This window comes from Natator depressus, chromosome 5, assembly GCF_965152275.1.
Source record: "Natator depressus isolate rNatDep1 chromosome 5, rNatDep2.hap1, whole genome shotgun sequence".
NCBI classification, from domain to species: domain Eukaryota; kingdom Metazoa; phylum Chordata; order Testudines; family Cheloniidae; genus Natator; species Natator depressus.
In genome coordinates this window covers 95,883,466-95,955,554 of record NC_134238.1, presented here as the reverse complement: position 1 = coordinate 95,955,554, position 72,089 = coordinate 95,883,466, and the positions used below count along the sequence as shown (strand labels likewise).

The following is a 72,089-nucleotide window of genomic DNA, read 5'->3' as shown; positions in this document are numbered from 1 at the left end:
CTTAGATTGTGGAGCTGCATGTATTTAAATAAGACAGAATTTGGCCCTTCATAGCATACTGATGGTAAAAAAACCCCTAATGATCCAACCAAACACTGACAATCTTACAAGAGAATTACCTGGCTATCTTTTCTTATACAGTCCAATTCTTTGATTACCTTCATGTGTCTGATTTTCATTTGTTGCATATCTTTTACAATCTGTGGCAGATGCAAAAGGAGACAATTAACTCAGTGCACTCTTAAGTAACCTGAACTGCATATGAACCATCAAATAAAGAGTGTAATGTGCGCTTCTTATAAAATGCTAATTATAGCTGTAGTACAGTGTAAGAGTCTGATTCTGCAAACACTTACTCATAAGTAACTTTACTCAGATAAACAGTCCATTAAATTGCAGAACTAAGACTTAAGATAAGAACAATTATTGTGTAGTATTTTAGTGCAAATGATTACATTTAGTGGTTTAAAAATGGCATTTTTCTGTTCCAGCACTGGATCTCTATGATCTTTCTTTCCATTGTAACAGTATGAGTCAACTCCTCTGGGGGTTCAGGCAACATGACTCAGTTGGTTGAGCGGTGCGAGTGGCTTTATTTTAATAATATTCTCTCTATTGCTTCAATCTTTTCCCTTTTGAATTTGGCCTAAATAGAGCAATTTTGAACAGGATCCTGAAGTAAATAGGAAGTCAGCAAAGCAAACTGAGGCTGGAGATGAAGTAGTTGCACTTCTTTGTACATGTCAGGTGGTGGCAGTGGCACTTTGCACATACTGAAGTCTGGAAAGGCAGGATTCTAACTAATGGTGGAGTTGATTGCAGAGTAAAGTCAGTGCCAAGAGCAAAAGAGGCAAATGGAAGGTTTGAGTGGAGAAAACTGATGGAAGAGATTGCAAGATGCAAGAGAAGCACTTTTGACTTTCATATATCTAGCAGAAGGAAGATGAGACAAAACCACAAGTATGTGTGGTTGGGGTAAGCAAGAATGATGGACAGTGATAGGTCATTAATAATATTAAAAGATATTTACAGTGCAGTATCATCGGTGCCAACATGGTTGTTAAAGTAGAAATAAGATGATTAAAAAGGAAAACAGAAAGGAATGATCAAAGAGCAGATGGAAATTTTGATTGATGCCACTAAAGTCTGACCTCGTTGCAGAAGAGGGAAAGAGCAGTTTGATAGGCAAGACTGGAACAACGTAAGAAATTAAGAATGATGCCCAGATGCCCTGCATAGCTATAGCGGTGGTCTAAGAGGAAGACATTGTCTATGTTTAGAACTGTACAGAGGTCCAAGGGAGTGAGGACAGAAGTAGCCACCAGCATGGAAGTGAAAAAAAAATGGAGGACAGAAGTGGTTATCATCAATAAAAGGCTGCATTGGTTCAATGGAGGAGAATTGTTTCTGTGTTATAGGCTACATGGATACCCAGATTAAAAATGGACCAGTGCATTGTTATGTGAAGGTGATTAGAAAGATAAGTTAGAGTTGGCAGGAAAGTCATCCCTTGGATATGGAGATAATTGGCACTATAGCAAATCCTATTACACCGAGTGAATACCATGGTCGTAGTTACTGGGAGTAAACGGAAAAAGAATGGACAGTGCAGATGCCTATGCTCAGCTGTCCACATCACTGGACCATGGCAACTGCAGCCTAAGATGACACTAGCCAGTTATTGCTGTGTAGTGCAGACTGCTGTCTTACTTTCATTGTGAATCTCGTAAACAAATATGAAATGCCTCAAAATAGATATGAACACAAGGCTCACCTCAGGCATTTGTCAGATTTGGATAAAAACAGATGCAAACCTGAAGGACTGGTGAAGTTACCTTTTTTTGCTACAAAATAGTGTCTGGTTTCAGCGCAGAATAGCCTTGAACCCTCCGTAACTCAGGGTCACCCACCATACAGACACTTATGTGCTATGTCAACAACAATAGTTGCAAAAGGAAAATTCCACTGACACTCTCCCATCCCAGCCCTGCCCTGTTCTCCTATTTGCTTTTTTGAGTGCCAGTTTTTAGGCACAATGTCAAATTACACAATACATTTTGTGCATTTTATCTCATGGTGAAATGTAGCAAATAGAAAAACTGTTTAATTACATTAATAACGAGCATAAGCAACAGAAATGTGCAGATTCCAAAGATCTGGAGCTCTTCTGCAGATTTCCTTGGTTGCAAGTTTCCATTTAAACTTAATGGAATGCAGATTCTCATATAAGTGAGTAGCTGATCCAAACTCTCTAACTAAACCTATTCTTAGGCTTGCAAACATTTGGACAACGTTGTAAAATGTTTCAGAGTAACAGCCGTGTTAGTCTGTATTCGCAAAAAGAAAAGGAGTACTTGTGGCACCTTAGAGACTAACCAATTTATTTGAGCATAAGCTTTCGTGAGCTACAGCTCACTTCATCGGATGCATACTGTGGAAAGTGTAGAAGATCTTTTTATATACACACAAAGCATGAAAAAATACCTCCTCCCACCCCACTCTCCTGCTGGTAATAGCTTATCTTTAGATAAGTACACCCTACAGGCTCAATAAATAAATAAACCCAACCAGCAGACAAAGAACCCAACATTTAAACAAAAAATCTCATGATTTTTTTGGGGGGAGAGGGAGCCTTGACTCTTGATTTTTAAATGCTTAGCGTTAGCACTACTGCTATAATAGGACAAGTCACACTGCAAGTATTTACAATTGAATATTTGCACTTGTTAATCAGGGAACAGAAATGTTACCATTTGACTAATCTGACTGATCCTGGCTAAGGGTAAGATGAAATTGTATAGAAAATGTTACAATGTCTTTATAGAAGCCATAGGCCCTCATCTAGAAAACTGCATGCAGTACTGGTTATCCCATGTCAAAAAGGATATTGCAGAATTAGCAGGAGTTCAGAGAAGAGCGACGAGTGTGACTAGGGGCATGAAAAATTCCTCATATGAAGTGATTGAAATGATAGATTGTTTACCAAAGAAAGGAGATGAATAAGAGGGGACATGATGAAAGTATGTAAAACAATGAATGGTAGAGAGAAGGGCGATCAGGAGCATCTGTTCTCCCTGTTTCATAACACTAGAACAAGGGGTCATTCAATGAAATTGGAAAGAAAGCAAATTGGAAACCGATAAAGGGAAATATTTTTTTCCACTGACATGAGGTTAGATTGTGAAACTCCTTGCTATAGGATGTCTGTGAGGCTAAGAATTTAGCAAGAGTCAAAGGGGGACGAGTCATTTATATGGATAGCAAGAATCTCCTGAGTTACAATAGTTAATACTAACAAAAATAAAACCTAATACTTCAAGTATAAACCAATTTCTAAGTATTAGAATGAGACCTTTATAGGGCGAAGGAGCAGTATTTTCCTCACCTGTCACCTGGGGCATTTCTTGCACCATTCTCTGAAGCATCTGGTAGTGGACACAGGATACAGGACTAAATGGAATACAGGTCTGAACCAGTATCTTATTCCCTACCTTTAATTTTGAATGTCACATATTGAAAAACTAATGGAAGTGATTGAGCCCAAACTCTGGAGGAAAACGTTTTTTAAAAGTCATAATAAAATTAACTGAATAAAATTAAAATATTAGGGAAACTGCAATTTGCCTGTGATAGCCTGAGTATAGACATACTACATTCATTTGATAATTTCTTGTATTGTGAATTATTCATTCAACTCAACTAATATTGGAATGCTTTTTGATTTTTTTTTACCTTGGTAATATATAATTTAGCTAACTTGTATGGAATATATGGTTGTTCTTCTTTTGCCATGCATCCATCCAGCTCAGCCGGTCTGTGGTTGTCATGAGAGCAAACTCCAGGAGCGTTTGGAGGATCTACTGTATATTGAAAAATGTCTTTAACAACTTGAAATGCAGGAGAAAAGTGTACAAATACCTAAGCTCTAGCTATATACAAGTTATGTTTTACAATTTTCATCCCAGACAAAGTACAATGTTTTAAACATGATTTTTTTGTTTTTGATAAATAAGGGAAGTTATCACCCAGGGGCTAAATTTCAGAAGAATGACTTTGAATTGCAGACTCTGGTACAGGCAGCTAGTCAGATGTAAAACAAACTGACATGCCATTACTCAGATTGTTCCTGGAATCCAATTAATGGACTCCAAAATGCAGTGGGAAACCATGCAGGTAAAAGTGCCTTCATGTGCTGGGAAGCTGGACTTTAGCCCAACTGAAAATATGCACCTTTAAAGTATGTTCCAGAACTACCTTTCATGGGTGTTTTGTTTGTTTAAGGATTTATTTTGTTTCATCTCAATGCATTATGGAAGCTGAAAATTTAACTTCCTTGCCTTTTTCTTCCTTCCTTTATTAAAAATGAATAATCACTACATTTATGCATACAAGATCTCTTTGATTAGTGTTAATTACAGGTCACTTGCTTTACAATAGCATGAATGTTATTTTACCAACTTATTTGTTTTGTTCCTGACATTGCAATTCATAAGATTTTGAAGGCCAAAAGACACCAATAAGATCGTCTAGTCCAGAGGTGGGCAAACTACAGCCCCCGGGCCACATCCAGCCTGCAGGACCCTCCTGCCTGGCCCCTGAGCTCCTGGCCCGGGAGGCTAGCCCCCGGCCCCTCCCCTGCTGTTCCCTCTCCCACGCAGTGCTCTGTGCGGTGGGGCTGCGAGCTCTTGCCGGGCAGCACAGCTGCAGAGCCGGAGCCTGACCCGGTGCTCTGTGCTGCGTGGTGGCGTGGCTGGCTCCAGCCAGGTGGCATGGCTCCCTGTCCTGGAGCACTGGTGGCTGCGGCCAGGGGAGTTGGATAGAGGGCAGGGGAGTTCGGGGTGGTGGTCAGGGGGCGGGGGTGTGGATAGGGGTCGGGGCGGTCAGAGGGCAGGGAGCAGGGGGGTTGAATGGGAGCAGGAGTCCCGGGGGGGCAGTCAGGAAGGAGAGGGGTTGGATGGGGCAGCGGGGGGCAGTCAGGGGCAGGGGTTCTGGGGGCGGTCAGGGAGAAGGGGTGGTTGGATGGGGCAGGGGTCCTGGGGGGGCAGTCAGGAATGAGAGGAGGGGTTGGATGGGGCGGCGGGGGGGCAGTCAGGGGTCGGGGGGTATCCGGGGGCAGTCAGGGGACAGGGAGGAGTGGATGAGGCAGGTATCCGGGGGGGGGTCGTCAGGGGACGGGAACAGGGGGGTTGGATGGGGCAGGAGTCCCGGAGGGGGCCGTCAGGGGGCGAGAAGCAGGGGGGGTCGGATAGGGGTGGGGGGCCAGGCCACGCCCAGATGTTTGGGGAGGCACAGCCTCCCCTAACCGGCCATCCACACAATTTCGGAAACCCAATGTGGCCCTCAGGCCAAAAAGTTTGCCCGCCCCAATCTAGTCTGACATCCTGCATAACACATAGTACAGCTTCACCCAGATGGAGGGATAGTTCAGTGGTTTGAGCATTGGCCTGCTAAACCCAGGGTTGAGAGTTCTAATCCTCAAGGGGGCCCTTTAGGATCTGGGGCAAATACTGAGGATTGGTCCTGCTTTGAGCAGGGGGTTGGACTAGATGACTCAGTCCCTTCCAACCCTGATGGAAAAAAGAAAATTTCCTTGAAAGGAAAAAAGAAAATTTGCATGAGGAAGGTAACCATGTTCAGCTGCAGTTGTGTAGCATAATATTTGTTCTGCATGACAAAGTATGTAACTCTATTTGTGTCAAAATACCTTTTTCCACTGCTGTTTTGTTTCCTTTCCACCCAGTCAGGCACTTCAAAAATGCCAACTTGTTCCTGTTGATTCTAAATTTGTTCAGCCAAGATTCTCCTTGCCCAATTTCAACTGTTAACAAAATGCAAGCACTAAAATCAGCTGAAAACCCAACACAGTAACTTATTTGCATAATAGTATAATTTAATGTCCAACATGTTCTTAAACAGAAGGATCCTGCAGTTTTAGGCATGCACTACTTCTGTTGAAACCAATGGGAATTTTGCAAGAATCAAGATAGCAGTAAGGGGAGACAGGTTAATGGGAGTTCTGCACATGGCACAAGAGCATAATATTCAGTTGGGATCTAAATTCTTCAATCTGAATCCAAGAGTAGAATTTTGCTGAAACTGTGGGGTTTCCCCCACAGCTTTAGTCCCTCATTGTCCATCTTGACCCCTGTCATTTCTGGCTAATGTTGTCAGCATGCCCAGAAGCTTCTAAACCAATTTTTGAAACTGCAAATGCATTTAAATCTGTTTTTCCATTACTACCTCTTTTCTTTTTATTCATACTGAACAAGCTATGTGGAAGCAAAGATATCTGGTGAAATTCTGGCTCTACTGAAGTGGCTGGCAAAGCTCCTATTTACTTCAGTGGGGCCAGGGTGTCATCCAATATGTTCAAAAGGGCCAGAGGGTTGTGGGGGGAGACAGACGGAATCTTGTTGCTACCCCAGATATATTTGATTTGTTTTTTGTCCACAGGCACCGCGTTGTGCAGAGTGTTTTCTTCACATGAATCCAAAACAAAATCAGAGCTGACCACACCCAAATCTTTGGGTATGATACTAAATTTGGATCAATATCAAAACTGTACAGTTGGCTTATATGTCTGTAATGGGTCAAACCAAGTTCCATGCACACTAAAAAACTACAGTCTTTGGGAATTTTTTGGATCTAGAACCAACTCTGCAGTTCAGTCCCATTTCTGCATTAGAAACTCTCCCATCCTTTGTATGTGAGGCAAATACCAATAATCTAACAGGTCTAAAATATCTGAGACCAGATCCTGAGCTGGTGTTTATTGATATAGCTTCATTGTCTTCCTTGGAGCTGAGCTGATTTACAGCTGAAGATCTGGCCCATAAATAATTACACTTGTTTTATCTGGGCTATTAAAAATGGAATGCTATTTAATGAGCTACTTAGTTATATATTGGAGCCTTGGCACTTCTATTCATATATCACCATGTGTCTTGTTTTCTAATAGCCAAGTTCTGGTGACAGATTTGTAAGGGATGAAAGGATTTTTTAGGGTAAAGACTACACTTAGTTCAAATGGTTACCCTCCTAAACCATATTCTATTCTCACTCAGGGAACACCTGTGATTGAATAATAGCTTGGATGTAATTATGTGATTGAGGGATGCATGCAGAACTGTGTGGAGGGTGAAAAATCACGTTTCATGACGGATTTCAAAATTTAAACTTCATTTTGAATCAGAAGAAAACCCAGCCATATTGAAATTCACTGCAAAAGAAAACCTCAGAAAGTGTTTTGGAATGATCAAAACATTTTGATTTTGACTTTTTACAATTATAATATAAAATGAAAAATATCAAAGCAAAAATTCACTCCAAAACTAAATATCAAAACATTTTGTTCCAAAAATATTGAAATAGAACATTTTGACATTTGTTTTTCCTCTAATAGAATTTTGGCAAAATTGACACCATTTTGTGAAGTGTTTAGAGTTTGAGAGAATTGGACTTGCCAAGTGAAAATGGTTCTATCAAAGTTTTTCTAACCAAAATTTGCCCCTTAGTTAACCATAAGGGTAAAAATTTTAGTGCACTAAAAATTCCCAACATGTTGAACTCAGTGACTGACTGACTAATAAGACTAATAAGCCCACTGTAATGTACTTTATACCTGGTAACATGTGGTATGTCACAACAACCAACTGGTCAGCTAGAAATCTCTGTTAAATTTCTTTCTTGTATATTTTAAGCAGGGAATATGTAACAGTGCATAGTCGATGTAGAAATATTTTTCTGAAGCTCTCTATATCACAACTACATGTCTACTCATAAGAAAGAAAGAAATTACTACAATGCATATGTAGGTCGATTGGACTTTGAAAATATACAGATTCTTACGCAATAGTTTTCTACATTGAGTTTTAATTCAAAATACATTGCTTGCATGCTGCCATTCTGTTGCGTATTATTATATGTAATCTCCTCTATGCTCGCTTGACATGGCTTTACTATTTGATCATCATGATCAGAAGATACCCTTTTTCCCCATTCCTAAAACATTTTTTTCTGACACAGTTATGGAAGCAAACTCAACCACCAGAGGAAGATGGCAATAAATCTGCCTCCTCAAAGACAAAGTATGAACTCTTGCTAAGTAGCAGCAGCTAAGAAAAGTCACATAACAGTAATTTGTCAGAGACCGTGTGTGCAATGCCTTTTTCTATGGGGAAAAGTAGACAAACCACATGTTTAGACTGCATAGGAATCACTCTTGAATATTCAAGCTATGTTTTAAGGTATCCTGGGTGACTTCTATGTAAGGTTCTTATATGGCCCTGATTACCATAGTATCTGAGCCCTAGATTCACAAAAGTACGCAACACTTATCTTTTAGGCAACTAGAAAGTCTCAGCAACACACTGCGATTCATAGAGCCTGAGTTATGCACTTCAGCTCCCTATATAATGAATTGGGGATAGACAGGCACCTTAGACTATGATTCACAAAAGTCAGCACACTAGGCAGGGAGCCTCCTAAACTAGTCAATGGCAGATGCGGACGGCAGGGGTGTGTGTTATCTCCGGGGGAGAGGCAGTGCTTAGGTGCCTCGATCTGGGCTGGAGAGAGGCATCTATTTCTGCTAGTGATTCTCAGCTGTGAAATCTTTGGTAGGTGCTTAAAGTGTTTTTTTTACAAGAAACTGCAGAGGACTAGTCCCTCATCATTTTTAGCTCAATGGTTAGGGCACTCACCTGGAACGTGGGAGACCCTCAGCTCAAGTCCCCGACCCCCCACCTCATGAGGAGAAGAAGAGATTTGAACATATCTGCCACCTCTCTGGCAGGGGCACCATTTCAGATGCGGGGGGGCAGGGGCACTTTAACCGTGATTCCAGGGGCTAATTAAGGCACCTGAAAACTAGGGGTTTTTGCAGCTAATACCTGAGAAATTAGCTGACAGGAGCACTGCATCAAATTCCTATATAAAGAAAGAAAATTAAATAAATATTGGACCCACTAAGCTCTACTATGAACATATTCTGACATCTTGTGACAAGTCACTTAAGGCATGCTGGTTACATTTAATATTTTAATGGATTTTCTTACTAACTCTTGAATACAACAATTGAAACAATTGTAGAAAAATCTAGATTACTTTCTATCATTTAGACCAGTGGTTTTCAAAGCTGGTACAAGGACCTTCTCTAAGAAGCAGAGAAATAATATATTTGATGGTGGAGATTATTTTTTTGTGAATTAGCCCCATGAATATACCTTCCTCATGAGTGAAATGGATTGTTTCCAGTGGACAGATTGTGAAAAACTAGTATGTAGGGAAGTCCAGTTATAAAAGGATAAACCCACAGCACAGCTAAAACATAGTTCAGTCTTTCAGCATATCATATTTTAAACACATTCTACCCTCTCTGACTTAGTAGGGCAATAGCACAGTTCAGGATCATTAACACACAGTTTGTCCCATCTACAATTGAACTATCTATGAAATGTGTCAGAGGGCTTCTGTGTTGCAACTACGTTCCTGCAACATGAATATTTCTACAGTTTAGACAGGACATGAAAGTATATAACTGAATAATTCAACTTGATCATAACTTATACATCAATGTCACTTGTTCAGGGAAAGCCCCTGGCAGGCCAGGGCTCTTTGTTTACCTGCCACGTCCGCAGGTTTGGCCGATCGCGGCTCCCGCTGGCCGCGGTTCGCTGCTTCCGACCAATGGGGTCTGTGGGAAGGGCGGCCAGCACATCCCTCGGCCCACGCTGCTTCCCGCAGCCCCCATTGGCCTGGAGCTGCAAACTGCAGCCAGTGGGAGCCACGATTGGCTGAACTTGTGGACGCAGCAGGTAAACAAACCGGCCCGGCCCACCAGGGGCTTTCCCTGAACAAGCGGCGGACCAGCTTTGAGAACCACTGATTTAGACTACTTACTTTCTGCACTTCACCAAGCTTGGAATAGATCATTTAACTTTTGGAAACGTCGAAGGCAAAGCCTGGGGCTCTAGGTGTGTTACCCTACTACAAATAATAAAAGACTAGAAATTGACCTTAAACAGGGGTGAAACTGGCACTTTCAAGTCACTTTCACTTCTGTTTAAAGGCTAGTTACTTTCCAGAGGGGTCTTAAACACAACATTACGGTGATTGAGTTGCAGTTCTCACAGGCGACTTAAAATCAAACACCAATAAAATTTTACATTTAAAAGTGAAAAAAAAATTTAGTCATCTGAGGTATATCAGGGCCACTGCAGGCAGGAAAGGAAAGGAAAATAAACAGGCACAGGAGCTCTGGGCAGCAGAGAGAAAGGCTGGCTAGTGCAGTGGTTCTCAAAGCCAGTCCGCCGCTTGTTCAGGGAAAGTCCCTGGTGGGCCAGGCCAGTTTGTTTACCTGCCGCATCCACAGGTTTGGCCGATCATGGTTCGCCACTCCAGGCCAATGGGGGCTGCGGAAAGGGCGGCCAGCACGTCCCTCAGCCTGCGCCGCTTCCCACAGCCCCCATTGGCCTGGGGCGGCGAACCGCAGCCAGTGATAGCCGCGATCGGCCGAACCTGCGGACTTGGCAGGTAAACAAACTATGGTGATGGGTACCACTTCTCTTTCCTTGATTTTGGATCCTTCTTTTCACCTATCCCTCCTCTCATCTCCCTGTTTTCTGAATGTAGCCTTGGCTATATTTGTTCTATGCTGATAATACGACTCATCTCCTGGGTCTCTTCAACACCCCTATGCAGAGAGGTTCCTATTTTAGAGATCTAGGAACTGGAGTTCCTGGAATGCTTTCAGGCTCATCTAACAACTTCTAGATCCTTAGTTTAATTTAATTACCAGTCCTTTCTGATCTTAATCACCCTACCTCTGTTTATAAACAAAATACTGACTCCTTGCCCCAGGGGCGCAAGATGGGAGCGGCTGCTCTCTTTTGCAGAACTCATTACATTTCAGACTCAGGGCTTGTCTACACTGGCAATTTGCAGCGCTGCAACTTTCTCGCTCAGGGGTGTGAAAAAACACCCCCCTCCCCCGAGCACAGCAAGTTTTGGTGCTGTAAAGCACCAGTTTAGACAGTGCACCAGCGCTGGTAGCTACGCCCCTTGTGGAGCTGGGTTTTTAGAGTGCTGGGAGAGCTCTCTCCCAGCACTCTGCCGCAACCACACAAGTCACATTAAAGTGCTTCCACGGCAGTGCTTTAGTGTTGCCAGTGTAGACAAGCCCTCAGACTGCTCATTGCCTTTGCCTTTGATGTCTGCACCGAAAGCCACCCAAGCTGGGAGCCAGCCCCGTCCTCCTTGCGGAGGAAATTGACCATGGGCAGGAGCCATAGCTGGAGAACCCTGGCTCCTGGAGGAAGGGCCTAGCTGTGCTGCATTGCAATTAAGAGCTCTGCCTGGAGATGGGGCATGCATGGTAAGCAGACCTCCGATACGAAACTTGGGAGGTGGGGGAGGTGCCCCTTCGCCCTCTCAGGTGAGTACCCTAACCACCAGGCTATGGGATATTCTGAAGTGGGGCTCTCTCAGTCTCTTCAGTTGAAAGTGTTATATGTTGGATTATTAATTAAAGAGTCACATCAGACTATTTCACATCCCAGGTGAATCCCTGACTACTAGGATAACAGCCACGCCAAGCATGACTACTAGATCAGACCCTGCATGTGAGTCAGGCATCCAAAGACCTATCTTCCCTGGTTTGTGATTCAGTCTGTGACTTAGGTGGGAGATAGCCTTCCATGCACCTAGAATGAGGCTGCAGCGTGCTTGCCCAGAGGCAGGAACATAGGTTCTTATGGAACCTTTTACTGCAAAAACTTAGGTGCTGAGCAAGGTTAGGGCTCTATAAGCACCACTGTTTCATTGGGAGTTTTGGGAATTTCAATAGATTCTAAAGTTGGGATTTAGGCACTTAAACACAGATTTAGGTGCCTAAGGGTGGGGTTTAGGACCTTTTCACTAAGTACTTTTGTGAATCTAGGCCTGACTTGCCCAGAGTCACACAGGAAACTTTTGGTGAAGCAGGCTCTTGAATCATACAATTGTAGGGGACCTTGCGAGGTCATCTAATCCAGTCCCCTGCACTCATGGCAGGACTAAGTATTATCTAGACCAGTGGTTCCCAAACTTGTTCCCCTGCTTGTGCAGGGAAAGCCCCTGGCGGGCCGGGCCAGTTTGTTTATCTGCTGCGTCCACAGGTTCGGCCGATCACGGCTCCCAGTGGCCTTGGTTCGCTGCTCCAGGCTAATGGGGGCTGCTGGAAGCGGTCGCCAGTACGTCCCTCGGCCTGTGCTGCTTCCAGCAGCTCCCATTGGCCTGGAGCAGCAAACTGCGGCCACTGGGAGCCGCGATCGGCCAAACCTGCAGACGCGGCAGGTAAACAAACTGGCCCGACCTGCCAGGGGCTTTCCCTGCACAAGCGGCGGAACAAGTTTGGGAACCACTGATCTAGACCATCCCTGACAGGCGTTTGTCTTACCTCCTCTTAAAAACCTCCAATGATGGAGATTCCACAACCTCCCTGGGCAATTTATTCCAGTGCTTAAGCACCCTGACAGGAAGTTTTTCCTGATGTCCAACCTAAACCTCCCTTGCTGCAATTTAAGCTCATTGCTTCTTGTCCTATCCTCAAATGCACCCTAACTACTGGACCAGCCTTGCTCTTGTTTTGTTGCCTCAAGAGTGAGAGTAGCTCACAAAATGCACTAAAATAGACACAATATTTTGCAATTCAATCCTTTCCAGTGTTAAATCTTGTCCAAATCAAAGTTCTTCCTCTTTTCGGGATACAAACAGGCAACAACATCAAGGTTCTTCCATTTGTAGTAGTGCCATCATGTTCTTCCCCCAGAATGAAACCAGAATTTCCCCCCACTACTAGCCACTCCTTTACATCCATGGCAGTTGGGCCCTGTACTTTAATAATAAGCACCAGCTGCATCAATTCTCCTGCCATTTATTCCTCTGTTGGTTTAGATCCATTTCTTGCAGACCTGGTAAAATAATTGGGTCGTGGAGTTTTGCTATACCTGCATAACTGAAGCCAGGCTGTCTGAGGGTTCCCTAGGAATCAGACAGGGTATGTACCCTGTCACAGAAGGTCAGAGTAGAGAAAATGTATTTGGCCTCGTTCTCCTCTCACACTGACTTTGTGTTTTTGTATCTCCATTGGTTTAAATAGAATTATTACTGATGTACACACCTTTGTATGTGAGAATCAGTTACAACTAACTACAACTAATTCTTAGATGTTGAATCATGGCATGGGACTTTCCATTGGAATCCATGTACAAATCTGCATAAACACCAATGGCAGAAAATAAATCTTAATGATTCTGGTAGCACTGGTACCAAGAAGCTACCTTGTTGTCCTTCTGCCTTCTTTTGTGTGCACAATAATGTAAAAATCCAAAGCAAGGTAGTAATTTCTAAAACACTGAGTGGTAGCTTACCCTGTCCAATTTCTTCATCAGTCATAATCCTTTTAATAGCACATGAAGGATGGACTTGCATTTCATCCAAGTAAGCATTAATGCTGCCCGGTAGAGGAACAGATGAGGTAATGGTTGCCTGTGATTTAGGTTCCGCATCACTCCTCAGTGAATCTTCAGTTACTTGAGAGCTTGAAGGGATAACTGTATGCACCCAAACCTCTGAAACGATAAGATTAAAGAACAATTTGTAAAGTAACAGAAGAAAATGCTCCAGGAAGATATTTCGGTCAAGGCTTAATGTCGTGAAACTTTTATAAAGAAACATGAAAACAGAATAAGAACCCACCCAAAACAGAGTTCTGGTTTGCTGAAAGTTTTATAAAAGTTCCCAAACATTATGGTGAACCTCAACCAAGTTTTGAGAGAACCTAGACCAAATTTTAAGCAGACCTGGGCTGAATTCAGGTGTCAAGTGGCCTATGGTTTTGTGTGGAAGTCATATGGGACTCAGCAGCTTTGCATGCTTTTGCATGCAGAACTTGGTAGCTTCAGCTGGATTTTGCTTTGACTTTTCAGGTTTATTTGAACCTGAACAAAAAACTAATTTCAAAGGAAACCAAACAAACATTCCCAATAACCCCATAAACAAAAACTGTTGAGTTTCACACAGGTCTCATCAAAACATCATTGAAATAACCCAAATACATTAATCAATAAATATCTGTTGGCCAAATTATGGCTTCCGTTACACTAAATGACTATAGTTTCCATTCAGTGGCAGGCACTGACTATCTTATATTGTGACCCTGCAAAGTGCTCTCTTTTTCCAAAGCATTTCAAATAAGTTAAATGGTCTGTTCCTTGTAACTTTCAAATACTGTTATTTTTTGCATGGCCAAGTTCACACCTTATCTGGAGAAAGACACTGCTTGACTAGTTCATCATGGTGAAGAGAGCAACCATGCATGAACAGATGCTATTAAACAAGACACATAAGAAAAACATAAAGGCCAGATTTTCAAACAATTTATGCATGTGCAAAATGTGCATGAAATTTCAGGCCTAATTTATGATGGCAATTAATGTGAATGCCTATGCAATTCTGATAAAGTGAACTCACAAATGTGCCTAATTAATTGTTTGCACTTTCAGCCACCTAGTTTTAACGCACACCAATGATAATTGTGCATGGAAAGTAAGGATACAATAGCACACCTAAACTATTTGAAAATCTTGCCTTAAATACACAGATAAAGATATAAACACACATCAGAAATGAACACATACTGGGAAGAACTAGGACCTATGCAAGATATTATTGAAACTAACATGGGTTGTTTACAACTACCAAAAAAAAGAAGCCATTCTATATACCACATGATGCAGTCATAATGTTTTCTCATCAGTCTGAGAAAAATACAGCTTGTCTTCAATTTAATTCTGAATTTAGTGAGACCAAATTAAGCAAGTCACATTGATGTATAAGTTATGATCAAGTTGAATTATTCAGTTATGTACTTTCATGTCCTGTCTAAACTGTAGAAATATTCATGTTGCAGGAACGTAGTTGCAACACAGAAGCCCTCTGACACATTTCATAGATAGTTCAATTGTAGATGGGACAAACTGTGTGTTAATGATCCTGAACTGTGCTATTGCCCTACTAAGTCAGAGAGGGTAGAATGTGTTTAAAATATGATATGCTGAAAGACTGAACTATGTTTTAGCTGTGCTGTGGGTTTATCCTTTTATAACTGGACTTCCCTACATACTAGTTTTTCACAATCTGTCCACTGGAAACAATCCATTTCACTCATGAGGAAGGTATATTCATGGGGCTAATTCACAAAAAAATAATCTCCACCATCAAATACATTATTTCTCTGCTTCTTAGAGAACGTCCTTGTACCAAGTATGGGCACCATTTAGGCTCCATAATACCCACAATGGACTGTGATGGAATGTCCACCCCACATAGGACTGGAGGGGTTAAGGTGGCCAGGTAGGCCTATTAACTCCACAGGCTGCACCTGGAGAAAGAGTCATGGAGTAGGGAACTGATTGGAAGCAGGTTCAGCTGTACAGGAATATGTGGGGCCTATAAAGCCAGGTAGCTGGAAACAGACAGGGAATGCTGGGAAAGAGCAGTCACTTGTTGGGATGGAGGAGGATTGTTTGGAGGCTGTAGAGATGTGAGGGCACCAGTCGCTCTGTGGGAAGAGGGAGGAAGGTTTGGAGCTGGTACACCCAGAGAGAAGGGAAGGAGCAGTGAGAGCTGGGAGAAGAAAGACCAGACCTGCTAGGTTGAGAGTCCTTGGACTGGAACCTGGAGTAGGCCCGGGTTCTCCTACAAGCCACTGAAAGAGTGGCACCTAAGGCAGTGAAAGGGAAGACTGCCTACGACTGCTGAAGGTGGAGGGCTGAGTCATGAAGAGTGGGGGAGGGATAGCTCAGTGGTTTGAGCATTGACCTGCTAAACCCAGGGTTGTGAGCTCAATCTTTGAGGGGACCATTTAGGGATCTAGGGCAAAAATTGAGGTTTGGTCCTGCTTTGAGCAGGGGGTTGGACTAGATGACCTCCTAAGGTCCCTTCCAACCCTGATATTCTATGATGCTGTGGTTCCTGGAGTGAGAGAGGGGCTGCAGACCAGAGAGAGTGATGGTGTGCAACTGTGAGAATCAGTGTTGGACCTGATGAGCTAATCCCCTGAGCGACCAGTAGGTGCCAAACAAGCAGTGAGTGGTGTGCCGCTTGACATGGACACACATGTCTAAATGGCACTGTTTGGCCTTATTAATACTTTATTAAAAGCAGCACTTTCCCCTGATGACCTCATGAGGTATTGGATTCCCTTCTGCTCTTTCACTCATCTCTTCTCTTTGTTTCTCTGGGCACTTTCTTCTCCACAGAATAGTCACCTGGGATGTCATCTGAAACACAGGGCACCACAGCAGCCATTAAAAATACCCTGTATTTGTTATGTCAAATATCAAGGAAGTTGTCTCTTTCCTATTTTAGACGTAACTAGTTGTGACTAGAAATCTCCGTCATAATACAGTCTGATCTAGAGAGTGAAGTCCTGACTTCAGTTTGAATGTAGATTTATGTTGTATTCCTACCCTATCATGGTGGAGGCTGTAAATTTCATTTAGCTGGGCAAAATAATATGTAACCTTAGTTTTGGTTATCCAAGGTGCATTGTTAGACTATGACATTTCCCATGCCACACTTTCAATGGAAACAAAGAATACAACAGCATGGCAAGAAGCCTCCAGATATGATTAGCAGGATTATACAATGGAAACACACCTAAAAGTTTACCACATAAAGAAACTGAATTACATAAGTTAATGTTTCACCCATTGTCTTCCTTTTGAAGATTTGCATGAATATTTTTTTGTTATTGTAAGTGGAAGAAATCAGCCTTTTGCAAGAACTTGCTAATAATCTGTTTTTGTATGCCAAAATTCCTAGTGCAAGAATTTTTCGCAATCAGGGCGTCAGCACATCACTGCCTCCAAAAAGACTCAACCATGCAGTTAAATGCCTGCTCCATTGCTATTTTTCTTGTTAATTCTCTCAGAGCCCTTAAAGAATCACACAGTAAGGGGGAAAATAATCAACAAAGCATGCTTTGTTGCTCCAGTACTGTTAGAGGTCATCTTTACTGTTAATAGTGTTAGACTGACAGGCTCATCATAGTTTTAGCACCCTTCAGCTGACACAAGATGCTATAAAAATATTTATAATATTAACATAAGGTCAGAGATGTGTACCGTCCCCGTCTTGAAATCTCTAAAGATTTCTAATGTTTCTTTGGGGATCTATGAATTTGTCCCCAAATTAAATTGTTCCACAGCACATAATGAACACACAAAGCAATGATCTGTTCATTTTGAGATGATAGACCAACAAGCAATGTTGGGTGAAAACTCATTGAAAATGGTGGGCAGAACAGCCACCTTGCAGTCAGGATAAATGTAAGCAGCAGTCAAGGTCCTTTTTGGAGTAAGCTGAAACAATAGGAGGTACCACCCAAAACACAGCACACATGCAAGGCTGGTCATGAGCTGAGCTGTGTGGGCAGAGGGTTTTCACTGGGGGCTGAAGGCAAACCTAGGGGGCTGTATATTTGCTTGATGGAGCTGTCTGTCAGAGAAGGAAGCAGCAGAAATATTACAGAAACAGACAGAGAAAGCAGCAAGGAAGCCTGAAGCCAGCCAAAGAAGTATGTATAGAGTGACCATGAGAAAAACTAAGAGAGAAAGCTGTTGGGTAGAATGGTGGCTGGAAAGAGGCCTGGAACAGTGAGAAATGAAATGGTCTCCTGTCTGATTCATACTGTGTTCAGGGATACAGGACTTTATGTACATTCTTTGTAAATGAATAAGCTGCATCAAAGAAATACAGGACGATCATCATTTTCTCCTCTTAACAGAACCAACCCACAAGATCCTGAATATTGGCTTGCAATTTACGTCAAAAGGGGTAACAATAAGAAGCTTTGTTCATCTTGTCCAAGAATAGTTCAGACATCTTCACCCTTGCCATCTCCTCCAAACACATCCCATATTTATTAGGATTGAGTATGGCTGGAAGTCAATTCTGATTGTCCCAACTAGGATGCAGTCTAGTAGTTCATAGAAAAGCTCCCCTCTGTCTTATGATTGGAGATCAAACTAAATGACAGAACCCTAGTAGTTCAAGGAATGTCTTTTCAGATTGTCAACTCTTGAAGGTAGACTCTGTGTCTTCCTCTGTATTTGGAAAGTGCCTAGCACACTTTCGGGACTACCTCAATCTAAACTAATAATAGTGAGGTCTAAAATCAGGTCAGATTAAAAGACAGTTGGGCCCCTCTTTCAAGAAACTGAATCCAAGCACTATTGGTGACTTCTGTAAAAGAAATGTCTGTGCTTGATGTTATACTCTGACAGATTTATAGTTATTTCTGAAGAATGATCATTCAGGAAAACAGAGGGAAGACCGGATTGTGGATGCTTATAGTAAACCCAGAAGAATATTTTGGTCCCAAAGTTCTTTGCGGTTTTACTTATCCTCTTAATTTCTCTTTACAGCGTTTCATGCATATTAACACAGCTGCCTTTGGTATTTTTTGGATAGGTTTGCAAACTAGACCTTGCCTAGCTCACTGTCCACAAACATATTCAATTCCTGTCCACTATTATCTAACCCCTATGCACAGTGTAGGCCTAAGGATTTAGGTAAGTCATAGTAAGATGATTCTTTGGGATGCACCTCAACATAACAAACTCATTTATTTTACATTAAAAATGTGAAGGATTAAGTCCCCTCCCTCTCTACCCTACCCAGTCTCCTGATATAGAAGTGGATCTCAGCAGCTAGGGTTGAAGAGAACAAGCAATCATTGTAGAGTGCTTTACATTATCCAGGCTGTCTTTGCAAGGTAAAGGGCCAGAACGTGTGCTTTTTTTAAAATTAAAGTTGGGATTTCCCTTTATAGTTTTAGTTCTCCAACATCAGAGGGGCCTGCAGTTCTGGGCTTCATGGGATGAAAGATCTATTCAGCAAGTTTAGCATGTGGTTTTCTTTTCTCCATTCTTTCTTCGAAGTGTTAATTGGCTTCTGTACAGCAGGCAAAACTGCTGATAAATGCTTGGTAAAGAACGTAACATGTATGTCAATTGCGTGACAAAGGACAATGTCTGCTCATGATGAATTATCTTTGTTCTCAGAACTGAAAGGCCAATGTGGAGCGTGAGTAGAGACTGTGGAGGTATTGAGGAAAATTAGCTGTAAAGAGATGGGACTGTCTGAATGCAGCTTATCCTTTGTTGCTTCCATTTAATTACAAATAAGAACAGAACTGACGATGATAAAGATACAAACATATTTAGTCTGGCTTGTTTCCATGCCTCTTTGTATTTGTGAGATAATTAATTTGGGGTTCTGACAACTTGTGTGGACATTTTGTGGGGCCCTGGGAAAGGGCTGAAACTGCTCACTGTGTTCTTTGACTACAGTTCCTCATGTTCTTTCTCAGACTTCTATTCTTCAGTCTTTTGCCACTATTTGTTTTGTGGAAGCATGGGACCAGCACACACAACAACTGCAAACACACATAGCCCTTCACTACAGAACACACCCCTTATTTGCCTCCCATACCATTCCACACAACTCTCCCAGAACAAGATAACTCACACAGAAATCAACACAACCACCCACACAACAACAAAAGGCTCACTCTGAAGCCTAGAATGTCTGTTGAGTCAGTGTGACATGATGGAAACAGCTACAAGCAATATCCCCTGATTCAATCATCTCTGGCATTCATGGTCTGTTACTACTGGATTTTTAAATTCTCAGGCATTTTCAGCTTTTTTTTTTTTAAACACTACATTATGAATTATACCCATATGACAGCACAGGCATTCAGCTACTAGTCTTGGAATATATCCCCAGAACCAGCACTGGTGGGCATCACAAATTCCAAAGGGTCCTGACTACAAGCCTTGAAGATATTGTTCCAATGGGATCTCACAGCATCACCACTGGGTCCCTGGTCAGCTTATGGGGTAGTACAATTATATCCTGCTTCTTACATGCAGCTCATGACAATTCCAAGTTGCAGTATTAGAATAACACTGAACATGAAATGGGTGAGCTGTGTGCTGCAGGAATAAAAAAAAAAAATAAAAATAGGAGAGTTGCCAGGATCAAGGGATCTCAATATGATTAAAATCTATTATTTGGAAATAAAGATGACTCAAGGAGCTTGGCTTGTTTAGCCTAACTAAAAGAAGGCTGAGGGGAGATATGATTGCTCTCTATAAATATATCAGAGAGATAAATATCGGAGAGGGAGAGGAATTATTTAAGCTCAGTACCAATGTAGACACAAGAACAAATGGATATAAGCTGGCCACCAGGAAATTTAGACTAGAAATTAGATGAAGGTTTCTAACCATCAGAGGAGTGAAGTTTTGGAACAGCCTTCCAAGGGAAGCAGTGGGGGCAAAAGATCTATTTGGCTTTAAGATTAGACTCGATAAGTTTATGGAGGAGATGGTATGATGGGATAACATGGTTTTGGTAATTAAATATTCATGGTAAATAGGCCCAATGGCCTGTGATGGGATATTAGATGGGGTGGGATCTAATAGGGAAAGAATTTTCTGTAGTATCTGGCTGATGAATCTTGCCCATATGCTCAGGGTTTAGCTGATCGCCATATTTGGGGTCGGGAAGGAATTTTCCTCCAGGGCAGATTGGAAGAGGCCCTGGAGGTTTTTCGCCTTCCTCTGTAGCATGGGGCACGGGTCACTTGCTGGAGGATTCTCTGCTCCTTGAAGTCTTTAAACCACGATTTGAGGACTTCAATAGCACAGATATAGGTGTGAGGTTTTTTTTGTAGGAGTGGTGGGTGAAATTCTGTGGCCTGCGTTGTGCAGGAGGTCAGAATAGATGATCATAATGGTCCCTTCTGACCTAAATATCTATGAATCTATGACTCTATGATTTATCATAATAAAACTGCACCACATGACTCAAAGCATAGAAACATTAAAACAATAACTGTATTACATGGGGAAAGTACAGGATATAAACCACAAATAGATCAGCTGATCATGCCAGGCTCACATGAATAGAAAAAAATGAACAGAACAAACTGCTACTGAGCCCATAAACTACAACTGTGCTTAAAACAGGCTGCACAGTCTACTTAATAGCTAGATATGAATTTAATTTTAAGGATCCCAATTTATGTCACTCCTGGATGTTCATAGAACCTTTGCTACAGTCCGAGGCAATTATTTTTTCGTCTAAGTTTCATTGGGTTTGATACGCAAGTTGTGTAAAATCACATTTCCTAAATTATCCTGTTGACTTCAGTGGGTCTACTCATAATACAAATATCAGTGGAATATAAATTAGTAATGAGACGCAAATCTTAAAGTGCTCTGTTTTTTAATCAGGCCACTCCCATAAATATCATGGGGAAGCTAGTCTGAGTAAGGACTGAGTAAAAATAAAGACCTCTGAACCTGGATATAGCAGCAGAAAACACGTGCAAATACCTTTGCATGAGGGTAACTTACCCACCACAAAACTTCCCTATCACCACTCTACTTCTGTGTAGCTTCTTCCTGTAACTTGCCTGTCACATTGAAAACTTTTAGGATGCACTTTCTAGGGGTTAAGCAGCATAAGTTCTGAGCTTTCTGTCTTGCAGCTTTATCACAGGCCACCAGGCAAGAACATCATTATCTCTCTCTCTGTCTCAAACCAGTGCCATGGCATAACTTCCAGTTGAACGTAGAAGCAGGGACTGCTTCAATATACTGCTTCATAAGACAAATAGACAGTAGGGCTTGCCTCTTCTTCGAGATGAAAGCTTCACCTTCACTGTGCTACTACCTCTTGCCATCCCAGTAAAGGAAAAGTTAGAGATCTCAGAAGAATTTCATCTTTTAGTCAGATATGCCCCCAACCCTCAAAGCCGTTAGGCAAGCTGTGGTGCATTTATTTGGCCAAACAGCTTAAAGAAAGACTATAGCTCCAAATGCCAAGGCAATTTACATGTAGCAAAAGGAAAGATATTTCTGACAAATGTGAACAGTGAATGCAGTTAAAAGTGCCCATAGACAAGATATTAATAATGGTTCCCCATACCATAGTTATAATGTAAATAATCCTAGAACTGGCAATACCTCATCTGCCGGTAGGAAAATAAAAGAAAACTGGCCAGTTTACAGACATTTGTTCTTGTGTCCACATCGGTGCTTAAATAACTCCTCTCCCTCCCTTGTATTTACCCCTCTGATGTATTATAGAGAGTAATCATATCTCCCCTCAGCCTTCTATTGGTTAGGCTAAACAAGCCAAGCTCTTTGAGTCTCTCTATACCTGTTCCAGTTTGAATTAATCTTTCTTAAACATGGATGACCAGATGATGTCTCACCAGTGTCTTGTATAATGGTACTAACACTTCCCTGTTTTTATTGGAAATATCTCACCTGATGCATCCTAGGACTGCATTAACCTTTTCCATGGCCACATCACACTGATGGCTCATAGGCATTCTGTGATGAACCAATGCATCCAGGTCTTTCTCCTCCTCTCACTTGCAACTGATAAGTCTCCAGCTTATAGCAAAAATTCTTGTTGTTAGTCCCTAAATGCATGACCTTGCACTATTAAATTCCATCCCATTTCTATTACTTCAATTTACAAGGTCATCCAGATCTTCTTGTATGATATTCTGGACCTCCTCTGTATTGACTATTCCTCCCAACTTTGTGTCATCCACAAATTTTATTAGCACAGCTCTCACTTTTTGTGCCAAGGTCAGTAATAAGATTGGTCCCAAGACCTATCTCTGAGGAACTCTACTAGTAACCTCCCTCCAGCCTGACAGTTCACCTTTCAGTTTGACCGATTGTAGTTGCCCCTTTAACAAATTCCTTATCCACTTTTCAATTTTCATATTAATCCCCACCTTCTCCAATTTAACTAATAATTTCCCATGTGGAACTGGATCAAACTAATGAGTAACACCTTCCTCCACAAGTGGTCACATTCAATTCAGGGTAATATACTGTCCAACATGATTAAGGTTAACTGAACGTGGCCCACAGTAAATACTGAATAGCTTGATCTTCCCCACTGTAACATTTCTCCTGTGACTCTCATATCTGTCAATATCAAAATGTGTCAACATGAAAAACCATATAAATGTATACATTTACTTTGATTCCAATAGGAATAATATTGGATACTTTGGGAGATTTTTCAGAACAAAACTTCAAATAAGTTGATCAGTCAAGGTGTTGAGTGACTTCAGCTCCCATTGGTTTCAGCAGAAGTTGAGGATGTTCACCTCTTTGCAGCATCTGAGCTCTTATTCATGCATACATATTCATGCATACATGAACTTTAGTGATACACTATTTCAGCTGCATGTAGCAAAAAGTGTACCCCCTCGAAGCCAAAGAAAATTTCCCTACCCTGTCTTTGAAAGTCACAGGAGGCTATATCTTTAGGGAAACAAAATATCCCTTCCTGTTGATCCCTGGTACCTCAGTCCATTTTCTGCAGCTGAGATCACTGAAGTATTATGTCTCAGGGCAACCTCGAAGGGAGGGCAGGGACACATGCATTTAAATAACAAGATCCCTTATGGCTACAAGGTTACTACAATGTTATTACTGATATTTTGCATGTTTGCATATGCTGTGTGAGTACATTCATATTCTGTACAAACCAGTTAGTAGGGACTCATCTTGTTCGCTAGTTGCAACAAGTTCAACATTTGCTTTGCGTTTAGGAATGCAGCCTTACTCATTGATTCTTGTTCTCACAGAATTACAACCTTTTGTGTACACTGCTATTATGATTCAAAGTTGCTTACAAACCGTGGGCTGTATCCTCAGTTAAAGCTGTACTGCGCGCAGCACTGGTCAGAGGGCACAGAACTGCACACCAGCACAATGGGGCTAACATGGTTGTGGCCTTTAAAGGCTACATCACTCAGAATGTTAAATAACAACAGGTGGATTTGGTGGAACAAAAGTAGCATAAAGTTAATATTGGTGATAGGGCTGGTGTGGAAAAATATAATCCCACTTCATGAAAAATGTTGAGGTTTGGCACTTTTATTCTGCACCAGAACAGAACCAAGATCTCTCCAATTTTTTATGCAATAAAAAGCAAGAGACCCATGCTAGTATAGTCAATAGCCTGGTGGTCAGGTCACTCACTTGGGATGTGGGAGAACCAGGTCAGTACCCTAACCACTGGGCTGTTACATTTTGAGGGGTTTTCTCTCTCTCTTTTTCTCTCTCCTTCCCCATAAACATGAGGAAGCCTTCCCAACATAAGTTTAATTGAAATTGATATATTTTTGCAAAAAGCTTCAGATTTGACCAATCAGCATTTTAAAACCAAAAGATATTCTGTCAAAAAATTGACCAGCTTGACTTTCCACTCCCCTGATCTTACTAGTGCTGTTTGCAATGCTGATACCCCAGGGCTTACTTAAAACAGACATGGGACTGAGTATGAAACTGGGAATTAGTATGTCATAGAGGCATGTTGTCCATGATGACCTCTCTTTTTTCCTATAATACTTCCTTTTTTCTCCTACACTGAAAACAGAGAGCCAGGGGGAATGGTTTGAGAGCTACTCCACCTGCAATATGACACCAGAATACTCCACCTACCCTGGGGTGATCATTCTAGGATTGACAGACCAGCCTTAGAGCCAGATTGCACCAGCAGTGCAGTACAAAGTAGGCACACCACGTGGGGGGATGCTGAATCTGTATTTATACACTGGATAGGGCTAGAATCAAAATACCTGCAATCTGCTATTCTTTCCTGATGGTCAGAGAACAAAGGGGAAAATGGGTGAATGTTTTCACAACTTCTCATTTCTGTTTTACATCAAAATTTTCCACTCAGATGGAACCGACACCCCCTGGCAGCGTACATACTGTACCTGCGGTTAGAGCAAATAGCCATAAGGCACTATGGAAAATAGGGATGCCATTCAGTGTGTCAGCCAAGCAGGATTGCAAAACTCAGTTGCTCCTAGAAGTTTTTATTTCCCAGGCTGTACTTTCAGGAATGTCGTTAAAGCTGTGGTTGGTGCATTTAATTGGTGTTTGGAAAGAAAGAAGGTTAATGTTACCTGCTTTGCTCTGGCTTTCAGCTGCAGGAAAGACAGAATTTCTTTTCTTTTTCCAGAGCCAAGATCGTGATGCCAGTGGGATATTTTCTTCAGAAGCAAGATACAATGCTAGGTGAAAAAGAAAATGTCAAACTCTGAGGTTTTTATTTCAAGTTATAGTAAGGGTTTGGGTTTGTTTGTTTTTTTTTGTAAAATAAGACTAGGGTTAGTTAATGTGCAAAGGAAAAGAGTAAAAAGAGAGGTCAGAGGTATAGCATGTAATATACAGAAGATCACTTGGGCACTCCTATTTTTACAATATGTCATAATAAAAAAAGCAAGGGGAACTCAGTGAAATTTAAGAAATACATTTAAAAGGTTCTTTTTATCTTTTTTACACAGCATATAATTACCCATGTAACTCACTGACAGAGAGATAGGGAAATGGTCTGAGCACAAGATAGGGAAAGAACAACTCCTGAGTTTCAAATACAGCTTTGACATTGCCTTCCTCTACTGTCTTGGGCAAGTGTCTTTTGTTCTCTGCCTCAAATTCTAATCTCTAACCTGGGGATAATACTTAATTCCCCATAGTGGTGACAGTGTTAATTTGTTATAGCCTTTAAAATGTCTTACAGATGAAAATCACTCTACAGTGATCATGAATAAGTCACCAATCACACCATGGCATATATCTTTATTCTTTCAGATATCACTGTAAGGTAACTCTTGGTAATTGCTAACATTTTAATACCCTTTATAAATGCTGTATATTGCTTACACTTCAAATAAATTTGAGGCAAACAGTTTGGTGAGAATGATAAAAGAATAAGGGTCAAATCCCTGTCAGGTGCATGACCCAATTAGGTGGAGAAGGGAATGTGGCATAAAGCCAACTGATGCTCCCTGGGCTGGATCATCCCCTTGTGTGAATTAGACCAATTTATATGGTGCTCTAACCTATGTCAGCTGGTAACAGCCCCCTGTTACACAGCCAGGGATTGCTGGAGCACAAGGTGCTCCGCCTTCTTACATTGACATGCACCAACATTTGAAGGAAGAAGTGTATGGGGGAAGGGAGAGGGGGTTACTTCATACAGTACCTCTGTCTTGATTCTGCATGTACATTGTTTAAGCTAGTTATGCACAAAACTAAATTTTTATATGAAGAGAAATACTAGAGATGATAAACTCCAATCAGTTTCACTTCCTCTGCCAACTATCTAAATATTTCATCTGCATTGCCAAAGAAGGGAAGGGCAAACACAACTCGTTACATTTGTGTCTCTTTCCTGTTGGCATTATGTGACATCTATTGTGAGTCAATCTATAGTAGGATGAGATTTCATTAAAGTGTTTTCATGTGCATCACTGCCAAAAGTACAAACAGATATTAGTCTCTCAAACTTAATGAATCTCCTTATCTGGCAAATATTTAGCAGATCAGGAATTTGCTGAAAGCAGGTAATTTCAATTTCCTATGGGGAGAACAATTTAGGTGGGGCTGAATTAAGACAGCACAGGGCCCTAGCCACACCCCAACATCTGGGACTTCGTAAGTATTCCTCATTACCCTGCCCCACAGAAGTAGCACCATCCCCCACAAGGTGTGGTAGTGGCAGGAGCCCAGAGAAACTCTCTGCAACCATGGCAGGAAATTAATCTTTGGGCAGGCTGGCACTGAAGCCTCTTTCCAGTTCTGTATATGGGGCCTATAACACCACTCGATAGGAGGATCCTATGGAAGGATGCTTCCCTCTGTTCCAAAAGAGAGTTCTACAGGCAGGTCCCTCTTGCCACTTGAGCAGAGGGCTGTATGTGTGTGTAGGCGGCTCTTGTGTGCCAACTCACCAGAGGGCATATGTATGTGTGGGCTTCCCTCCTACCAACTGAACAAAGGGCTCTGCTGCGGTGGAAGTGGCAGAGCCCTCCCACCCTGAGGGCTTTGTCAGAGTAGTAGAAATGTCCCTCTCATAAAGCCCTGTATTGGTTGGAGTGTTGACACAGTCCCTTGGCTGCATGAGGTGGAGACACCCAAAGCTGTTTGCTCCAGAGGTAAGGCACCCACTACGCATACAGGGCCCTCCTCTCTGATGCTCAGTGGCAGCCCTGCCTTCCACAGTGGTACTGCAGAAAATGAGGATGGTGGGTCCCCAGCCTCAGGGTCTGCTCTGGAGGGGCCGCAAAGAATGGCAGAAGTGTCAATTAACACTGACATGGTAGAACCACCACACTGTGACAGCAGCACTGGCAGTGGGCTGGAGAGGAGGGAGGCCCTGGCCTGTTTGTCTCTTCCTCCTTGACTGCCTGAAAGATGGAGAGCCGCAGTGGCAGCTGAGGAGATGGGAGATGCCTAGCTTCGTGAGTACAGACAGCAACAGCTGCAGTCAGTGGCTTCGGATCCAATTCCCCAGCCACCTAAACAGCGGTGGCACCAGTAACCAGAGCCATGTTGTTCCTCCCAGCCATGTGAGAAGTAAAGGAAGTGGCATCTGGTTTCCCTGACTACCATCAGCCATGGTGGTTCCTCCAGCCAGTTCTCTTCATGAATGAAGTCCCAATGTGTTGTAATGTGCAGCCTGGTGTGAGGAGGATTGAGCAGGGAAAAACATTTTCCCTCTTTCTTGGCTCTGGATGGAGCAGCTACAATAGTTTCTGTCTCTTGTGGAGCAGACAGCCTCATGCAAGCAGTCTGCTGCTCTGTGGTCCACGCTGTGCATTAGCAAGACATCAGATTAGGGTATTAAGACATAGGGTTATTGTGCCTAGTGTTTACCCAAGCCCTGGCCTCTTTAGGGCATATATATATGCATTACCAGGTTCCCATTCTCTCTGGGAACGAATGGCTGTAGATATAACATCCTTCATCTCTTTCTTTTATACCCTGAAGTCATTGGATGATTTCCCTAATAATTCTTTCAATTGGGGGTTGACACATTATGTTCCGCCCTACACTTACCGTATTCTATTACAATCATTTAGATTAAAGATAAATATTAAGCAGGATTTGTTTGCTGCCAAAGTTTTAAAAAAAGTCAAGCTGAACTGGTAGAAGTCACTGGCTAACCATCTGGATAAATTGTTCAAGAGTTAAACCAGTTTTTTGACAGCAATAGCCTCTTTTGCAGGTGAAGAGAAAATATTTTATAAATTTCATTTTTTTCAACTAGTTTAGTTCAATGACTAGATCATTCAAACTTGAGAAACTAGTGGGAGTAGCAGAAGCAGAAAAGCTTGTTTTCCTTTTCCAATCTATGAATAAAAACTAGATGTGAGAGGAAGAGATTTGTTAGTTCTAAAATCTTAAAGGACATGGTGACCAGAAATCAGTTGAATTCACTAACTACAAATATTTGCTTTGTTTAATAAATTATTTTTAATACAAAACATGTTTTGATAAACTTGTCTCATGTATGTAGCACATTAGGATAGTTTTATTTAACTAATAATAAAAATAAAATGCTGTTTTTGAGCATTTTAACTGAATTGAAATTTCATCCAAATAGAGCTTGACACAAATCACAAGTAAAAAATTAATCAGCTAGTAAATAAGAAATCATCATTCACTGTTTTCTAACACAATGAAAATGTAAAAATTCAGAATCTGAATAAATGTATCTTAACCTTTATAATTGCTTAAATAAATGTGTATAGATATAGTGTATTCTCCTGGTTAGCAAAAAGAAGCACCAACATAAGGATAAAAGTGATATTTAGTTGTGATTCAACATGTTTTAATGGTTCCCCATCAATGAGAATCAGCCTTTCTTCCAGAAAATAATTTAAGTACCAATGCCAACCATGATTAAAATCAGTTATTTAAATAAAGATTTCTTTTTTTGGTGATTTAAATCACTTTGATTTCTGTCAATCCAACATGACTTGCTTACATTATCACAAACTGATCTTCCCAGTTTTTTCTCGAAGGAATATTAATATATGAGAAGATCTTTGAACATAGATGTCACAATCTTCTTTCATATATCCTTTCCCCCTCACCCTCTTTCACTTTGATCAAACCATATTTCTTCGTTGACAGTTCTTGAGCAACTCAGCGTTGAGCAACTGCCTTGCCCAAAGCATTGCCTAATGGAGTTGACTAACAATGTTGCTAACCTCATTTTCCTTAATGGGTCCTAATCTCTGAGATTTTTCTGAAAAAATATGAGCCATTAGAGTTGACTGACTTCTTAGCTCTGTGACATTAAAACTCATTCAAGTTACAGGATCTCCCTAAATTCTCTTATAATGAGAAAGATACACAAATATAGCTAAAATATCAGTCAAAAGCCTACTATCCACAATTAATACTACAGGCCACTAAAGTTATACATATTTCTGCTATGAACAGCAGAACCACCATAGCAGTGATGGGAAATACAGCTCTGAACAACTTTCCTTGGAAATTATATGTCATAGTGTAATGTTATTTGGAGAATGAAAAAAAGGACTTCATTAATATTATAACAATGCTTCACATTTATATATTACTGTACATATTCAAAGCACTATACAGGTATTGAGAGCTTAATCCTCACAACAACACTGTGAGACAGGTGAGCAAATATTAATCCCAAACTTCTCATGCCTGTCTTATTTAAGTTCAGCTGCCTGAGAGTTCAAGCATGAAATAATGCATTAATACCCTGAGTGCCATGTATCTGCAATCTTTGACATATTTAGCGACATAGAAACTTCTAAGCAAGTTGCTTGCTAATGGATGTGTGGTATGTATCATTTTTAAAATGTTTTATTTATAGAAATGGTGAGCATGTGGGTGTTGGGGTGCTACAGTGTATTCACAATCTGATCGGTTTATTAGGATGGAGCCGATTGTTCCCCTCTCTGCGTCAGCCCACAGAGCAGGTCTGACGAACCATGGGGGAGTGGCATCATGCTTCTTCCTCCTCTTCCCTGTTCAGGATCCTGCTTTCTGGAGTGCAGCAGGTGTGAACAGACCTGCTATTGTTATAGGCTGCAGTGCAGCCATACAAGGGAAGGGAAGGCTTCTTCCTTGGCCCTATGCACCTGCATGCCTGTGAAAAGCTCTCTGAGTTTGACTCTTTAATTTTACTGATATATTGTCTTTTCCCTCAGCAATATTTGCATAAACATAAAGTCTCAAATTTTCAAAAGTGACTAGTGATTTTGAGTGACACAGGACATGTCCACACTGCCCCACAGTTCGGTCTACGGGGTGCAAATAGCAGCACACACCAAAATGCTGTGTGGACGCTGAGGGCACAAACTAAAAGGTTCCTAGTTTGTATTAATGTAATCGTGCACTTTGGGAAGCACTGCAAATCACAGCCCCATAGTCCAAACTGTTGGGCAGTGTAGAATATTCCTCAACTGTTGGGTGCCCAACTTGAGCCACCTTAAGTCCAGATCTTCAGAAAGTGCTGAGCACTTGCCATCTGAAAAATAAGGCCCCTTTAAGGCTCAAGATGATCATCCAAAATCTGAAGCCCCTCAAATCACTAGCTGCTTTTGAAAATTTGGGCTAGAACATTTTATTTTTAAGTGTTCATGTGTTGCAGAGCAAAATTTATTTAAAGAAAGTATATTTGTGAGCAGAACAAGAGCTAATCTATGCAAACAACTGATTTTTCAGTTCACTGGCCAAACGAAAAGCATTTGTTTCAGGGCTACCTGAAATGATTTTTTTTCCCTAATTTTTCAGCAAACCAAAAAGATCCAAAATATTCGTTTCAGGTTCAAAGAAATGTTTTTTCAACCTGGAACAATGTTTTGTTTTCCTTTTGTCTTTTTTATCCTTTCAAAATTTTTTAAATGAAATTGAAGTTAATTTCAAACCAGAAAGTTGTTTACAATAAAAAACGGAAACATTTCATTTCTAAAATGTTAAAATGAAATTTTTCCAGAATATTTTTTAACAAAAACAAGATTCATCATGAATTCATGAAATGTTTTGATCAACTCAAATCTATATTTTTCAGCAAAAAATTGTCTGAAAATGTTCGACCACTGCTAGATAAGATTCTTGTTTAAACCAAATATTTTTCCTACATTTTGAAGTTAATGTTTTCCATTTTTGTGCTATGCATGAGCCACGTGTTATATGCTTTATGTGGAATGTTATAATGACAAGTTATAGCTAGCTAAAGGGAAACCCAGTAAAAATAACATTTACTAAAACTATAAAAAAGTTTTTCTGCTCCTACTTCATATTCTCCTCCTGATGTCAGACCCCTCTGACAACAATATTACTTGCCTTGCAAATGATTATGATGTTACAAACAAGTTAATAGCTTCAGGTGAGAAGTACGCAGCAGGAACATAAGAACTGGTGAACAAAGCTCTAGCTTTCATGCAAATATCCCTAATAATAAAATTCATGGGAGGGAACAAGCATGGAATGCATAATATATAAGCGGAATTGTTTGTAAACAGAATGTGCTTCTGAAGATTTTGATAGGAGATCAAGTGGCACCTTGAGTAGGCTTCCCAAATTCTGCCCCAAAGAGCTAGGGTTTTTTTATATTAATTATTATTTATTAGTCTCCTCCTGCAAAGCAGAATTGCACCAGCTCCATTGCATCTTGCTTCTCCACAGCCACAGAAATAGGGGACAGGATTTGCACCACACTGAAAAATAAATGGGCTTAATTTTTCTCTTGCTTACACCTGGTGTAAATCAGGAATAATTGCACCGCTGTCATCACTGAGACCAGAATCAGGCCGAACTTTGTTTTTCTTTTTTTATTCCTGCTTACTTTTTAGTTGTTTCCTGTGTTCCTTCTTTTACCTTCCATATTCTTATTTGTTCCATTCCTTAGTCTAATAGGTAGATTTATAATTTCACTCAGAAGGAGGTTTATTTTATTCGTTTGTTTAAACATTTCTGCTTCGATAGACCCTGTCAGGGCATGTCTACCTGGACACTTCCTGCATGGCAAGCCGGGGTGTAAATAATTCTACAGCGCTCTAACTTGCCGCATGCTAACTTGCTGTATGAATCCTGCTACAATGCACTAAAAATACAGCAGTGCACTCTGATGTATTGCTGCAGAGGTCAAAGTGCACGATGAAACTTTTAGTGTAAAATAGCAGGGAACACCCGGTGACTGAGTGCCTAGCAGGCTAATGTGCAGTGAATTCACATTTTGTCTTGCCACACAGAAGTTCCTATGTAGACAAGCCCTTACTCTAAATGAACAGGCCAAATTAATTCCTAATGTAAGTCTGCTTAAATCAGTGGAGTTAGAAACCAAGGATGCCTGTGTCCCATTGTGTTTAATTAATTTTTGTTTGTTTTGAAAGCCTATTCTGAGCTGGGTAAAACCTTGTTATAAGTTGCCTTAAAACCCCATTGAGGTTCATGGCGGTGAACTCACCCTTCAGTAAATATAACTGTAAGCATAAGCCTCACCTAAGATAAAAGGTGTGAACCCTCCCTCTTTTTGGATGAGTATTGTTTTGGGTGTGTAGGGGGTGGGGGTGGGGGAAGAGAACACACAGACTGAGGTCACAGACAAGCACAGGGAGAGGCAGAGGAAAAATGGGAAAAAAGCCAAGCAGGAGCCTGTAAGCACTGTGTAACCCTTGAAAAAGCTAGAGCGCTTTTGGGTCTGGTGTTGGCTAAAAAGGCTTGAGGCAGTAAGTTAAGACACTGCTCTCTTTGTTCGTTTGTGTTCAGGGACACAGGGCTTTGTAAATTCTCTGTAAATAAACAAAACTGCATCAGAGAAATACCCGATTATCACCAATTAATACTTCCAACTGGAGCATCCCCTGGGTCCCAAACTTTGACTAGTTGCTAGGTTCAAAAGAGGCATTACCTACACTTTTTTGATAGTGCCAATTTTAAAAAAAAGTACATTAAAAGTTTGTTTTCTTGTGAATGAAATTGTTGTTTTACAAATTTCTAAAGCAAACTATTAATGTTAGCTGGGGTTTTATCACCGTAACATTCAGAATATTTATCCTACATTTCCTAACCTCTCTTTCTGCAGATGTTAACAATTTGCAATTATTAAACCACACTTTAAATACAACAGGCTTGTCTCATGGTGTGACTTTGGGGTGTAGACTGCAGCAGACTGAAGAAGGAAGATACACAGTATATACTGTTACCTTTAATAAAGTAATAAAATATTTGCAAATCAAGTAGTGGCTTTCTAATGGGACATTTGAAGAAGTCATGAGATCCGGCTCTGTTTTTGTGATCTTCTTACTAGCTCGAGCCTTCTGAAAACAACACAAAACCTCTCCTCTTCCAAAAGTATAGCTGTGAGCCACCAGGACAGTTATAAAAGGTTAAACATAAACATTCTTACTCTCGCAAGATTATTAGGTTTGTTGGCTCTTTCACATCTCAATCAGCAGAAACAGGTTTCAGTGCATGTTTTTTTGCTACACTTAAAACTGAGCTCTTTCTGAACATTCCTTAAACAGCTACGAAATCTGGATCATCTTAGCTTTGCTGAACTTCGTTTGTAGCTGTATAGCCTAAGAAGTGAAGAGAAGGTAGTAAGTCAGTTTTCAAGCTCTGCACTCAGCTTCCATGTGCAAGCCATCAAATATGTTAAATAATATTTGCCTTGCACGCTCCTTGTGCTCCCAGGAAGCTGTGTACTGTAATTCTACTGAGCAAACATTTTACCTCTTTTCACTAGAGAATACCCGAAAGCAAATTTACCTTCATCCATGGTAAACAATCTGCAGATCAGAGACTGGCTCCACACAGGTAAAAATGAAACCTACTGTATGTCAGACTCCTGCATTATGCACATATTGATCTAAAAAAATGCAAGAGCCTTGCAGGGAACAGGATACTGTTTTCAGTGGGAAGTAAGAAGTGCTTTTGATGGGGATCAGGTTTCTTGTTCTGCCAGGGATCCCGCCATTAAGGAAATTAGTGCCGATGGTTTGTCCTACCTACATTTATTTGTTTAGCTATTTACACTGAAAACTACAAGTACGGCTTTTTCCGGGAGGTTAGTTTAACGATCAAATACAGATCAAACCTGCTGTGCTGCAGACCAGACTAAAAGTCAAGAATACACATTATATACTTCAAAGCATAGATATCCATATAAAGGCCTAGAGTAGGTGATTTACACACAGCTTTGTCCCTGGGCCAGCATAGAGCCCCATTGCGCTGAGGGATCAATTACAGAGAGTGAGCCTTTCTCCCCAATTTCATTGGCATACAAAAGGGGTGCACACCATTCAGATGGTGTAGATTACTCTCCTCTCCCATGTTCTGGCCCTAGTCTGGAAGTTTGTGGGAGGAGTGTGTGTAGAGCCATATCCTGCCCTCTTCCTGCATCCTTTCAGGCAATTTTCTCCCTGAGGAAAGGAGGAGTGATAAGTCCTTGCTTATAGGAATTGCTATTGTGATTGGTCGTCGCGTGGTCCATGCAAGAGTTGGTAGGGAGGCGTCTAACATGACCTCCAACCCCACGTACCGGAGAAGGGCAGATCACAATCCGGCCCTAAGAAAAGTAACAACTGAGTTGAGAATTATTTCTTTTATGTTCTTTTCTTTCTCACTTGTATATGTAGCTCTCATCCTGCCCAGGCACCAGTATGCAACACAGAGCTCTAAAGTGTGTGACAACAATGCAAAATAAAGGACGCCCCCTAAATTCTTAGAGAAGAGGAAATTTAAATGATCAGAGATTGACGAACTGTTTTGGATGCAATCAATGCAAACTGCAACCTTCACTTAAAATCAAACTCAAATCTTTTTGAGGTTTAGAAACGTTCAGTTTGCAAATATCTTCTGCAGGTCTGTGCTGCTTAATTTCTGTTGAAAGAATGTGAAATATGATATTCTTGCTACAATTCCACACCTGATGAAACCAGGAAGCACTGAATATTTCATGAGACAGCTTGTTTTCAGGTGATTTCAGGTCCAAATTTCAGATAAAAAATGGTTCAGATAAATGTACAAGCTTGCACATGTTTATCTGAAACGGCTTTTGAGTTTCTGATGTTTTTGTAATGTGTGAAATTGGTATTAGATTTAGAGCAAATAACTTCCCTGTGTTGCAAAAGTGCTCTGTGGGGAAAGCATGTACAGAGGCCTCTTGTCCTTCCTCTCAACCCCATGCAGCTGACAAAGATCAGGGCGGAACGCAGACTTATCATACCCACAAGCATCATGGTCCCAGCTAATGTACCTGACAGCGTGCTGCTATGGGGGGCATATTCAGTCATCCTGGTGAAAGACCAGGCCCAGATCCTCTCTCCCTCTATATTCATATTGCTGTCCAGTAACTCGCACTGGGGCAAGCATGCATGTATTAATCCCTTCTGGAACAATGGTAAGGAGAACTGTAAAATGGGACGCTCCCAGCCTTTTGTGAACCATCCTAGGCAGGGCAGGAAGAATGGCTCAAGCATCCCTAGATAGCTGCCATTGCTCTGCTGCCCCACCTTTGTGACTCAGAGGAACAAAAGCAGAAGTTTGACTTTATAACGTAATCTGAAAGATGGTGGTTTTTTATTGTTGAACCTGATTCATTACCATTAATTAACAGAAGAAACTTTTGACTGGAGTCTACTTACAAGTTAATACACGATACAACTCACAAGACCATTCCATTAGCGCAATGGCCTATTTCAAGTAATATCTCGTAACATCTGAATTGGGTATGATTTGAAGGAGACGAATAAAGTACAATACTGGATCTGTTTGAATTTTTTCAACTGAAAACTTTTTTCCCCACCAAAAAACAATTCTCTAAACAATTCTCTAAAACTATTTTTTTCCACACATTTCACTTTTTGAAATTGTCTGAGTTTTATTTTTATGAAAAAACGTTTTCAGATTTTGATTTTCTTTGCGCCTCCCCACCACCATTTTCAGAGGCAAAATGGAAGGGAAAAGAGGGTGGGGAGGAAAGGAGGAGGGGGGAAAAAACCAGAAACAGTGAAAATTGAGTATTTGAGTAAATCAGGTCCTTTTGAAAACTACAAAATAAATATTTCTGAAATTTTTCTCATTTTTTCATGTTTCCCCCAGAATTTTATATAACACAAGCGATTAGAGGCTTCAATCCAAGATATTTCGTAAATATTTAAGGCTCCATAGAAAGTCACTACTGATAGGTTTTCTGGAATAATGGGCTATGCAGCTCCAACTTTGCCTTTCACTCCTTTTACCTCACTTTCGATTACTCTTATTGTGGTAGTGACAAACAGCCCCAGTCATGGACCAGGGCCCCATTGTGCTAGCCACTGTCAAAACAAAATAAAAAGACTGTTCCTGATAGACCGGACAACCAACTCCCTTTGTATTCTTTCCTCCCTCTCTTTCTCTTCTTCTTTGTGCTGGCCCTTATATTTGGAACAGTCTCCATCTTTTTGTTTGCCAAATGACAAATCTTTCCTGAAAACACACCTTCTTTTATAAAGTTTTTCATTAATAATCACTTAGGTATGTTTTAAAAAATTAAAAATCAGCACCAATTTGAGATTGGACATGGCACTGTTTGGTATATTTTGTGTCCAAACTGCATGGCTGGTGTCAATTAGAAGAATTCAAGCTTCTTGGGTCAAGAACCTTGTCTTACTTTTGGTACAGTGTTAATCACAATGATGGTGTTAAAATATTAATAATAATTCTGATCATATTTTTGAGCCCCTGGGATAAGTAATCCCTGGAGGGTTGATTAAGTCTAGAGTTCAGTCCGATCTGAAATACCACATTTGAACCTCTCTCCTTTGAGGATATTAAGATCTTGTTCCTGATTTGGATCTGAACTGCATTCCTTGGGCAATCTCTATTATGGGAGAAATTCCAATGCCAAATTCAAATGTGCATGTACTATCAAGAAAATTAGATTTGGAGTTAAATCCAGATCCAAATGACCCATCTCTAGTTAAATACCCTGGTCATTTTCTCTCTTCTAAATGAAATCAGCGCAACTTCTTAAATTTTTTTCTCATGCAAGGCTCATATTTTTGAACCCTGGTATCACCTTTAGTGCCTTTCTTCAAAGCAAAAATATCCATCAAGTATTCCAGTCTGGAGTAAGGATTATAAAATTATAAAAACAGGAGATATTTTTGTTATCTTGGTGGGCAGAACAACAAGTAAATGCTGTTCAATACATGCATCAAGATGCATGGCAAAAGTATTCTTGATCCAAATTCTTTATTGCAGGTCAGAAGAGATCTGATATCTTAAATTTCAAATGAGGAACGGACACTTAGCCTAACAACGAGGCAGGCTGAAAATGCTGTAATTCTACTTGTGGAATCTCTGTCTGTCTGTCTGTCTCAATTTTTATATGTCAATCATTTTGGTGGTGTTATTGAGGGAAGGCTCTATCAAAGAAGTAGGTTGTGTGTTTTGTTGTGAGGTTTGAGGTTATGTTGACCTCTTCAAGAAGTGAGTCCCACAATCATGGGCTAGTTCTTGAGAACGCTTTGTTTCCTGTACACAAGATTTTCACTCTTGATTTTGACAGTTCCGTTGCTCCTGTGGAATGTAGCTGTCACAAGAGGTCTCTTGTTTCCCAAAAGAGCCCAGTCCAGATTAGTACCCAGTAGCAATTATTATTATTCGTTTTCTCTTGAAGTTTTATAAACTTATTGTGCCTACCTGTCTAGACCTCATTTTTCAGCTATTTCTAGAATACCTTCAGAGCAGACAATGACAAAGAAAAATGGGTTGAAAACTTCTGCTATAAAAAAATCCCACCTCTTCTGTTGTTTAAAGCCAGGTTCTGCCTTCAATATTTCTTTTTATCAGTGTCAGTTCTATCACTGCATATAATATTTGCCAGGGTTTCCAGCAAATCATCACTCTGATTGGCAGAGTAGGCATATAATATACTACCATGAATAGATCTGCACATTCTGTAAATCCACTGCCTAGTTCTTTCAGCATCCAATTCTGACACCCTTATACATACTGAATGGAACCTTACCCTTCAAGTAGTCCGATTGATTTCAAGTTCAAGGGAGAAGAACTGGGCCCATATAGTGTCTGCACACCTGATCTAGAACCTCCCTATTCTCTGGGTTGCAGTCCAGGGACCCTGTAACTGGTAGCCAAAGTCTACTCCCTCAGACTTCTTGTTGCCTCCCTGGACCACTTCCTCGTCTATCCTCCAGAGCGTGGCTGCAGATTCTCTCCTTGCTTCACTCTTTCTTCGTCTTTGTTTTTTGGTGCAGCAGCCTCATCATATAAGGACATGACTGCCACTTTCTTCATTTTTAGCGAATGTTTTTATATATATTGATCTCCTTTCACTCAGTCTAGTACCCTTAAGGAAACACAGCAAGGCTTTTCCTGCACCATTCCATTTCCCTGACATTCTCACTAGTCCTCAGGGAAAAGTCTCTGATTCCAAGCTGACTCAGTTTTTCATAAAGAAACTTTCTTTCCATAGAACATTGCCCACAATGCCACAGAACATGATCAACAGTTGCTTTGGTTTTGCACACATTACACAGCCCATCTTTTTGTCTTTTTAAATATGTTTAAGTTATTTTTTAAGGCACAATGACTTGTTAACATACTAAAAATTATTACTTCTTTTTTTGGTCATGACTATGAGTAAAGTATAGTCTTTGATTTTTGAGCATACATCATAAAACCTTTGTCCTTTTGTTTCCTTAGTCTATAGTTCTTGCCATTCCTTCACAAGCTTCTTTGTGACCACACTTTTAAATTCTTGTCTACCTACGGGTATCTTAATGTCCTCATGTTTTGCTGCTTTGTCAGCCATCTCATTTCCAGGTATTCCGGTACGCATAAAAATAGATTCTATTGTTACACAGATACCTGCTTGCATTATTTCTGTAGTTAGGAACATTATTTCACTATGCCATTTCTGCTTTCTAAACTTCCTGTTCTGGTTGTCATAATGCCTGACAAAGAATCAGGTAAAATTGCAGCTGCAACCAGTCACACTTACCCAGCTTAGTGCCAACATTATCCCCATTAATTCAGCCAGCAGAAGTCTCTGTTCAATCCATATAATTGTGTTTGCGAAGCTCCCAGCAATCTTCACAGATCTGCACTGTATTTCTGTTTTCACAACTCCCTTTTACCTTTGCCCCAAAAGTTGGATCTAATAATTTCATCCTTAGATTTATAGGTGCTTCTCCACTGGCTATTTGAAGCATAATGCTATCATTGTGCCACATGCCAATCACAGAACTTGGGCCTGGAGAAGTTAGAAGTTCCAAAGGGTATATCTACACAACAAAGAAAAACCTGCAGGGGGGAAGGGGCCCAGAGCTTGGGCTCCAACCCACGGCTGGAAGTCTACGCAGCAAAGAAACAGCCCCACAGCATGAGCCCGTGTCAGCTAGCATGGGCCAGCCGCAGGTTTTTCTTTGCTGTGTAGGCGTACCCCAAGAGTTGTTTTTGAAGCTGATCCAAAAGCTTGGCATCCATAGTTTAAAACTGGTCTTCTCAGTGCTCTATATGTCATCAATACCTTCTTATCGGCACCCCATTTGTTTCCAGCTACACTTTTATGTAAGTTCATCTTACTTTTACACTTATGTATGATATCAATGTGACCTTTCCAAGTTCAGTTTCTCACAGACATTTCTCCAACTTTCTTTTTTTGGTCTTTTTGACAATTCTTTGTGCCACCACCTTATATCTTTTATAATTCATTAAATCTTTACTATTCATTGTGTGTTTTGCATGTTGTATGTCTTATTTCTTTCCTTGTGTAGTAGAAAGAGAGAGCCTGAGACATCAGGCCCGGTACAAGGGGCCTGGTGTAAGGCCTAAGGCCCGAAAGTCAGGCCCTGCTGATATAATGCAAAGTTAGCAAGAGTCAGGCTCTGAGCAGAAGCCAGGCCCTGTTACAAAATACCCCTACATGCAGGTTCACTGTCCGGAATATGAACTTGGCAAGAACATGGCTGCTGTTGTAAAAACACAAACACTCCTTAGAAGTGCTAGGCACTGGACATTTGCATAAACCCATTCCAGAAGGATTGTGCTGAACTTCTGTACTAAGTTATGGTTATAAACACACTCCCCCAAAGGTGGTATCGGGGCCCACAGAGTCCTTTTAAAAATAAGGTCAGGATGACAGGGTGATGGATAGAGATGTTTTGATCCAACCAACAGGTACAAGGTAAAGTGTGCTGGCTAACCATATCAGAGAGACCATCCGTAACTTGTCTGTATCAGTGTATAAAAGAAGGGTCACAGAGGGGGTATCTTTGTCTGGCCGAGGGGAGAGCGGAAAGTCTTTGCTGAGCTGGTCCATTGTAATGAGAATAAATGTGTTAGCGTATCTGTAACCATTGAGCTGGGGAACTAGGATTGTGCTTTGTTAACAATAAATCTAGCCGAGCCCCTTTGCTACTGAACCGAGTCTTCTTGGGCAATTTGATCAAGGGCTGCTGCACCTGCAGATCTGGCACAGCACGCAGAGAGAACACACACACAGCCAACAACAATTGACAACACCTTCATTGCTCATTTGCAATCCTCATTCCACCTGGGACCAGGATTTCTAAATTGGGGCAGTTTGATGTTCTGTAGATTGTCAGAACAGGGGCTGCTGTAATTCCTTTTATGATGTCGTTATAGAATTCTCCTAGGTGGTCACTAGTGCAGTTACTACATAAACATTCATCACATTTAAAGTTGAAAAGGCCCCAATCAGCTTTTTGAAAAATCCAGCCAGGAGCTCTTTTTGTGTTTTTGACATTTTCTTGGCTTTGGTACTCAGTAAGCATTGGGACGTGATCACTTTCCATTCTGTCTTCTTTATGAATTTCCCAGCTGCACTTATTAGCTATATTATTTGTTGCAATTCCCAAATCCAAAAGCACCCTTTGTGCCAGAAATTTCCTGCCTTTATAATCAGCCCCTCCCTAGCTGGGCTTCATTACAGTGCTGCCAGGTATGTTAACCGGCCTATCAGGCCCACATTAACTCTTTCAGGGCATGTGTGGTATACACACCCCATCACAATCCCACTGATTTAAACTGGGCCAGGATTTTACCTCTAGTTTCTAAGATGATGATTGTCAATCATGTCATAGCCCATATTGTTATGGAAATAGGTGATTTTAGCTAATTATTATTAATAATTATGTATTCCTTTTAATACATGAAATTTCACTAGCATTTTGTGTGATACTCAATGGCCAATGGCCAATGGCCAAATTGTGGCTTACCACAAGACTTAGAGAACACCTTCATATTCTTAGAAATCTAAGGTACAGTATATATTGAATGCAATTAAGTGAATCATGAGGATTAGTGTTGATTAATGTTGTAGTGTAGACAGATGAGTAAGGGGCAGTTATTCCACTCGCAAACCTGGGATAACACCACTTTTCCACTCCAGAATAACAAAGGTAGAAAGACAAGGCATTTTCCTCCTCATCTCTCTGGAATTCTCACTCTTTCTCCCCTGCACTCTAGTCCCACAGAAATGATTATGCATGTTACGAAGCTACCAAATTAAAGGGGCTATCTATTGCTGATTTAATTACTGTGTGTGAAAGTCAGTTGGATCCTGTAACGTGGGACTAATGTTTTTATTTTCAGGTTTCAGTTTATGGCTAAAACTTCTGTTTTCCAGCCTCTCGAGGAATGCTTTTCATTGTATATTAATTATCATGGCAATTAGAGTCATTTTCAAAAGCTGAAAATCTATGTGTATTGTCTGTGTTCCCAGACCGCTTTATTCTGTATTATTGAAATAAGCCAGGAATAAAATGGAATAGGCCCAGAGACTTTGTTTATTGCTGACATTTTATGATTTTTACTACAGGGCTGTAAGAACAGGAACTAATAGTTTGGGAGTATTTGATGAGGCATATACAGGCATTTTACCAAGACTACTATTTTTCTTTTGCTCTGTCAATAATTTCATGAGCTTTTCACTTTTCCATCCAGCATTTATTCCTCTTTTTTACTATAATGTCCCATCACCTTGTGTTCCTATTTGCAGAAAGTACTGAAATCAAAACAGTTGCATTTTGCTGGGCTTTTCTCTCAGTAGCTGTTTGCAATTACTGTTTTTTTGTGGGTGGAGCTGTCTGACTCATCGGTCTTCCTGAAACTGGAGTAGTGAGTCACCATCACAAAGCTGAACTGTACAGTCAGCACGGCCATGAAAAAATGCAATAATTTGTCTTACAGATTACTTGTTGGTTGGTTAACAGTATCATCACTCTTTTCCAGAATGAAGATGTTATAACATGTGCAAAGGCTCCTTTTCTAGGATTGTTTATAAGTTGCAATATACAGAATGAGGCATTATTGCCATGGTACAAGTCACAGAGGGAGAAACACAAATGTTTTCCCTCTCTTGTAATTTTTATCCTCATCTAATACACAGTCTAATCTCACAGATAATATTGGCATACAACCAAATACACAGCATTTAAAATTATACTAATTTGCGTCTAAACTGGTGCTAAGTGATTTTGGTACTGAGGTTTCAGTTCTGCTCCCCCCTCTCCCTCCCGAGAAATGGGACTCCTAGAAAGGAAGCAGTGCTAAATGGGGTGAGTGGAATTTCCCCAAGCCCTTCTGCCTACATAATGCAGATGGAAGCTCCAGGGCATTCAGCAGCAGACTTTATTTCTGCTTCAGAAATGTTGTGTTCCCCGTAGTGCCCGCTGCTGCAGGAAGTCAGTATGTATACTGGGAAGAAATTCACTGAAACCTCCATCCATGGGTCCTGCCATGAAGAACTAGCAGAATTTACTCCTAAGGGTAGGCCTTTTTTGTATTCCGATACCAAAGAGTAGCCACTGGTACAATGTTTGAGATCTCTTGGGGAGGGACCGTACTGCAGCTAGCCTAAGGGGACTCCAGTCATGATTGAGACTGCTGGGTCCTACTGTAACCTAAATACTAAATTGTTGCATTAATTAACTTGCATTTCTGCCGCAGGAGCATTCTTGATGCATTGCGGTAGTGTAATCTGTGACATCTTCATTTTTTGCCTTCTTTTGAGTGAGTTGCTCCTCAATGGGAGGAACTTGGTAGCAGCCTCTGCACTTCCCTGAGCACTGGAACTGCGGTTCTGGCTGGCCCTTACACAGGCCCTATAAGTTGAGGAGTGGCTTTTTAGTCCCTTCCCCTTCCCCTTCCAAGTGCACAGCCACAAAAAGGCCATTGACAGTTTTGACCTTAGTTATAATGACACATATAGCTCAGGATGTTGCAAGCCTCTCAGATACAGCAGCAAAAATTTCCAAATGGAAATGTTTTTTCCTCCACCAATATAATAGACTAAGTAGAGAGGGTCTCAAATGTTGCAATATTAACTTCAGAAAGACCCATGGAGAGCTCAGCACCTACTGTTGTTGCTGAAACCAGAATGTTGGGATTTCATTCCGTTTTTTTACCAACAGTCTATATTTTTATATCTCATATGCATGAGGCATTATGGATGTGGGTCCTACACTGAAATTGGCCTGTTTTATGAGAATACAACCTAATTGTACTAACTGTTCACCTTTGTGGTTCAAAGCCTCCAATCCAGATGGAAAGCAGAAACTTATTCTTTCATTCTTAAAAAAGAAATAAACAACAGGGATAATCTGAACTTTCCATATTAGCTTTTGTAGCTTCTGTTTTAAATGTAATTACATTGCATTAATTGCATTGCATAAAGTATTTGGCTTATGTCTATTTCTCTCTTGATTGACTTGCTGTTAGGGAATGTTTTGCTAGTGCCTTATAAAAACACTGAATCACTGTGGGTTCTCTCGGAACAAAATCCCTACCCTTCCATCATTCATGTACTTTCTTACTAAAGATGGAGCCCAAAACAGAACACACCCAAATCCGAAAACATTCAAACTCTGGCAAATCTGTGAGAGGGATCTGAGGTCAAAAGCCAAACTTGTACATGGATTTCAATTGCATTTCAATTGCATTATTTCATTTCAATTGCATTATTATCAATTATTTATATTGCAGTAGGGTATAGGAGTCCCAGTCATGAACCAAGACTCCCTTGGGTTAGGTGCCTTGGAAACGCAGAAGTAAAAAGATGGTTCCTGCCTCCAAAGAGCTTATAAATAAATATAAAACAAGAAACAGGTGGATACAGACAGCCAGGGGATCATAAGAACATGAGACACTACAGGTCAGCAGGATAGGCAGGAGGCACAGCACACCAATTGCCTATCCACTGTAGCTGGTTCCTCTGTCTGTGTGCAGAACCAAATCCCTCACACTTGAAGTCCAGAGCTAAATCTGAACGTTGCAGCTCAGGCCCATTTGTTTGTTTAAAAATACCACTTATGGCACGTCCATTAAACTTGTCTGTTTTCACATCTTGGTTCTCTAAAATGACCATGGCCAATATCATCACTTTTGCACCTAATAAGGTGTGAGATGGAAAAAATCATCTATGGATACTGACCCATTTCTGCTCTAAGATCAACCCCAGTGAAGGCAAGGCTGACGGCCACCAGTTCGCACTGAAGAAATCTGATGTTCTTATCCCTTTCTCAGACTCCCTGCTAGTCAGACTCCTCAGGCTAAAGTGCTGCTGCTTTCTGTCTTGATTTTTTAGCTGTACGCTCAGATGTGTCAAAATGTGAAAAGATTAAGATTTTATTCAGCACTGAGCTTTATTTTTATCTCACACTGGTTTCAAATCTATTGACTTCAATGAACCTCGCCCAGTTTACACCAGCAGAGGATCTGACCCCAGAAGTGTTAAAAAAAAATGACAGTATCCAGACATTTCTGTCATTCTTTCTTTCACTCTGAAATCTGCTCTTAGTTAACTCCAGTGAATGGTTTTGCATGGCATTTGTGTATGTGTGTATGTGTGTGTTTTGGACAGAGCCCATATTTAGCCTTCAAACAAACATCAGCCAATCATTGGAGCTGTAGAAATATTTTCTGGTTGCTAGGTGTGGTCACCCAACGGCTTTATAAAAATCACAAGCCTTAGGCTTTCCTCTTCTAGGCTGCAGCTTCCAGAGAAGTAACACTTTTTTAGCTGTGTGAAGCAAAAGGTATGCATTTTTTAGTTCTTTGTGGGTCTGTGTTGATTTAGCAAACTTTAATAAATATGTACTACAGTACATTCACCAAATGATTTTGTGCAGTTTTCTGTAGATTGTGTTGGTTGGCACAGGCACAGATGGGTGCAGTCATTTCTTAAAGTATTGCATTTATATTCAGGGGTGGGAACTGTCACAATTTTTCTTTACTTGAGGTACACAAGAAATCTTGCATAAATATTAAGGACTGGAAAGCACATTTGCTTGGAATTACCTGGTTTTTGTTTTTTAATGGGTTACCATGGAAAGCTATTTTTACAGCAAAACTATGAATAACAGGAAACTCATACCTTATATGGAAATGATTTTTTAAAACGGCTTTTACTTTGACAATAGTTAGCTGCTTAAAAACAGTATTCATTGTTTCACAAACTCCAGCTATAAGTGAAAAAGAAACCTTAGTGATAGTCTTAATGAGGAAGCCAAGAAAACAATCTGCTTTTATAATTAAACACTCATGGAAGAGCAACTTAGTATGAGTAAGTGCTGCAGAATCTGGTTCTTGGTCTGCTCAGACTTTCCATTAATTTTTTCTCCATGGGTGAGGCTGTTTCTCTCCTCTCTGTAGTTTTTTTGTGTCCCAAGGACAGGCTTTTCAAGCTTTTGATACATATAAGAGTGAAGCACTGTTTCTTGGGTGCTGGCAGGAACATACAGGAGGCATGGACAATAGGTACACAAATACTTCTGATGTCTACACTATCAAAACTTTTTGCTAATGGGGTTCAACAACGTTAATAGACTTTCTTTCAAGACCAACTTAGTGTGCTATAAAACCCATCATGCTGATCCATCTAATATAGTTCCTGGAGAGGCAAACCCCCATATGAAATGTGGTATGCAAAGGTTTGGCCTGATTCCAATCTTACAGCAGTGTAAATCACAGGTAATCCCACTGAAGTCAATGGAGTGTAAAAAACAATGTAAGATCAAATTCAATCTCTTGTTTTGTTTCCAAAGACAAAAATTAAAAAGTATTTGGCTGCTGTTTAATATTACTACAGAGATTCAGCTTTCGGATAGTGGGACAATTTCTTGCCAGACTTCTGATAATCAGCCAAATAACTTTTCAAGTACTTATTAGAAGCAGGAAGAAATGTCTCCCCCCACACCATGGTACCTGCAGCTTGGCCATTTTTTCTCCCTTTCCATCGTGGTCATTTCTAGATGGTGCCCCAGCCTGAGGTTAGGAGTGGAGGGAAGTTTAGGAGAAGGTACCTCTCCTTAGTGATCCTGGCAAGAGTCCAGCCAGCTTCTCCATTTTCTCTTGATAGCAAATTCAAATCCTCTTGCTGCTGTTCCTCTCTAGCCCACTTCTTCTGCTAAATTAGGCTTTTCACTCTCAGGAGTGTGCTCAGAGACCCTGGAAGTGTCTTCCTGCACTCTTGCAATCTTTTATTATCACTTATAGTAAACTATCATGTTGCTCCAATCAATATACTTTGTTTAAACTGGGTGATAAGGAATTTCATCACATAGACTCATTTATTTCTTAACCCTCTGAATCAATTGAACAAACCAAAGTAAGGTATTTAACGCTGCCAGAGTGCTGTTTACCTTGTAGAATAAAGAAAATCCCGTGAATAGTTTACTAGAAGAAAATGGATGGATTTTTTTGCCAAAATGTCTGTATGGAAAAGGGAAATGAGGGACTAGACTTTCTCCTGCACCAAGATCTGGTTGACATAGGAGGGAGGGAATCAGTTATGGCTACCTGAATCTCATGCCATATCTACTCAGCCTCGGTGGAAATTAGAGCAGCCTAGGGGTTTATAGCAACTACCTATGGTCCTGAACGGACCTTACACTGGCTGAAAATTTGCAGATCAGAGCTGTGCTCTGACTGGCCTCTCCTTACCTGCATCACAACCTCTAGACCAGCTTAGCAGAATTCATAAAAGAATTAGAGGTTTATATGGATATGAAGAAGAAAAGTAACTTTTGAAAGGCTACAAACCCTCAAAGCCAACTTCTAACTAATGGGCGGGAGGGTCAAGGAAGAAATTTTTCTGTGGGTTTCTTTCTCTTTCCTTTGAAACTGCTGATACTGACCAATATTGGAAACAGGATGCCAGACTAGTTGGAACACTAGTCGGAACCCCTGTGCTTCCAAAACATGTTCCAATAGCTAAGGCTCCATGTGAGCAATTGCTGAATGCCATAAGGGCTGCCACATATACCTCACACATTCACTCTCAACTCATTGTGTCTGAATTTGCACACATTACTCAGCCTCCCACTGTAGTCAACAGGAGCATAGCAACTCCAGGATTGGGCCTCTTGCTTACAAAGTCCTTTGGGATGCCATGAGGATGAAGGTGATGAAAACCAAATTTTGTTTTCTAGTATTTCATTTTCTCCCTCTAGAAACTTGGGTCAATATGTCGATGGTGCAAGCATTTCTGAAGCAGGCCTGGTTTATGGACAATGAGGAGCAGGAGTGCATTGTAAGTACTGCAACCTCCCAAGAGCATAACTTTCACATACAAATGACTTTAGAAACACAGTTAAAAACATCAGCACAGATTGCCAAAATGTTGGAATCAATCTGTATTTTGTTATATACTTAAGGGATGAAATCATTCCTTCTTGAAGACAATGAAAACATTCTCATTAACTTCATTGGGGCCAGGATTTTACACTAGGTACTACTAGCATATGTCTATGATGGCAAGTCCAGTATCAGATAACAGATATTATTCTTATTTACACACAGTAACATCTAGTTACCAGTTTGTATCCATCACCCGTTTGGGCCAACCATTTCAGTTACTGTAATGAAATGTCGTTCTGTGTAGCCAGCTCTCATAAATATAAGGGGAAGGGTAACAACCTTCCTGCATCCAGTACTATAAAATCCCTTCTGGCCAGAGGCACAATATCCTTTTATCTGTAAAGGGTTAAGGAGCTCAGGTAACCTGGCTGGCACCTGACCAAAAGGACCAATAAGGGGACAAGATACTTTCAAATCTGGGGGGGAGGGGGAAAGGCTTTTGTCTGTCTGTTCTGTGTGCTTGCCGGACACAGATCAAGAAAGCAAGCAATCCAACTCCATTAGAATTAGTAAATACTAGCAAGGAAATGTGTTAGTTTACTTTTGTTTTGGCTTGTGATTTTCTCTGTGCTGAGAGGAAGGTGTATTCCTGGTTTTCTTTTTGTAACTTTAAAGTTTTTGCCCAGAGGGAAATCCTCTGTGTTTTAAATCTGATTGCCCTGTAAGATTAGCTTCCCTTCTTTTACTGTTTTTCTTTCTAATAAAGTTGTGTTTCTTTTAAGAGCCTGACTGATTTCTCTATTGTCCTAAGACCCAGGGGTTTGGGTCTGTGATCACTTTGTAGCCAATTGGTTAGGATATTATTCTCAAACCTCCCCAGGAAAAGGGGTGTAAGGGCTTGGGGGGATATTTTGGGGGAATAGGAACTCCAAGTGGTCCTTTCCCTGATTCTTTGTTAAATCACTTGGTGGTGGCAGCATACCCTCCAAGGGCAAAGAGTTTGTGCCTTGGGGAAGTTTTACCCTAAGCTCGTAGAAATAAGCTTAGGGGGTCTTTCATGTGGGTCCCCACATCTGTACCCTAGAGTTCAGAGTGGGGAGGGAACCCTGACACCAGCCACTGATACTATAAAAAGCAAAGCTAAAATGAGTCCATCTGCCACACAAGGGAATATGGACACCTAAGACTATCAGGATGGAATGACATTTAAAGAGGACACAGGGACTCCTAGTGCCATGAAAATTTAAAAAACAAATAAAACAAACAAACATAGGAAGCCAAGAGTCTGAGACTAGTAATGTGAAGGAAGAACTGATTCAATCAAAATAAGTTCTTTGTTCTCATGCAGATATGGTATGATTTGGATAAAAATGATTAGGGTGGGAAGGGTCACTGAATATTGTAACAAATGGGATCTCAGAAAATGAGTACTGGGTCCTAGACTCATCAATGATACCGGAAGGATTTGCAAAACGGAAAAGGGCTGCATCATTTAAAAAAATTCTGATGATACAGAGATATGATACATTGTTGATACACCAAGGAGGATGTTGAGAACCTTCAAGATGACCAAGCTGATTAGGGCAATGGGTAAATGGATGTCAGTGATACACACCAGTAAGAAGTCACAGTATATGGAGAATGTAACATTCCTTGATGAAATAGGAGAGGAACCAAGGAACCAAGGAAAGATTGTAATAGTGTGAAGTTGGGAGTTCTGGTCCGGCTCCTCTGTGCTGGCTGAGTTGTGCTCAGGGCAGATGGTGGACTGAGGTGGCTTTGCACCATTTTGTGGCACCCCCAGTCCGGCAGCTTTTCTATCCAGGGACTGCCTGAGCACAGCAGCCTTCTGGCCAGACTCCCTTTTCATCAGCATGGCAGCCCCAGTGGCACCATTACAGCCTGGAATTCTTTTCATGAGCAGTTGCTTTGGTTCAAAAGATTCGCCATGGCAGCCAAAGTAAAAATTAAATCATAGGGCATGTCTGAGACCTTGGGGCACTGAAGTAGGCAGTGCCTCCTCTTAATGTGCCACACCTACCAACAATGATCCTGGTGCACATTTAATAGTATTAAGTACATGTGACTCTCCCTAGTCTAGCTTTGCCAAAATACATGTGTATGTTAATAAACACACACAATGATAAAATTATGGAAGTAGGCCATCACACGGTTGCTTAGTGAGCTATCAGCACTTCAAGTATATTAAGTAGTTCATTTTGCCCTATGCATCACAATGTATCCAGTGCACATACACCTTGTTTCTTGTATCTTCTTCCTTAATCATTCACTTCTAAAGTTCTTTAAAATATACCCAGTAAAGAGAGAAAAGGCAGGAGATAAGACTGAAGACACAGAGAACAGATGATTTATTCTATGAAAGTTCAGATGTTAGCATTTGACCTGTCTGATGTAGTTGTATAGTGTGCTATCATACCTCACACCCAAATAGATTTGAATACCAATAGTTTGCACTTACATATTTTATTTCATCCTAGGATTTCAAAGCATTTTACACATTAATTAATAAAGCCTCACAACACCTCTGTGAGCTAAGAAACTATTAATCTCATTTCACCTGTGGGTAAAATAAGGCATAGAATGATTAAGTATGCTCTTACACTGGTGGCAACACACTGACTTCAGTGGAGTTGCTCCTGGTGCACTGATGTTGTTGGACCAGAAACAGATCCTACGTGACTTGCCCAAGGTCACACAGCAAGTCAGTGGTAGGGCTGGTAACTATATAGCTAAATAGCCTTGTGCGCTACTCTTTCCCTTCTTTAATAATGGGGTTACATTTCCTTCGTTGATAATGGCACAGAGAGTACAGTTTTCCCAATTAGGAAACTCACATGAGCATCTTCTTGGCATAAAAATCAGTCTCTGTGAAATGACCAAATTCTGTTTCTTTTAGAAAAATTCAAAGGGTGGATCCGCAGTTCATACCTACCCTAACTTCAATCCATCATCTGATGCTGCCGCATTGGACAAAGCTATAACCGTTAAGGGTAAGAAGACTAAAAATATGACACACAGTTACAGAATTAGGATTTTTCCCCAGGGAAGTTAAGAATGAATAACCTTAAATAAAATGACAGAACCAGAGGTAACAGCATTCAGCAGAGAAAACTCATACGTATCTAAAAGACTAGCGAGTTATCAAAACTACTGAATTCTGAATGTGTCACATGGGAAAAACCTGAATGTTCTGATTTCTTAACTTTGTGTTTCAATTTCAGACTGTAACGCTGCATTAACAGTTCTTGCATTTATTGCACAAAGGGTAACAATGTTATAAATTTAATCTTTAGAGAACTGAAGGAGAATTTTATTACATGCCAAGTTAATGATTTTGATTTGATTCCCATAAAATGTCCCCAAGATTAAGAAGACGTGAATTTGCTGATACTGTGCTATGTGCTGTTTCAATTACTCTTTTGTCTTTAATGAATTTCACATTGGGCGCTTTGCCCAGAATATGACATCTTTTTCCATTAGACTTACTGAAGTTAAACATGAGCGTGATAGCTAATAGTATTTATTCTATTTAGCTATGGCCTAGTGTGGGTACTTCGCTCAGAACATTTCAGTGACCTTGTATATGACACCATAGCAAGCACGGATTTCAGCAACCTTTAAGGAACCTATTTATCTGCTTTCTTGGCTATAATCACAACTTAGTAAATTAATTACTACATTTTCTCCTTGGATAAATGTAAATGTGTCTAGCAGTGTAAACAAGACAAATTTCAGAGAATATAATGTACAAATCATGATTTGATTACATAACTTAGAGAGACAGGCAAGCAAAATGGAAGGATTATGAAAATGATTTTAAAAGATTTCGCAAAAAGAAAAGGAGTACTTGTGGCACCTTAGAGACTAACAAATTTATTTGAGCATGAGCTTTTGTGAGCTACAGCTCACTGCATCTGATGAAGTGAGCTGTAGCTCACGAAAGTTTATGCTCAAATAAATGTGTTAGTCTCTAAGGTGCCACAAGTACTCCTTTTCTTTTTGCGAATACAGACTAACACGGCTGCTACTCTGAAACCTGTCATTAAAAAGATTTGTTTTCCATCACTTTCAGGTGTGGATGAAGCGACCATCATTGATATCTTGACTAAAAGAACCAATGGACAACGCCAGCAGATCAAAGCTGCATACCAGCAGTCTAAAGGAAAGGTACAGTAACAACAAGGCTGCCGTTAATATGCAGCTTGAGTTTTTCAATATTTGCAGCTAGTCCTACCAGTCCATGCAGTTTTAGCTTCCCAAAACATAATATTAGAAGGAATCTTCTCTATGTAGTCGCTGAAGGCTGTGGCTGGGAATGATGAGGTTGTACTGAAATTACATTGCAGGCTCAGATGCGCAAATGCTATTAATCTGAATGGCCATCATCATTCTGAGGTAAAGTTCCAGGCTCTAATCCTGAAAATCATCCAGCATCTTAAAGTCCCAATGGACTCATTGAGAGCCACTGGGAGTTGAGAGCTCTCACTAATACTTTGGAGGCATTTAGTACTTTGTAGGATTATGCTCCAACATAGCATGAGAAGAGCTGATGTGTTCACTTGTTATCGTGGGTATCTGTATGAATTGCCAATCTAAATAGTATATAGAAAAGCAAATATAAAGGGCAGGACTGTGGCTAACCCTTGTGCAGGTATACAGGGGGAAGGATGCAAGAAACCTTGTGCATCTTGTATAAGGGTAGGGTTGCCAACTCTTGAGGATTGTCCTGGAGTTGCCAGGAATTAAAGATTAATATTTAATTAAAGATTATGGCATGTGATGAAACCTCCAGGAATATGTCCAAGAAAAACTGGCAACCCTACATAAGGGCCAATTCCAATCACAATATCTGTGCTTGGAGAACCAGGGGAAATCTCTCCATGTGTGCTCAGGATAGGGGTATCATTCCAAAAGGGGCAAGGAAGAGGCAGGATCATGGCCCTGCCTCACTGCTACACCAGCCCATTGAGTGGGTCTGGTGCACAGGCTGCTCCCATCTTAGTGGATGTTACAGACTGCACCCTTACTGCCCCCTGTGCTCAGGGGAGTTTGGGGATCATTGTATCTCCTTGAGAAGGGGTAGCTCTGCACCTCCCTACAACAAACTCTCCACTCTAGCCCATAACTTTATTGTAAACTGAAATATTATTTAAACAATCAACATACCTAAATTACTGAGCCTTTACCTCCCCTGCTAAGTCACAAAGAAACCAGCAATCAAGTTACTCACCCTGAAGTGGCTTGCAGGGAACCTTTAAGAAAACAGTTCTAATAAAGTGCCTCTTTTTGGTCTAGGTTTCCTGTCTTCCTGTTCAGCAAACCTCACTGTGGTTTACATAGCCTTACCCCGCCCCAGAGAGGAAGCCCCAGTTTTGCAGTTTTCTTATTTTATTAAGGCCTACGTTAAAACTCAGTTTCAAAGTCACAAAGAGCCTGGTACTTTAAGTTGTCAGGATCCATCTCACCCCTTTTTAAAACTAAAATTTAATTTTCAATTTCGACAACATGAAAGATTTTTAAAATGCTAAAAGCATATTCTCTGGGGACCTATGTACTCTAGTGACTGGTGGAGTATCAGAAACTAAGCAGAATTCAGCAGATATTAACTACTGAATCTAGTGCTCCCGTAGAACCCCATTGATTTAGGAGGTCCTAACTTGCAGAACAGAGTACCCCTGCTTGGTGTATCAATAAAGAGGTGACAGATTCTTAAAGCAATTATTAGAGGCTTGTTTTTGGGGTGGGCATAGGGCTATAATTTTTGCACACACTGAAATGTCAAGAACTGCATTTAAGTTAGGAAGCATTGGTATATAGGATATGTGAAGATCCACTACTAATCCTAAATTTACAATATTTCTCATGTCACTTGCCAGTACTGAGCTTGTTGGAAAAATCTACATTTTAATAGGGTAGTTTCCAACTTCTTTATCCCTAACCAGGCAAACACAAAAGCCCCCCATCCACCCAAATGCACTTGTAAGCAAGTCATGATAACAATAACAATATTAGCTTCTTGTAAGAACTAAAAAGTTTGCTTTGGTTTTATTTTGTCTTCAGCGCAGTATGCAGGAGAAAGAGCACTTCTGAACACTTTGTAATAGCTAGTTAAAGAATCATCAACATGAATAAAAAGCAGACAAAGTACCCCAAGCTTAAAACATGATTCTCAAAAATGGAAGGTGAATTTTTCCTAAGGTGCTCATGGGAGGTGGAATAGGATTACTCAGTCATTTTCTGGGTGCTTCTGAACTGTGGGTTTTTAAAGCTTGCCAGCTTACAATTGTTTATCCTTCCTTGTAGCCTCTGGAAGAAGCTTTGAAAAAAGCCCTCAAAAGTCACCTTGAAGACGTCGTCTTGGCTCTGTTGAAAACTCCAGCCCAGTTTGATGCTGAGGAGCTCAGGGCGGCTATGAAGGTATGACAGTAAAATTTCAGCACAACTCCCAACTTAAAAAACTCTGCAGCTATCCTTGCTTATATTCTGCAGTTATATTCAGATTCTAAAATTGGTTGCAGTGCCAAATAAGAACACCAATAAATTCAAAGTGTCAGACAAGAGTAGCATCTGTATTATTTATTTAAAAGTTTGTGAAGATGCATCCATAGCTTGCAAGTGCCAATAAGTTAAAAGTATGAGCATGTATAGTTCTAATTTCACCCTCTGAAAACTGGACTATTTAATACCCTGGTGCAATAAAGCCAAGTTATCGATTTGCACCTGCTAAATAATTTCCTTTTGTTTGCTTCATGACTATAATTATTTCATCAAGTTTGTTAACATCTGATTTTACTTGCATCAGTTCAATGTGTACAGTCATCTTGAATACAGTATTTGGTTCTCGAACAGTTCATTTTGTAGACTAAACAAGAAAAATACCATGTAGAAAAAAAGCTTTCTGAATTGCCCCAGGTGAATCAGAAGGAGCACAAATGGACCCCTCCTTACCTTTTAAAAAATATAACACCACCACAAAGCAGCAGAATGGACTAATTCTTCAAAGCTAAAGTTATAGTCAGGCCAAGTAAAAACTCTGATGGAGAAAACGTATTTAACACTAGACATATGGAAATATAATCCATAAACTAAAGTTCAGTTGGCAAATGCAGCCCTTGATAGGGGTTGAACAAATGGTGCTCTTTCACTTTTGTTATTTCCCTGTAGCATTTATTAAACTACTATTTTTTTAAAAAAAGGAATTGTATTTCCTTCCACCCAGTTTTCTCAGAGCAAGCCCTACCTATAAGCTGCTCAGTCTTTGTAATACCTGTCTCAGACATTAGTAGCATTAAGTATGATAAAGAGGAACTATAGTAAAAATAATTTATAGGATGGTGTGAAATGATTATTGTTTCTGATTTACTGGAAGGCTTGGCTCACTGTATATGGGCTCCCAGATGAAATAATCTTCCAAAAACTTATGCTTCTGTAATCAAGAACATTGATTTTATAGTTATCACATGTGGTTCTGTGCTTCTAGATGTTGTGTTTCCCTAGATATATAAGGTCAGACAAAATTTGCGCAACCATTTTCCAACAGGGGTTTGGAACAGATGAAGATACCTTAATTGAGATTCTGGCTTCAAGAAACAACAGGGAAATCAGAGAAATCAACAGAGTCTACAGGGAAGGTAATTCATAGGTTGTAAAATTACATGAACAGAACATATCATTGGGGAAGGAATAAAGGCATGTTTGGTCAAGCTGTTTCTCTCCCTAGTGTTGGTGATTTTGAAGCATCCATGGCCAATGCATCTGAGAAATTCCATTCCTGGCATTAAAAGTTTCACTCCAAAGCAGCAGGAGAGACCTTACTGTCCCCTGCTTCTTCCCATGTAAACCAGACTCCTTATGGAAAATGTGACTCCAGGAATTTATAAAAAGAGATGGACCTAAAGCATCTTCCCCCTTCTATGTCTTGCCCACATGCTCAGGGTTTAGCTGATCACCATATTTGGGATTGGGAAGGAATTTTCCTCCAGGGCAGACTGGCAGAGGCCCTGGGGGTTTTTCGCCTTCCTCTGCAGCGTGGGGCATGGGTCACTTGGTGGAGGATTCTCTGCACCTTGAAGTCTTTAAACCATGATTTGAGACATAGGTTAGGGGTTTATTACAAGAGTGGGTGGATTATTACAGGATTCTGTGGCCTGCGTTGTGCAGGAGGTCAGACTAGATGATCATAATGGTCCCTTCTGACCTTAAAGTCTATGAGTCTATTCCCAAGGTTAGATATTTGGATCAGAATCCAGACTTCACAGTTCATCTCAATTTATTAGTAAACAAACTAGAGAGAGCACATAAAAATTATTCAAAGACAAAGATAACAATGGGACCCAAATCAAAATGACTAATTCCAATATTGATAAAAACACATATTTAAGTAGGAGATTTGGAACTGGAGGGAATATTTCTATAAATGAGATGAAATAATTCTTTAAATTATCATGGGATTTTTTTCTTATTGTTTTATTGTAGAGCTTAAGAGAGATCTTGTAAAAGACATTGCCGCAGATACATCTGGAGACTTCCAAAAGGCTTTGCTTGCTCTAGTCAAGGTATGCCATGTTCAAATACTTTCAATAAACTTTATTTTTAAGAAGGAGTTAATAGTCTTGGTTGAGTTAGATGACATATGTGCATCAGCCAGAGAAACCATGGGGGACTTGTTTATTGCTTTTTACTCTGTATTAAAAAAAACGCAAAAAGAAATCTTACTATGTGAAGCGAAATTTCTCTTTAAACAAGTTGACATTTAGAATAATGTTTTCATCCAACTAGAAGTTACAAGAAAAATCCTGATTTTTACTGGCTTCTGTTTGCTTTTAAACTTTTTCACATGATCAGAGTTTATAAGTATTTTGAAGGTAATAATAGAAGTGATAGAAATTATTTAATCTCAGAAGATGGCAAGTTAAACAGCAATGCCAAGAAATAGGAACATTTCAACTAGATATTAGGAAATATTTCTTAATACTAATATAGCTGGATAAAAGCAGAATGTGTGGAAGGTGGACAAATTGCCCTATATGCAGATATTTAAAAGCAGATTAAATAAACAGTAGTGGGCATGATATATAAAATCTGTCTGTAAAGTCAACAGGTATCAGACTCCATGATTCAGGGATCTGAAGTCACAATCTGTGTGAAATTTCCCCCACAAAATGAAGAATTGAAATTTAAAATATCATCATGAGATAAAATTTTGAGATAAAATTATCATGAGAGAAAATCTTGATCAGAATGAAAATTATTAAGTCTATCTTAAAATGAGTTAAGTGTCTGAATTTTTACCTAATGGTTAGATTCTGACACCCCTTATTTTATGGTGAATAGTACCTTACTTCATAAGTAGTCTCAATGAAGTTCCTATGATTATTCGAGAAGTAAGGCACTACTCAAATCTGGCCCTAAACAAAGGAAACCTGATTGGTTTGCATATGGTTTGATTTCATTCTTAGAGCAATCGACTTACCCATTGGAACTTCACCTTAGTGCTCTCAAACTTCATGCTAAAATGACGTAATGGGAAATGACATTCATTCCAGGGTTATATAAACAAAATGGTAACATGAGATAATGAAATTTTTTAGGGTGACCGAAATGAAGATGGCTGTGTGAATGAAGAGCTTGCTGACAGTGATGCCAGGGTAAGAAAAGGCTTTGCACTCTATTTGAGAAATGTGTTCTCTTGTCTGTTTTATTTCCATGCTCAGCATAGATTGTAACAAGCACAATCTCTCTAGCTGAGGACATTATATAATCTGCTATACTGGTGTCCTCCCTACCCCACCCAAGATCTTTTATTAGTTTAGGGATTGACTGAGTCTCTTTTTTTGGAGAATGCTGTTAGAATATGAGCAAGTAGAGGTCTGTAGTGTGACTGATAAGTTACCCATGACCTCTTCCTTTCATATATAAAAACCAATATATCTACCAATTTCTGACAGGGGAAAGAAGCGTACATGGGTGAGAAGAACCACCTGCACCATCTTAGCCAAAGGAAACTTGGTAGCACTCCCCTTTTTAGCTATAGCTTTAGCTTTGTAATCATAGGCTTTTCAAGATTCCTTGATACTTATTAGTATGTCGTTACTTTAGATTTTAGAATCTTTTTTATGAAAGTTTAAATACCACAAAAATTTCCCATAGTACAGCTTCTAGATTAGTGTGATGTTTTATTATGGGCAAACACCCTGGCCAACAACACTGAAATAGCAGTCTATCCTGAGCTTTTATGCCTGTAGGTAAAATCACGTCATCACTACTTTAATTCAAAGCTTCAAAATTGATATAAAGGCCAGCTGGTTGGCCTCATTGTAAAGCTCAGTCCTGTAGTATGTGAGTTCAGTTTCCTAGTATGTGAGTTCAGTTTCCTAGCACGTGTTTGCTTTCAAACACACACATATGCATGTCTGAGAGGACAGCACATTCATCCTTTACAATGGAAGGGGTACTTTACAGCACTCAGTAGAATCTCTATAGGTCCATTTAAGTGCATTGTTGTTGGGCTCTAAAGGGAGTACTATTGCCAGTTCCTTTGCTGGATGGATTTAGCCATGATAAAGGGGTCCTGTCCCACAGGTGATTATTGTGGGTGGAGGATGCCTGAGAGCTGGGGAAAAGGAAGAGGATGAGTCTGGTTTTTCTGGTTTTCCATTAATGGCCCTCATGGGAAAAAAAGGAAGATCTGGTGTGTAGCTTTCCCATATTACATTTCTGTGGAATTCTTAACTGAGTTTATTTCATATTTGGGTCCAGCAATAGAAAGCCAGTCAATCCTGTACTTTCCACATTGACAGCAGCATACTTCTCTCAGGAACAGTCCTGTTAACAAATGTTTGGAAATGCCAAGCACAGGTGTCTAGTGGCCTGTGAAACTATTATGACTTTAGCCAAGAATGCAGTAACAGTGGGAAAAACTAAGAATAATAATCCTCTGGACAAGTTTGTGGAATGTGGGGCATTCTATATTATGTATGGAATGTCCTTAGTCCTTGATGAAGACAGTGGTGCAAAGGCCTCTGTTTGGCTGAGCGTGACAGCATTAGATGTACAGTATTCCAGGTCGTCTCATTGTAAGGATAATATACAAACTTCTGTGCTTTACAATAGGCCTTATATGAAGCAGGAGAGAAAAAAAAAGGAACAGATGTCAATGTATTCATTACCATCCTTACTACGAGAAGCTTCCCACATCTTCGAAGGGGTAGGTTGAATGAAGCTTTCGGCCTCGGGGAACTGTATTTTAAAAATGCACCTTTCGTATATATGAGTAACAGGTGTCAGAAGTATTGAAACAACTTAGGATGTGAACCAGTGCTCACTTGAAATCAAACAGTCTTTCCATTGACTTTAAAAGACATTGGACTGGGCCCCAATTTCTAAAGTCAGGTGCTATATCAGTGTAAACAGATACTGTATAATCCAATGAACAGAAACATGCACATGAGAAGGTTATTTCATCAAAGGCTTGAAATAAGTTACACTTATGAAATATATTCCCAATACACACATTTTGGATGCTGGTATACAATAACTGGTGCATAAAGTGGACATTTCACACTATGGGTTGAACTGCATCCCATTATGAGGATCTTCTAAAGTAAATGCAGTAGACGTGTATCTGTCTTAACTTGCTTTTTGGAGGACTGTTTGTGCTTCAGGGAACAATCCAATGCACTAACTGACTGAGGTTAGGAAGACATATGAGCAGGTTATCACATAATTAACTATTATGGGGTTTCTTGTCATTTCCTCTGAAGTATCTGATACTAACCACTGTCAGAGACAGGCTATTGGGCTAAATGGGCCTGGTACATAACTACACTTTCCATCATGTGATCTGGTACATTAATTCCTGTGTCAGAAGTTGGAAACTCAAAACTGCTGCAAGCTTTTCAAATTGTAGCTTATTTCCTACAGTGTATATCTCTTGCTGATCTGATGACATCCTCAAACTGTTAGCTAACTGTCTGTTCCATATGGTGGACATCAGAGAACTGTCTAACGTTAACAAAATAAAGAGAGCAAGAACATAGTATTTTCCCAGTTTTCACTAAGCTTGATATCCATGTCTAGTCTTTCAGAAATATACCAAATTTAGCCAACATGACATGAACAAGGCACTGGACCTGGAACTGAAAGGCGACATTGAGAACTGCCTGACAACGATTGGTATGTAATCCCCCTTGCCAAGTAACTCACTGCTTCTCAGCTGTGCTTCTTTCCATATTAACTATATGAAAGTCAGAAGTAAACTATTTTTCATTGCCCAATGGGAAAGGATCCTGGTCTCCTATTGTGTTTCATTAAAAACTAGCACGGCTACCATACATGACAGTTTGGTATCTGACACTTTGGAAAGTTCAACTGGAAAAAAATGGAGTAAACAGGAGTTATTTCAAATAAATAAAAAATATAAATTAATGTGTGAAAATGCACATTTCATAAACAGATGTTTTTGTTGAAATCCACCTATCGACTCTGATTCTCATTTGTACTAAAGTTGCTTTATACCTCTGGCTGTGTAAACGGCCCAAAGAGCAAGCATAAAAGTAATTTAAACTCACTTTAAGGCTCTTTATTCTTCCAGAGTGGTATAAAGTTGCTCCAGTGTAAATACAAATCAGGGCTGTAGAGTTTTTATTCTCCACACTGATTTACTTTGCATTTTGATAAAATATTACAAATCATCCACCTAAGGCACTGCTCAGGAGAATATCTTTGTAAAGACTCAAGGCAGATGTTTATTGTCACATGTCTGTTATTATGCCCTTTAAACTTTCTATTCACCACGAACAGTACAAATGATGGGAGCCTGGGTGGAGCTACAATACTGGGGACTGCCCTGTGGCTGACCAATCCTGACTTAAAACATCACACCTCAGTGGACTGAACATGGGACTGGGAGTCAGGAGACCTGGATTCTGTTTCTGACTTTGCCACTTACTCTTTGGGTGACTTGGGCAAATTGCTGATAGACAAGGCTATCTCCTTTCTAACATCTCCTGGGCCCACTTCAAAGGAGGCAGGGATGAGGCAGAACCATGTTCTCTCCACACACACCAGCCGGAGTGGATCTGGCCAGTGATACAGAAGAGTTGCATTCTCTCTATGGTGTGATGAAGTGGGTATGTCGCTTGTGCACCAGAGAGCTCCAGGAGACATTGAGTCCTATGGATGCAAAGTGCTGCATAAGTGTGAAATATATTATTACTGTACTCCCAACCCAGCTCTGAGTGTTTGGTGCAAACATAACACACCAATTAGCTTTATTCCTTTGCTAGGTTAATTTGGGCACACACAAAAAATGGAAAAGTACCAACAGCACCCTCTAAAATACATCATGATATTAGGCATATGGTTTGTATAGTTAATTTATTCCAGTTTAGAAACAATATGCACTGAGCAAACTGCTTCACTTTGCCACCTGAGAACTGGAGCATATTTCTTAACCTCATGCTGGCAAATCCCAACTCAGCACTGACTACAGTACCCTTCCCCCACTTTGCATGTGTGCTTTACTTATGAGTCATATTTAACTCTGTCACATTGTTTCATTGCAGTGAAATGTGCCACAAGCAAACCAGCTTTCTTTGCAGAAAAGCTCAACTTGGCAATGAAGGTAGAGTATGCTGAAAAACTTTTGTTTGGGGAGGGAGAACCTTTTAATATAAGATGACAAACTGGGCCAGAGCATCCTGCCATGAAAAGCCCCTCAGGAGGAAGCCAGAGGGAAAAGAATTCAGTGAGTTTCCATACACTTTCCTGTCTGGTATAAGGGGCTCAGGGTTTTATCTCTATAGGAACTCATCTGCATCTACCTATCTACAATGGACACAGTTAAAAAGTTAATTTGGTTTCAGTGATATTAACAGTATATAAAATGGGGAATACTACTAGAACTGATAATGTCTCTACACCCGGAATGACCTTTAAGAGCATGCCAATGGAAGCTGCATCTATCTAGTAACTTATAAGGCCTCGTCGCTGTAGGAGTTTGGAGATCACATGAGACCATAAGGGCCACTCTAATGACGATGTTTCCCCATCCCCGTGGTTAGGAGTTTACTCACATAACTCCCATTAGCATTAATAGGAGCTATGCATAATGTAAACCCAATTGTATCAAGATGACAAGACACCTCATGTTTTTATTTAATATAAATAGAGAACCTGTACTTTCCCTGACGTTGAAAACAAGTCAGATTTCACTTGTACCTCCACGCACCAGAGGGAAATCTGCTTCTCTAGAGAACCCTCGCTTTAAGGGGCAGTCCAGGGCCAGCAGAAAGCAAAGGAGCCTTACCAAGCATATCTCCACACTGTCAGGGGGCTGAAAGGGGAGGATCTGAAGGCATCAGAAGCAGTGCAGGTTCTGGGGCCTTAGCCCCATGCTCATTCAGATGGGGGTGGTCAGATGAATCCACAGCTATTTTTGATTTATGTTGCAACAGTCCATTTGCCCCCCATTGTTTAACATGGAATTGCTTTTGATGTGAAAAATCATACAGGTTGTCAAAACAAACACGTACCGCCGTGATTTAAGAATAATGCTTTGTATGGCTAGGTAATCATGATTTATTTTTAACAGGGCTCTGGGACACGCCACAAAACACTGAACAGAATCATGGTTTCACGTTCTGAGGTTGACATGAATGAGATCAAGGGCTATTATAATAAGCTGTATGGCACACCTCTCTGCCAGGCCATCTTGGTATGTTTTTCCTTTCAGCTGAAGCTATATCAACTACTGAATGTAAAATGTTATTGTAATTGGCTGGCTCAGGAGGCTGGTAATGGGCTCGATAGCGACCCTTTAGGTCACCAATTTTAATTCAGGCGGGGTTGAAAAATCATTACTAGCTGATGTTTCATCAGTGAAAATGGTGGTTGGGCTGAGTCCTTTCCTGGTGGGTCAGCATGAGTCACAAAAGCCATCGCACATGGCGATATGCAGCACTCTTTGGCAGTTTCAGCCAGGCGGCGCATCCGATAAAGTGAGCTGTAGCTCACGAAAGCTTATGCGCAAATAAATGGGTTAGTCTCTAAGGTGCCACAAGTCATAGAATCATAGAATCATAGAATATCAGGGTTGGAAGGGACCTCAGGAGGTCATCTAGTCCAACCCCCTGCTCAAAGCAGGACCAATCCCCAATCAAATCATCCCAGCCAGGGCTTTGTCAAGCCTGACCTTAAAAACTTCCAAGGAAGGAGATTCTACCACCTCTCTAGGTAACGCATTCCAGTGTTTCACCACCCTCCTAGTGAAAAAGTTTTTCCTAATATCCAACCTAAACTCCCCCACTGCAACTTGAGACCATTACTCCTTGTCCTGTCCTCTTCTACCACTGAGAATAGTCTAGAACCATCCTCTCTGGAACCACCTCTCAGGTAGTTGAAAGCAGCTATCAAATCCCCCCTCATTCTTCTCTTCCGTAGACTAAACATTCCCAGTTCCCTCAGCCTCTCCTCATAAGTCATGTGTTCCAGACCCCTAATCATTTTTGTTGCTCTTTGCTGGACTCCCTCCAATTTATCCACATCCTTCTTGTAGTGTGGGGCCCAAAACTGGACACAGTACTCCAGATGAGGCCTCACCAATGTCGAATAGAGAGGAACGATCACGTCCCTCGATCTGCTCGCTATGCCCCTACTTATACATCCCAAAATGCCATTGGCCTTCTTGGCAACAAGGGCACAGTGCTGACTCATATCCAGCTTCTCGTCCACTGTAACCCCTAGGTCCTTTTCCGCAGAACTGTTCCTCCTGTTCTTTTTGAGTGAACATAGAGACTGAACTACTCTCTCCTCCTTCGCTGTGGTTCCACATGAGACACAGTGGGACGGCACGGTAGGAATGCTTACACTGCCCCTGTCCTTGCTGTAAGGATCCTGGGGATAGACAGAGGGCTCTGGTCTTCAGAGCTGCCCGTCTGGCACTTTTCCATTACCAATTCTACTGCTGCATGCCATATAGTTGTAGCTTTGTTGGTCCCAGGATATTAGAGAGACAAGCTGGGTGAAGTAACATCTTTTATTGAACCAATTTCTGCTGGTGAGAGGGACAAGCTTTCTGGCCACAGAGTTCTGACCTGAAGAAGAGATTTGTGTGGCGAGAAAGCTTGTCTCTCTCTCCAACAGAAGTTGGTCCAACAACAGATATTACCTCACCCACCTTGTCTCTTTAATTCAACTACTGAAATTAGAAAAATATATATACCTCTAAATAGGACAAATTAATATAGCATTGAAAAAAGCTGCTTTCCCAGAGCAGTAAGGCATCCTCAGCAGAACTCAGAGGGTGAGACCCTTAGCTCATGTAAATCACTAAGTAATGCCAGCTTACGCCAGCTACAGATCTGTCTCTCTGCCTTTAGGCTTACTTTTTTTAAAGGCAAAACAAGAATGCACTTATGGAAAATTTAAACCATCTCCTAGTAGCTCACTGATTTAAATGTACCACTGCCAAATAGCTTCTGAGAGCTACTGAATACTCACAGTAACAAACACAGTGATTGTAGAGGAAACGTACAGTACACGGACTAAAACACTAACATTAATCTTTGCCAGTATCTGCCATTTCACAGATAAAATACTGGAGATAGTACAGTGGTATAATTTACTAGTATTCTTAATATATATCTATAAATGATTCTTTCTCTCACATGATATCACACTGTATCCCATCTTGATGCAAAATTACATGACTGCATTAGAACATTGAATCTGATACACATGCTATCTGAATCAGGCAAGATAGTACATGCTATCTGAATCAGGCAAAGCCTAGTCACACTTGAGAAAACATGGAGCTTAATAAATTAGCTGCTTATGGAAATCATACTCCAAATTGTTGAATTCTGTGAGCAATTAAATATCATGACATCTAAAATTATTTCAGAAGAACCCTATCTTAACACAAGTTAGGAATAGCCCAATCTTAATATGGGTTAATTATAGTTTAAACATTCATGTTAACTGATAAAGGAAGATTTTCCATTTCACCCATTGTAGGGAAGTTAAGCCACTCGATCGGGACTCAGGATATTCTCAGCTCTGCCACAGACCTACTGTATCAACTTAGGCAAATCACCTAATGTCTTTGTGCTTCAGTGTCCCATCTATAAAATGAATCCTTTCTGGTTCCCACCATTGTCTATCTTGTCTGCGTATGCTGTGATCCTGAAGACTTTCTCATGTGTTTAGTTTTATGTACTCTGAGTAGTCCCATTATCTTAGTGGGACCATACAAAGTTCATTGAGTTAATCATGTGCGGCCTTAGTTTGGGAAAAGAACTGTCTCTCTTAGAAGGTGTATATCCAGTGTCCAGCACAATGGGGTCTTGATCTTAGTGGGAATCTTTAGTCAGAACTGTAATAATAATTTTAGTGTTCTTAAATTGACAGGATGAAACCAAAGGAGACTATGAAACCATTCTGGTGGCTTTATGTGGTGACAACTAAGCTTCATGATGTTCTGATGCGTTCCAGCCTTGTTACCGAGGTTATCATTCCCTTCGTCTCAGCTGTTTACAAAATATAACATGGCTTTAAACAGAGATGGATCTCTGGTTTGGAGTGTGGTCCAGACATGTACTATCTGGAAAATTTGTAGCCTGGAAAATGTATTTTGATATTACTATTCTGTGTGACATTATTAATCCCTTTTTTCTATTTATCCAAAACCAAAGAGTATACTTAAAGGTTCTATTTACTTTAAAAAGATTAAGCATATACAAGGTACAGTTTTTCTCTGAGCTAGGCAAGTGTAACTTTACAAATAAAATTAACCTGTGAAGAGATCTAATATGTCCTTTATGGCTTCTCTACATTTTACGCCTGCTGTTGTTGCGTATAGCATACGCAAATGAACGAGAATTTAAAACAAGGAGAAAAATTCCAGCAGCACAATTAAATTCACAACTTAGATAAAACAGAACTGAATGGGATTATATAAATGAGTCTCAAAAGCAGAACACAAGATTAACTAGCAATGCAGTGTATTTTTTTTTTAATGAAAGATATCAGCATCATGAAAACTGATGCTGCTTCTGTCTTGCTGTCACCAATGGTGTGCATGGGGAATGCTATTCAGATTCTTTTTCAAAATTCAGAACAAACATAAAATTGTGCCCTGAGCAAAGTTTTCACATATAAACAACTACAGTAGAACCTCAGAGTTATGAACACCAGAGTTACGAACTGACTAGTCAACCACACACCTCATTTGGAACCAGACGTATGCAATCAGGCAGCAACAGAGACCAAAAATAAAATAAAATAAAATAAAAAAAAGCAAACAGCACAGTACTGTGTTAAATGTAAACTACTGAAAAAAAAGAAAAGAAAAAAGGGAAAGCAGCATTTGTCTTCTGCACAGTAAAGTTTCAAAGCTGTATTAAGTCAACATTCAGTTGTAAACTTTTGAAAGAATAACCATTATGTTTTGTTCAGAGTTACGAACATTTAAGAGTTACGAAACTCCATTCCCGAGGTGTTCATAACTCTGAGTTACATATAATAGAACCTCAAGGCTGAACACAAAAAACCCCATGAATGGCTTGATGCTTCACTGTGTTAAACCAGTTTTACACTCGTATAACTCTTCAGTGGTGAAATATTTTATTTATTATTATTATTTGTATTGTAGTAATGCTTAGGCCCATTGTGTTAGGTATGTTACAAACATAAGAAATATATAGTCCTAGATCCACAAAGCTATTTACATGCCTAACACATGCAAATCAATGGGAGTTAGCCACCTAAATACCTTTGAGGATCTGGGCTTTACACTCTAAATAATAAATCCAAAGTTGTCATTGGTGGGCTTGATAGCTTCTCTCCTCACCATCCCCAATATATACTCTCAATGCAGGTCTCGCTTTACACCTAGAGGTCCTCAAGTCTACCAGTGGCTTAGCATGACTGGTTGTACAGGAAAGATTTGACCGTACTTTAGATATTTGTCAGTATGAAAACGTTTGATGAAACTGGCCTTAGTAGTTTATAGACAATTCATGCTCAAGAAGCAAATATTCAGTGAGACACTGTGTGCCGCAGAAAGGAGCCTTTGGGACTGCTGGAAGTCATTTAGGTAATAGCCTCTGGAAGTCAGAGCTTTCCCTTCCGTAAACACAGTGGTGGTGGGGCGCATGATGCTCTCTGTGGTTTTTTTTCCTTAGGGACCAAGCCTGCAAGGCCCTACTGAGATACCAGAAAGATAAGGGATTTGGGGCCTTCCAAAAACCATGGAGGAATAAACTACTAAGACTGGATCCTCCAGTCTGGTCAAGCTGCACTGACTGTGGCATTGAAGGTGGGGACAAAGGTGGCTTTCACCCGCTTTGGGGAACCCCAGTTCTGGACCTGAGAAAATCCACAGGTAGCAGGTTATGACAGGTTCATGGCCCCTTTTTGGTTATTTTGGTATGTCCACACGGAATCCACTCTGGTTTCCATTAATATATCTCACCACTGTATAATCATAGCTTTACTGATTCTGTCCGCAAAGCATCACCAGCTGAACATTGTGACTGCAAGGGAACTAATATAGCAACCAGGCAAATCCCAGCACTAACAGGGTCGAACGACATCTATAAAATTAAAGCACAATGTAAACCAGTATCACCATAGCTAAAGATAAAAATCAAACAGACTAGCAACACTATAACTACACTATGTGTAAAATCAACTACAGATCAGCCTGAACATAACTAATCGCCATATATAAATTTAGTGATGGGTAACTTCAAACAGTTCAGAGACTGAATAATAAGCCAGACCTACTGAAGAATCCATCAAGTTCTGCAGCCCTTTGTGTGACTAGGACAATCACCCTTCAAACCCATCTGATGTTATATTTTGTCGAGGGAAGACTGGCCTGCTTCTGTCTTCCAAAATCTTTGGAGGGCATACCGTTCTCATGTCTGGTGATGGTAGGTTACCTATCTAAAACATTGGATGTCCGACAGGAGGTGTCGGCAGCCTTCCCTTCTTAACTATAGGGAGCAGCAATCTAAAGGTAACTCCTTGTTGCTGCTACTCTGACTGACAATTAGTTCAAATTGCTTCTCCTTGTCCTCTAGGTCACATGGAATAGGATCAGCCAGTCTGGAAACCAGAACTGATACTCTGTGACCAATCTCAGCCAACCAATGTGAAACTCAAATGTGAAGAAAATAAATGCAAAATGTAGTGTGTGTTTGTGTGTGTGTGTGTGTGCACGTGCGCGCTTTCAGTGTCCCTAGTAGCAAAATATTTTCATATGCATTTTTTGGTGAAAAAACACACTTCAAAGATCTGCTTCCAATTTGGCAATATTTGTGCAAATTTGGAAATAAGATTAATCTGAAAAGCTTTATGGTTATTTTGCCCATCTCTAGTTCCCAGTTCCTAAGAGCCTTTTGTCATATGTTAAAGCACAGCATGACCGTGGTTGTCTAACAGGCATACCTCTCTCCTCAGCCGTACTAAGCACGCTAAGGCTGCAGCTGAGCTCTGGCCCAACCTCTTTAAAAATATCAGGATTAGAACAGCAGGCAGAAAAAGTGTTAAGGAAAGATGATAAATGAAGCAATGATACTCCAGAGTTTTCCCAACATGCAAAATATAGAGCTCCTAGTTTGTTCTAAATATCCCCTTTCTGTGAACAAAACCTAGCCGTGAATCCATTCCAGGTCCTCTTGTGTAACAAGAACAGACCAAGGCAGGTATTGAGGACAACGATTGCTGACTTCACAGAACATCAGCTGATGCTGATGGCAGTGCAGAGCCACACTGTCCCAGGGAGAACTCTAGGGATAGTGCCTCGGGAGGAACAAGCCTTCCCAGAGCACCCTGGGAGGCAGGATGAGTGTACCAGCCAGCTCCACAGGCCATTGTAAAGGAAGGGCAAAGCCAACCCACCTTCTGCACCCCCCTTCCTTTTTGTCCTTCCCTGCTAATGGTAGGATGGAGCGTCCATGCAATCCCGCCACATGTAAGGACCCCCACATTGTCTGGAGGAGCAGGAGGAAGAAGGGCCTTCTCTCCCACCTGGGCACCGACACAATGGTCAGTAATAACCTACTGGTCCTAAGTGGTTGAGAATGCTATGGTTTATTGTTACAGTTTATACCCACCCTGTTAAAAGGGTCGATCTTTAGTTGTGAGTAGCTACAGCTCTGTTTTCATTTTCAAGTCTATGCTTGCTAACCTGAGCAATCCAAGTGCTTGTGTCTGAACTGTCATAGCAATTAGTGCTCATTACAGTGTTGCTATTATGAATTTGGGTGTGGAAATGTAGACATTGCCTCTAACAAGCTGGTGCTGGCTTGTGGTGATGCAGAGGGAGTGCTTCCTGTTGTGGTTTAGAAAACATACAAATAGTACTGTAAATAAAAAAAGGTCATGGTGAGTCATTCCTTCTACGCAATGTTTCAAAGTCACTGCTGCAAGCAAATGAGTATTGTACTGGAATTAAATTGTATAATGGAACTGGATTTCAGCAAAGTGTGAATTGCATGTAAATAGAAACATATGGGATGAAATCCTGGTCTCATCAAAGTCCATGGCAAAACTCCAGTTGACTTCAATGGTGCCAGAAATTCCACCACATCGATTTCTGTCTGTCAGAGTGAGCACTCACCCCTTGTGGCCCAGTGTGAAACCACAGTTAAGTTGTTGCCTCAGGCTTCCTTAGTGCAGGGGCTCCCAAACTGGGGGGTTGGGACACCACAAGGGGTCACAAGGTTATTACATGGTGGGTTGTGAGCTGTCAGCTTCCTCCCCAAGCGCTGCTTTGCCTTCAGCATTTATAATGGTGTTAAATATATAAAAAAGTGTTTTTAATTTATAAGGGGAGGTCACACTCAGAGGCTTGCTATGTGAAAGGGGTCACTAGTACAAAAGTTTGAGAACCACTGCCTTAGTGGGCTTTCAATATATTCAATGAGGTTGTATATAGTGAAAAATACAACTCCCAGGATCTAGTTTATTTAATCAATCACCCAATATGGTATATAAACAAACCTTATGCTATTCTGCAGTGAAACCCCAGGCTTCTCCACTGCTTGGAGTTCTGCAGTCTCCCCTATTGACTAAGAGTATCTCACAATCTCTCTCTGCCTGGACAGCTCTGCTAACTCAGAGTATCTCTTGCCCTACCTGCCTGGAAATCTTCACAGTCTCTATGTTCCGGGGATGGTTCCTCTCTCCAGGAGCCTCTGTTCTCCAAAGAGCACCACTGGGAGTGGCTTCCTGCCCAGCTGTCCTGCAAGCTTACTCCCTGGGTTGTGGGGCCCCTGCCTGAGCTATCATAACCCAGGATAAAAGTCCAGGTGTTCCTTAAGTAATAAACTACCACACAGTCACTTAGCCATTTACTATCCACAGGTGGATCTGGGATGGCACGTTCTCCTTAGCAGAGCCTGTCACAGGAAGGCTGGGTGTTTGAGCCCTCAGAGGGCTAGCCCTTATGACACAGTCCAAAAAAATGTATTTGAAACTGATTAATTTCCTAGGCTGCAGAGAAGCCAATATTTTGCTCTGCTGGTGAAACTTACCCTTGTCTGTAAGGTGAGTAGGAAGACTTTGGGCTGCAATAGTTTGGGGAACTGATATAGAATATTCCTCAACATGTATTCACACACACCTGCACATACACCTTGTATAGGTAGGGAATGGAAGCTACACATGAAAATCCCATTTGAACAAGTGGGGGTCTCCCCCCAAAAGTCTGTGCACACATAAGTGTGTGTTTGCCAAGTTGCCTGTTCAGTAGAAGACACCATCTTTCAAATAGCAACTGCTCAAATTCTTCAGGATACATGCAGCAAGTGACAGCTTTTGAATGTGACAGCAAACAATAGATTAATGAGTAGGAAATGTTTTGCTTAATGAACATGCATCCGATAAAGTGAGCTGTGGCTCACGAAGGCTTATGCTCAAATAAATTGGTTAGTCTCTAAGGTGCCACTAGTACTCCTTTTCTTTTTATGAAGAAAGAAAGGGGGCATTCTGTATTTTTTTCTTTTTGTTAGGCTTCTCCCACTTCCTCTCTTGCCGAACAAAAATGTGTAATTTACAGTACTGTAATTTACAGTACAGAGTGAAGGTAGTACGATTTGTTGCCTGTTATTCAGTATTCATGTTTTGGTACACGGTCCCAAAACACCCTGGGGCCCAGCCATCCATACAATAAGATAAAGAGGCTTGAACCAATGTAGTGTATTCAGAGTTGAAACCTGTATTGTCCCTTGATGCTTGAAAAGTGAAATTACACCCAATTAGACCCCAGTTTTGGAAACCAAGACACAACTCAGTCTATATGCTCTGCGGTGGTGAGGTCTGTGGGGAAAAGAACCCAATTTCAACATTTGTGGTCACTGTGAAACCTCAAGGTGCAGCATTGTACAAAGATCAGGGTAAGGGCAAAACAAGACAGAATTATCTGTACAAATTAACAAAATCCACTCCTAGCAGCATGACCTAAGTGGATTTTTAAAAAGGACTCTCTTTCTAAGGCGATCATTGTTGCTGGGGAATCTTTAACCCAAAGCAAACAAAAGTAATTTCAAATCCCATTCACTCCCATTTTTCCATCTGCCAATGATTCTGTAACGCTAACATCTTAAGCCTTTGCTGCAGCACAGGGCAATGGCACTTGTATGTCCCCTCAGTGGTCCCGCAAAGGCACCAGTTCTCAGCTTCCTGCTCCAAAGCAGTTGCTTTTCTGGATGGAGACCCTTGTCTCTTTCCCTTCTGACTCGGGTATTCCCAGGCTGCACGGGTCCCTGCCTTCACTGTGTATTTTTCCAGCACAGATGGGTTACCAAGGACATCTCCTTGCTTTCTCCTCAGAGATGAATAACAGAATGATTGTCAACAGTTATAAGTTACCATGCAGCACTTCCTATGCAAGCCTACTTTATTCTTAAGGTAAAAATCATTACAGAGAAAAATATATTAAAAACAGTAACAAGACCTGCATGCTAGAATTAACCCCAACCCAAACATGGATTCTGGTAGGCCCAGTCCTGCCAATCTTACCCAAAGGATTGGGCCCCTCTGTGGACCATGGTTCCTGTCCATTTGTTGGATCAGGAAGAAGGCATGAGTGAGTTTAAAACCAGGTTATTTATCCAAAAACTGTTTCCTTGTCTGTCAGTCCCTGAAGAATCCAGTCTGAACGAGTATATGCAAACCTTTCCAAGGGGGGATATTCCAACCTGAGTGAATATACGTAATCACTCCCAGCCATTGTCCTGTTTACCCTTTCCATGGAAATACATACAGTTCCACAATTGCATTTTTGACGCCAAAGGCAGGGCTGGCTCCAGCTTTTTCCGGCGAACGAAAAAAAACCAAAAACCAAGCCTGGTTGAGCTGCCACCGAAGTGCCGCCGAAGACCCGGACATGCCGCCCTGATGATGGACAGAGTGCCGCCCCTTTCTATTGCCCGCCCCAGGCACCTGCTTCCTTCGCTGGTGCCTGGAGCTGGCCCTGCCCTGTATTCACCTAGTTCAATAAAGTTTAACTTA

General features: G+C 40.7%; 1 protein-coding gene across 1 annotated transcript; it reads left to right on the top strand.

Moving 5' to 3' along the window:
• The first annotated feature begins 44,897 nt into the window (after nucleotides 1-44,897).
• On the top strand, nucleotides 44,898-65,362 carry ANXA1 (annexin A1). The gene is made up of 13 exons (XM_074954071.1): nucleotides 44,898-45,004; nucleotides 47,420-47,499; nucleotides 50,464-50,557; nucleotides 51,640-51,734; nucleotides 53,871-53,984; nucleotides 55,108-55,198; nucleotides 56,043-56,122; nucleotides 57,158-57,214; nucleotides 58,680-58,773; nucleotides 59,646-59,741; nucleotides 61,133-61,191; nucleotides 62,161-62,283; nucleotides 64,977-65,362. Exons 2-13 carry the CDS (start codon nucleotides 47,434-47,436, stop codon nucleotides 65,031-65,033), a joined length of 1,026 nt encoding a protein of 341 aa, XP_074810172.1. The 5' UTR covers nucleotides 44,898-45,004; nucleotides 47,420-47,433; the 3' UTR covers nucleotides 65,034-65,362.
• The last annotated feature ends 6,727 nt before the right edge of the window (nucleotides 65,363-72,089 follow it).

Bases quoted from the DNA above. Each gene is read 5' to 3' on its own strand.
- ANXA1 (XM_074954071.1), top strand. From the start codon at position 47,434: ATGTCGATGGTGCAAGCATTTCTGAAGCAGGCCTGGTTTATGGACAAT. The intron at 47,500-50,463 runs GTAAGTACTGCA...TGTTTCTTTTAG, and splicing joins ATGAGGAGCAGGAGTGCATT to AAAAATTCAAAGGGTGGATC. The intron at 55,199-56,042 runs GTAATTCATAGG...GTTTTATTGTAG, and splicing joins CAACAGAGTCTACAGGGAAG to AGCTTAAGAGAGATCTTGTA.